Source organism: Melampsora larici-populina, assembly GCF_000204055.1.
Source record: "Melampsora larici-populina 98AG31 unplaced genomic scaffold MELLAscaffold_31, whole genome shotgun sequence".
NCBI classification, from domain to species: domain Eukaryota; kingdom Fungi; phylum Basidiomycota; class Pucciniomycetes; order Pucciniales; family Melampsoraceae; genus Melampsora; species Melampsora laricis-populina.
The window spans coordinates 133,605-199,870 of record NW_006768795.1 but is presented as its reverse complement, the minus strand read 5'-3'; the positions used below and the strand labels follow the sequence as shown (position 1 = coordinate 199,870).

Genomic DNA, 66,266 nt, shown 5'->3' with positions numbered 1-66,266 from the left:
GTATCGTAGGAGTTTGGCGTTTATGATTTTTCTTGAGCCAGTGTTCAAGGGTAATAAATCCTCTCAGGGAACCGGGGGGATTATACCACGATATTATCCTAATTTTGACTTGTTGAGTGACCGGGTCGGAAATCTCGACGGCCAGTATAAGGTCAGTCGAGCTTGGTAAAACTGTGATTTGACATGTTGGAATCAATTTAGTGATATATATACAGACTCTAGGTCTGTCTGTCCAGGAGGTGGGTTGATAATCGTAGGCTGTTAATAGGTGCCAGGCTTCGTGGTGAGGGAAAGTAATTGAATTGGAATTAAACCACGGTTCTTGAAGAGATAGAACTGAATATTGGGTGTGAGTGAGAGCCTCGTGAGTGTTTTGGATCGAGTTTTGACAATTAAAGTGTAAAATCGAAAAATAGGTGAGTGAAATTGGGATGTCGAGTACTGAGTCGTTATTTGAGGATAGGTCATCTTCGAAATTGGGAATTTGGGGCATAGGTGAGCTGTTTGGAGAAAACAGAAGGTTGTTATGACTCATTTTCGGTTAGTGATGGGGGAACAATTTTAAATTTTGTGTTTCTGAGAGGGCAGCTTAGGCTCTTAGGGGAGTGTTCATATTTAGGTGAGAAGCGGTCAATCTTATCCTTTGATTTTTGACAATCGTAGTGATAGCATCTTGCGCATACTTGACTAGACTCATTGTTTGCACAGTCCTTGGAGTTATGTGGGTCACCGCATTTGGAGCAATAAGGTATATTATTGCAGGATGAGTGAGTGTGATACAAATCAAGACAGTTAAAGCACATTGTGGGACCCTGAATGTACTGTTTACTCGTCAACCTGTTACAATCCGCAAAAAGGCCACCTTTCCCTATTTTGTGAGCGAGGTCCTTATCGAGTAGGTTAAGAATGATCGTTCCATGTTTCTTTTGAGTGTCTTTAGGGTGTTTGAGCCATTTGACTGAGTGAATCGCCTCGATAGGGATATCGTTTTCAGCACTGAGTTGTTGAGGGAAATCTGCACTGTCTACATCGAGATCGGCTGGAACATAGTTGAATAGCACAGGATATCGGGTTTGTGAGGTTTCGAAGTCTTTATGTGCGATCTTCGTCCAAATGTGTTTATTTTCAAGGAGCCAATTTTTGATGAATCGATTATCCATATTCATGATGATATCGCCGGATGTAAGGATTGAGGCTCCTCTTATCTTGATCGGTGAGCCATTTACCTTTGCGTCAACCTTAGTAAGTGCATCGTTGATGCTTTTAACAATTTCCGAATTCTTCATACCCTTGAATGGCTCTAGCCCCGGAGTCTTGTGAATAATCAAGGAGGTAGTTTTGAATTTATTGATTTCAGAGTTAGCAGGAGGTGGTCTCGGAGTCTGTGGCTGGTTACGTTTGGGATAAGGATTCGTCCAGGCTTGTGGTCTAGTTGGCGGGGTCCGTTGGGATTCAATGGGCGTACTTGAATTCGGCTGGGTCTCCTTGTTTCGTTCTGCTTCAAGTCGATCAATTTTCTCATTTAATTTCTTGATTGTGTCCATGAACATTGACATCATTTGGATGACCGTTTTAAGAAGGACATCGTTTGTGTTTGAATTGTTATTTGCTAATGAAGTTAGTACATCTTCCATAGCGTTCGGGTCCATTGGAACTTGATTCGGTTTGGGATTTTTCAACGGGGGAGATGGATTGTCTTTGTCAGTCCCCGGAGGGCGTTTCGACGGCATGATGATTAGAAGGAGGTGATTTGATTGATTATAAAACCTTGAACGTTCAAAAGCGATGTTACTAATGATCCTCCTTGATGGCTCTTGACCCTGCAGGCGGTCAGCAGGCCATTTCGAGGGACATCTCTCGGGGCCAAAAAAAACTGCCTATTCCGGGCGGACTGATCTGGACATGGCATGAGCAGGTGGCTCAATCAAATGAAGCACATAGCTGGTGAAAAGGCCTAAAGCGTAGTGCATTGCTTCACCAGACGGGTGTAAAAAGAGGCTGTAACAAATGGGCGAGTAGAACAACCAAGAAGAGAGTAAGGGTAGATGATTTGTTTACAAAGGTTTTTTTGTTTGATCGCTGATGAGAAGAGCAACATCCATTTCTTTCAGCTTGTTTGGCGGCTGCAAAGAGTCCTTCATACATTTCCAGCTCCGATTCCCTCTGCTTGAAACCTCTCCATCTCCTCTTGTATAGCCTCTTCGGAAGGCAGATCAAACGTCAACATAGGATTGATTTGGGTGATGTGGCCATTGCCATCAAGACTGGCCAAATCGTCATTGTAGACAAGCCTATAAAAGCTAGCAGCCAAAAGTGATAATTGAAGTTAGCTCGATTGCAAAAAGAGGGAATGAGAAGGGTAGCTGATGGTAAACACTTACGCCGTAGTGTACACAGGGCCCTCGACACGCAACTTGTGGAGCTGTCTGTCCACCCGAGCCCATATGTCAGGTCTCCCTTCGCCCTGGCGAACCACTTGGAAAATTCGCATGGCTTCACGACGCTGTTCAGATTGTGCCAATTAGCATTACTATTTGGTACTCAATTGAGCAATGTGGGAATGAGACTGACTAAATACGTGATCCTTAAGCGATGAGCCCATTCGGTTTGATCTCATAGTGTTTCAATGTTGCGATTATCAGTTTCCTCTCCACAATGATTGGCAATCTATAAAAGAACTGTCAGATCGTGATTGTGCAAAGTGATCAACCAAAAACTTGAAAACTTACCCGATAGATCAGCCTCTTGATACTGGGTATCGTGCCCTCAGGCGGGACATTTGGTTCGCATGGGTTTCGAACATTGTGTAACACCTTATCAAGTGATTGGTCAGAGTATTGAAGACAGAGGAGAAGATGCAAACCCAAATGAGAGTCCAAAGAATGAATGAAGAGACTCACTAAGTGGTGCATTCGTTCTCGAGCATGTTTGCCAGCAGTCTTGACTAGCTTATGGTAGTTCCTGATGGCCGCGACGTCAGTTACCCCGTTGATTTGGGGAGGCAGCTGTTGTTTGGGCAACACCGCAACCGCTACGCTCCGCTCAGGTTTTCGACCTATTTTGGGAGCGGAGCGCAGTGCTGCGCTCAATCTCACTACGCACAATATTGCTCTTTTTTATTTTTTTTCTTACTTTGGTGTGCGTAGTGCAACACCAGTGTGCGGCGCTCATCACTACAAAAGACCTGAAAAGTCTAAAAAAAGCCATAAAAAAGAGACTCGAGCCCTGGCTCTGAGCGGAGCGAGATGCTCCGCTCAGGACTTTCCTCTCCTCGGAGCGCGGTGCGCAGCCTCCGCTCTGGGTAGCGGAGGTTTGAGCGGATGCCAAAACCGCTCCGCTCACGCTCATTCGAGCGGAGCGGTTGCGGTATTGGTTTGGGCCAAGGGGCCGGGATGTTGCTTATCTCTTGCTGGAAGATTAACCACATATGAGAAATCATATAAAGGCAGAGCAAGCAGAAGAAAGTGGTGAACCGCCACAACCAGTCAATGAAACTCACTCTGATAGTGTTAAAAAGCAAACCCACTAATAAGTCACCGTTGGGTGACTCTCGTTTAGTGTACGCTTCGATCTCGGGGGTGGAAACCCTTCCGTATGCAGCAGCATACACACGGTCCTGGGTAACCAATATTTGAGCAAGAGAAACAACCATCACAAGGGATTGACAACTTACTTTGAGCTGCGTGGAATAGTTCCAAGTTTGAGCGGGTGGTGCTTGAGCTTGAGCAACTGGTGCACCCGCATGCGCTTGATTGGCTGGATTTGGTCCAGGTGTAAGCAAGAGATCCTCGATTTGATCAACTTTCTCGGTCACTTGGTCCACCTTGTTAGTTACCGCATGAAAAGGATCCACAATGGTGTTGGACAAAGCCGCAATTTCGTCAACCACCTTGGCAGACAGATTGGCGATATCAGAGTCAATCTTCTTAGACAAGTTCGCAATGCCAGCGAGAATCTTCTCAGTTGAGACACTGTCACGGGTGGCTTCCTAATCACTCAAGAAGAAGATTTAATCAGTAAAAGTGGAATAGCGCTCATCTGGATAACGAGACGTAAAAAGACTTACCCCAAAAAGACCTCCACCTGTGTTTTCAATAGCGGTACACAAATATTAAAACCCACAGGCAAACCCGCATGAAAAACCACATGAAAAACCCGCATGGTTTTTTGGTTTTTTCATGCGGGTTTTTCATGTGGATACCCATGAAATATTTGAGAGCCCCACTGTCCGCTACTGTCCTATTCCCCTCAAACATGCCTAGAATCTTGACACGTCGGAAGGTCTTGTCATCACTTGATACCTCAATTGCTCTCACATCCTCCACACCCTCATCTTCAACCTTTTTGCCTTCTTTCCTTCCCACTTTATTGGCGTGTTTCACATTAGTTTCTTTCATGGATCACAGCGATGAAGACGAAGACCAATCTAGCGACGGCGACGAATTCAGATATCAAGCACAAATCTTGCTCTTTGCTTACATTCTCATGGTGTCGTCTACCTTGGGTCAGTTTGCCCATATAAACCAACGCAAGCGGAAACGGGAAGAAGACGAAACAATCCTTGCAGCCCTATTGCTCACCCGAGATGAAGCTCAAAGACGAAGGTATATTCTACCTAGATATCGAAGGCCTCGCTGTAGCACCAAGGAGGCTACGTTTCAAGCTTGGTTTGCTGAAACTGAACACACTTGGATCAGTGTGGTAAGTTTTCCTACTTTGCTTTATTGTAATGACTCTTTACGTGTCATACTCATCATCCTTCTTTGATACTTGTCTTAGGCACGCATTCCAAAGGCCGACTTTATTAAATTACTACACAAAATAGGATCTTCGGCAGTATTTCAAAAAAATTCCTACTATAAACAGGCCCCGGTGCAGTGGCAGCTATTGGTCGCGTTGGCGAATTTTGGATGTTCGGGAAACGGTGGTTCAACACCGATAAAGGCCAAGCTGTTTTCTTTGGCTGGTAAGTCCAAAAAGAACCACTAGTATCAATCACTCTTACTGATTTTTCTGATTTGGCCAGAGGGAAGTGTAGATAATTACACTAGGCGCTGCATTCACGCCATACTTGAGCTAGAGGCGGAGTACGTACGATGGCCGGATGCGGCGGAGCAAATCCAGATCAAGAATCGAATCGGCCAAACTTCATTTTTTAAGCAGTGTATCGGTTTCATCGATGGGACCTTGGTGCCTTTGGCCACAGCTCCTTCTAAAAACAAGGAAGACTATTACACTTGAAAATTGATTTACGCTTTGAATTCAATGATCATTTGTGATGATCAGAGAAAGGTGCTCTATGCACATCATGGTTGGTGTGGTTCTGCACACGACCAACGCGTACTGAAATCTACTCGGGTGAGCCTTCCTTTCGAAGCCAATACTTTCACTTCTTGTTTTGTAAACTGATCGTACTCTTATTTCATATACTATTTGTACACAGTTCTATCAAAACATGGACTCATACTTTGCTGAGGGGGAGTATATCTTAGCCAACTCGGGATATGCCTCTACACAGCATATCGTCCCGGTTTTCAAGCGATCACGTTACCATCACCTTTCACCCGCTCAAAACCACTTCAACAACTCAATTTCCAAAATCCGCATAGCATCTGAGCACTGTAATGGAATGTTGCAATGTCGTTTTGGATCCCTACACGAGTTGCGACTAGCAATCACCAACACAAAGGATGCGCTGTATGCATGTAAGTGGATATCAGCGTGTGTGGTGGTGCACAACTTCATGCTTGTAGATGGCTCTCCCATGGAAGGTATTAATACCTTAAATACATCAGCTGATACTTCGGAAGAAGATGTTGAGGGCACTCCAAATTTCCAGATGACTGGGGTCCAGCGCCGTGACACTTTATTTCAAAGCTTTTGTACATTGAACAATTATTGAGTTGTATTATCTTGTTTATAACAATTTTTTTAACTTTAAAATAATTGTGTCAACTATTTTTGACTCTTGATTGGTCTAGAAGAATAGCAACTTTGGATTACTTAGAAACACGTACTTATCAAATAAAAGCACAACTCTGACTTTCTCACATATAATGTAATGAAGTTTTTCATATCAATTTGGTTGACTTCACAACTTAAAAAGACTTATCGAGCATTTCATTTCATAATCACAATTTAAAAAAGATCGCAAGCACATCAAACAAGAAAAAAAAACAAGAGGTGTTGTCGAAATAAAGACCATATCAAAACTTTGTTATAGGTAAGAAGGTTTGGGGGATAAATTTGTTTTTTAAACTTTCAGCGGTTATATATATAAAAAACGTCTTGTTAGTTTTTGAAAGGGAAATCTGGAGATATCAGCAAAAGTATCAATAGTCTTGCTAAAGATAACTATGCGACAGATCACACATCTTTTTTTTTGTGTTTTGTAAAACTAAATCATCATTGACGCCATCTTTAAGAATGGTATCGTTTTCGGTGGTTAATCTGAAATGAGTTCTATTCGCATATCCAAGTAATGACAAAGCTTAGTTTGAACACCATTGAATCGATTTGACACAAGTCTGATGTAAGATCTGAAAACATACATCCAGTCTTTGTAATGTACATGTTCATTTCGAGGTTGAGGCTTGATTTTGAGAGGAATCGATTTCAGGTAAAGTACAATAAGCCATTTGTTCTGCTGCTGTTGGGTCCATACCACGCCCTAGGAGATCTACAATCATTTGACTACGAGCTAAGGCCCGTTTGGTATTCATTTCCTCAATAGCTAATGATCTTTTCATTGCGAGCTCTTTGTCACGATTAGTAGTTATCATTGTTGACATTGATTCAGCAAGTTTCATCGTAAGGTTTTCTTGGGTGCGTGCTGCACGTTGTTCAGTCTCGATTCGTTCTTCTTTTGTAGTTAGACATTTGACTATTGAATTAACCCCCAACATATCTTGAGGCGAATGATTTTCCGGAGTAAGTAAAGGATCCTTAGTATCCTTACTGTTGATTCGACGACGTTTAATATTTGGTTTTGCAAGTGTAGTGTTTGGGGTAAGCTGACGGACAAGAGGCTTCTTCTTCGATTTGTTTTGTAAATCTTGATGTTCAGTAATATCCATTGACGTCTGATGTTGTAAAGAATGACCAGGGGGAGTTTCGTCCCAATCATCTTCGTAAGGGGTGGTGGCCTCGCTCAGATCTTGAGCCAGATTGATTTCAAAGTCTTTCGCCGCAGTCGAGGTATTTAGAGAGGTCAATGGGTCAAGTTGATCACCTAAAGAGTCCCTCACAGCCAAAGGATTGGCAGAGGGCCGATCACCCATGACGGGCTCGAGTTCTTCAAACCAAGGACATTTACAAAGAATTCTCTCTGTAGAAGTAAAGTCAGTAAGAATAATGAAATCAATGATAGTTGAAAGCACATACCCTGAAGACTTCCTTGATTATCATCTTTCTTAAAACCTCCAGCTCTCTTAGCCAATTTGAATTCTTCGAGTTTGTCCTTGGACAGCGTATGTTCAAACTTTTCACCGTTGTGATTACCCTCCCCAGTTCCCTTTCTCAACTCGTTAGCGTCTTTGAACCATCGTTCCAACGACTTGATCTATATAATGCAATGAAACAAAAAGAAAGTAACGAAAGAAGGATGATTAGAAAAGATAGTTTGAGCCTACATGCAAACCCCACTCACCTTTTTTAGGCATTCTCGACCTGGTCTGTTGAGATGATTCTTGCTAGCAAGAAATTCGGCCACCTTTTCGCAAATCACAATTTGCTTCTGGGTGCGCCAAGCATTGAAGTTTTCATACACACTACACCATTCCGCCACAAGATCCATGTCCGACTTGCCATCTTTGCTTTGAGGAATCAACCAGCTTCTTTGATTAGGTTCCGGATCAATTGACTCGTCATCTTGTGTTTTTAAATCATTTTGATTTTCAGAATCTGAATCAGGTTGAGATGGACGAAGCGATGTGTCAATTTTCGGATTTTTTTGTTTCAAAGGTCGTCCTCGAGGCCTCTTAGGAGGGTTAGGAGTGGCCATAGGAGGTGTCGCTTGATTGTTCGATAGTGGCATCAGAGCAGTAGAGATCGAATTGAGTTGTTGTAGGCGTAACCAGTCCGATGCGGAAAGGGTTGGGATTGTGAAAGTCGTTGAAGGTAAAGCTGCAGGAGCTCCACCGATGTTTGCTCCAATAACTGGTTGAACTAAGCTAGTTGAGTTGGTGGGAGTAAATGTGGGCGTGGATCCAGAGTTGATTGGGGTACGTGGGGATCGTGAGGAGGGGTTATTTGACTCCATACTGGTTTTTTTTCACATGTGGGTTTTCATATCACCCAGCCTATACCCACATGAAAAAACCCGCATGAAAAAACCAAAAAACCATGCGGGTTTTTCATGTGGTTTTTCATGCGGGTTTGCATGCGGGTTTTAATATTTGTGTACCGCTAATGTTCCCTGTGAGATCCATGTCAGCCGAGAAAAGCTGTTGACAGGCGATGGACACCAGAAATCACTTACCTCCAATATCACCAACACTTTGGCGACTTGCAGTTCCCCTAACAGCACGTGCCGAAACCGAAGACAAGCGGTTGGCAGAAAGCGTAGACATAGTGTCATTTTGCCCTGGAGTTGCATGGGGATCAATATGGAGTCGTGAATGGACAAAGAGGATAAGATGAGAGACAAAGAAGAAGCACTGACCTGTGGACGGAGTCGAGTATGCATAAGGCCCTGTGCTGCGCGATTGTTGTGAAGACATTGTGTGATTCGGTTAGTTTGAGAAGTGACACAAACAGTCGAAAATTTGGTGGTGATGAAGGAATTGAAAATCAAAATTTGAGAGTTCCAGAGAGTTTGATTCAAAGTGGATGAAGGAGAACAACAAAGAGGGGTTTTTATTATCTCACGACGCGAAACAAGAGAAACCGTGTACGCAGGGGTGAAGCCCATCATGCAGCCTTTGATTGGTCCTCACACGCGTCAACGTGGTCGGTTGCGCGCTGACCAATGAGAGGTGGCCAAGGGAATTTCCCCTTGAGAAAAGTCACACCAAAGAATGGGATGTGTCCACCAGCCTCATTTGACATGAGGGCAGCAACATTTGGACCACACGTGCACCAACCAATCAGAGGCTTTTGAAGGGTTTTCCTACGCTGGGTTTCTCTTCTCTTTCAAGAAGAGAAACCCAGCGTGGTATGTGTAAGTTCAAATACTCTGCGAGCAGCAGCCTTTCATTTTATTGCATGGGTGATTTGACCTTTTGCTTTGGTTGCAAAAGAATATCAACAAGAATGTATTGTGTTGCAACATTACATAAATTCCTCACACAGTTTCCTTTTATTCACCAAAAAAGTTTTTTTAATCAGGAATCCATGTTGAGATCATCTTCCTCCAACTCCAAGTCCTCTTCGGGTTCCAAATCCTCATCACCTGATGAAGAGTCTTGGTTCTTTGCTTTTTGTTTACCTTTCAATACCCTTTGTTTCCGTGGTTTCACGGGGACCGTTTGCCAAACATGCAAACCTTCTAACAAAGCATCAAGCCATTGTGCGGGAGAGAGTTGTTGAGGTTGAATATTGGCCACTACCCGATGTGCTTTGGCTGAATAGTGGCTCCCACTATTGAGAATGTATTGGTTGTTGGGGATGTGCGCTACAGTGCTCATACGGATAGATGTTTCCTGTCTTTCAAGCTTTTTTGTTGGTCCTTCGGCAACTGGACACACATCTTGGTGGCAATTGTGCTGGACATTCAAGATGCATTGTATCTTCTGAGCGGGCTTGATTAGTTTGGGCGATGACGTTGAGACTCAACATGGTGGACACTTACAGTGATCTTCACCCATCTTGGGCGATCCGTCCTGATCAGGTCGCGCATGCCGTAAAATGGATTAATACCACCATGTTCTATCTCATGAAGGAGGACCACACATTTTGTCGCTGATTGCCCGTCAGGTTTCCAGATGGCCACAACTTGCCCCACGTCATTTCCATCATGAAGCTGTGACAATAGTTGAATGAGTATCTGATTGCTACAAACGGATGAACAAATGAAAACTCACTTTGACAAAGTTCTCTCGTTCTATGATTTGTTTGTTTCCCAAGACCACTGACAGGTGCTCCTTCCACACTGCATGTGGTACTTCTGTCTCCAAAAACGCAGGAACAATGGAAGGTGGCTTTACTTGCGCTTCAATGGGAAACAACTTGAAATATCAGCACCCGTTGTCAAAACGACCATTGACTTTCCAAAAAAATACTTACGGCCCATGGAGATAACCACCAAATCATTTCCTTTTGGGTTCATGTCCAACACCTTGGATGGGTCCAGGCCCAAGGCCTTGGGGAGTTCAGGCACTGTGTTCAGTAGCGCTTTGACTCGAGGGGAAGCAGAACATCATACCCCCAGGTCTCTATCAAAGAAAGTGTTACCCGAGAGAATAGCACGCATACATTGATAATTATTGAATGTGTTTGCAATATCGCGTCCCGGGCTCATCCGGTTTGAGTGAACTGAGGCTGCGCGCAACACCCCGTTGTAACATTCAAATTTCTCAGTCATGTATAATGTTGCTGGCCCAAAACGCTTGATGGAATCCTTCAGGTGGCTGAGCATATGAAATTTGGGCTTGTTCACCCACTGAGCCGTATTCTTTACGAGTTGGTTGTAAAATATCAAGATCGCCGCCTCCATTTTGCTCAAATACTCTTCCATGTGAGTAATTTCGTGTTGAAAGATGAAAGATGAAAGATGGCACAAAGCGGTCCATAGGTGTTGTTTGTTGGTTGGTAGATATTCAAAGAAAATGAAGGGAACAGTTTGCAGGATTGTTCGGAAGTCTTTTCCCACCAGGCTTTGATAGAATTGGATCAGGTTGTTTGGCTGAATCGGGGCGATGTGGATGCCTTGGGGATCAAATGCTCGCCACCGTCCTGCCAAGTCGCGATATCGTTTGGTCCCGGGCTTGATAATGCCAAAGGATTTCATCATGTCTCTGAACATATACTTTGTAATCCCAAGCAGCACGACGTGAAGCGTTTCCACTGGTGTGTCTTGGTGGCCATCAAAACCTACAGAAACCAACAGTGGACCAGTAAGTGTGACACATTGATTTCAATCAGGGTCTTGGACTCAAGCCTTACCTTTGAGTCGCAGCATTGGGTTGAACATATGCGGCCCAAACTTATCTTTGAGGTCTGCACATAGCTGCTGAACAGTATTGGGCTTGTGTTTATCGTAGGCCAATTGAACGTTTGTAATGAAATAGTCAAGCATTTGATCCTGGATACCGCTTTTGCGCGCTTCTGCCTCCACAGCAGACTTGGTGCGTGGCAATTGGGCAAGGTCCCACAATTCGTGAGTCCTGGTGCGAGTGAGCTCCCAATTGCGTTTGGGCAAAGGTATCTGAATGAATTGTAGGAATTGAACATTTGTCAAATGGTTTGATGAACAAACACTTTCAAGACAAGCAATCATGAAAGTGCAAGTCTTTCACTGACCTCTTCACCTGTGCGATTGACACCAATGAAATCAGACACGTAATCTTCACTCTTTTTATCAACCATACGTGTGACATGTAGGTCACAAATTCTACATGGATTCAATGTATTTGCAGGGTTTGTGGTATTGCTGATCTCAGCGTGCATAGGGCCATCCCCGAGGTGGCATAATACCACCACCATAACCAGGACATCGATGCCCGTGACGTGGTCGTAGGCGACAAAACCTGTAGAACTGTGGGTACTTAAAAACAACAAATGGTAAGCAGAATCCGAGAAATTCAGTGGGGGAGCTACATTGGACTAACTTGATATCGTCCACAACTTCATCAAGCAGCTCTAGAGCAGAGGCGCAGTTGGAGGTTGCCAGGAAGTGGATGTGATATTCTTGGTTGGTCATCTGAGGAGGCAGACCTGCGAGTGTAAAAAATACACTCATGTGCTTGTTCCACTTTTTGGAAACATTGCCAGAGGTATCGTCGGAGTACAGGATTATTGGAATATGTTTGATGAGACGTCCATTTGCTCGTGTTCGCCATGGATTAACAACTGGAAAACGGTGAAAGCCATCCAGGGATTCCTCTGTATTTGATTAATGTTAATTTATCATAGTTCTCTTGAGTGCAGAGGATACGGGAACAACTCACGATATATATATATACTGTTGTCATGGACAAGGCTCTGACCATTGTCCAAATATATTTCACCTGCTGTTTTCCAAAGGTCTTTGATTTTGATCGTGTGAAATCTTTGTGAGTCAAAGGGCGGTTCTGCCGGAATGACAATGCGAAGTCCAGACGGGTGGTGCTGAAGAGTCGCGGGCAGGCATTTTGCTTTGGCGATGCCCTCTTCCTGATAAAAAAATACTGGGACCACCAGGTGCTGTGAGATTGTTTGGACGGGTTCATATATGAAGTAGTGCTTGCCACGATGGGCCACCATCGGAACACGTAGATCCTTGCTGAAATGTTCACGCCATTTTGCCGACTGCGCAAATCGGTTCACCGGCTTGTTAGTGGGTAGCTCGGGAAGGTATTCCAAGTGCGGGCTGACTAAGGGATTTGCAAGCTCCTGGGATAAGGATTTCTGAGGGGTGAGTTCAAGAATCCTCGGATATGATTTTCAAAAGGCATTAAACTGACATTACTAATGATAGTTTCTACTTTTAAGCCAAAGAGCGGGTGGCCATGTGGACTCGTGCGATCCAAGACATTGAGGCCAAAATTTTTCTTCATTTGTTTGCTTAGAGATCGTAATGCCCCCCATTCTGGCAGATCGACATCACATATACGCAAGATAGATCGGATCCTGTGGTATTGAGATTGAGATAAAATACTCCGAGTGGAACCAATGATCAACAATGCCACAAGGTGCTTCAATGGGGTATTGAGTAATGAGTCAATTCAGCCAAAACACTCGCTTTCAAACGCCTGTCCGCTTACCTCTTTCCTTTTGAATGGATACCATTCTGAAGAATCCGGCACGGCAGACACGTGAGCCTCCAGAGCAGTGTCATCCAACAGTTCGTCCTCTTCAGCATCACTATCATGCTCCATGGCTGCAATCGCTTCAGCAATCTTGTGTATGTCCATTTCTAGGTCAGAGTCTTCGGATTCACTGTGTTGATTGAGGTCCGCAATTTGAAGGGCACGGACGGAGGACAATGGTGAAGGTGGCCGGTCTGGGATGTTTGGAGAATCATCGTCAAAGAGTCTTATGTGATCATCCGTTGGAGTGGCCGGCATGGGAGGGTCTCTGGTATTGAGGCCAGGAAGAATCAAATTTTCTGCGGCAATGTGAGCATTGAAAAGGGCCACCTTGTCCAGATGCATTTGGGATTGCGAGTGCCGGACAAAACCTTTCATCACCCAGTCACAAACCAAACATTTCCAAATGGGGTTGGAGGGATCGGTGGAGAGGGATTCAAAGTCTAAAAACAACAACAGAATGAGTGAGTTTCTAGGTAAGGACAATATCACTTGGTGGAAAAAGTCTCTTAATGAAAGAACTTCTGAATTAACATGGGTTGGGTGGAATGTTTCCTTGCGTCATCTAGGAGGGTTGAGGTTGAGGTTTTGGTGCGGTGTGACTGCGAGTCAGATTTGATCAATTGAGTTGTGGAGATGATTTGAAAATGTTTTCCAAAGGAATTTAGTGATCAAAAAATTAATCTATGGTGGGTGGTGGGATTTGTGAGAGATCAACATGGTCCCGTTCTTTATATTTGGTTCATGCAGATCTTTGGTCTCTTGAGCCAATGGTTCAAGGGTTCCAATTTTCCGATCAAACTCACTCAAACTCATAGACTCAAACTGATTTCCGTCATGAACTTCTTCATCTTTCAGTCTTTGTTTGAGATCTGAGTGATAGATTCAAACATTTTTTTGGGCCTTGGTAGGTGTAACAGGGTCATACATCTTGGTTCCAAGCTATCCGCTCTGACTCATTAGGGGTTGGGCGAAAAACCGACCAACAGGTTTTGCGCCATTGAGAAATTACGCGAAAACAGTTGAAGATGGCGGAAAACCACTGGACGCAGGTTTCACAGAACCTGCATCCCCGAATTGAGCTCTCGGGTGGGTCCGATCCTTCTCGTCCAGCTCCTGACGAGCACTCATCAAACTCCCGCCTGATTTGGCTACCAGTGACTTCGTACTGGCTCACAACATGTGTGGTGACTCAGTTTTGGCTCAGGCGTCAGGAAGAAGACGAAGCATTGCGGCGTCGAATATCACATGTTGGTCATGAAAAAATCGACGTGCAGCTTTGGGCGCCGGGCGTGTGTTATTTGACGACTCGTTTCTGGCCAACCGAGATTACCCAGTTGCACCAGCTCTTTCAACTCCCAGAAACCATCACTTTGTATAACGGATGTGTTGAGTCTGGCTTGACTGCACTGGCTATGCTGTTGGCGCGCCTAGCCATGCCCTTTTGCACCTTTCACAGCTCTGTAAAAGGTGCAAAAAGGGTGTTTGCGAGGCTTGAGGCGTGGCAAATTACTTTACCTGTAAGAGCTTTTGAACGGTTAAAGCATGGGCGTGATCACGCAACCAAGCATACCGGTCAACAATTTTGCAAAGCAAAAAGTTGGATAAAAATTGTTGTTGCTTTTGTGTGGCTTTGATATCGATTTCGAGCCATCTCGCAAACGTTCCCAAAAATTTGAACGGCGATTGAACAGGGTTTGGAAACCTGTTGGTCGATTTTTCGCCCAACCCCTATTACCCTCAAACAAACGGTGGTGAAAAACTCACGTTTCATTGAGTACTAGAGTCACGTGGTAATACTAGGATTCAATCAAGCCTTTTTGAAGAAATGGATATGGCTCAAGCAAATGATCTTTGTTTCGGATCTGGCTGTTCCAGTTTGCTTCGGGGCGCTCACCATAACCTTGTCACACGTCTGGGGTTCATGCTGCCTGAACGGCTCATTAACCTCACATAAGTTACCGGTAAGGACTACTTTTAAACATGACAACAAGTCTTGGATTCAATCGATCTGAAAATGTAACTCAGAAAAGTCCAACAGATGCAGGCTCTTTCGCTCTTGCACGCTTCATCAAGGAGAACATCCGAACTCTACCGCTCTTCAGCCTTCCTGAGTGTACTTAAAAACTGAGGAGAGGTCAGAAGTCGCTCCACCAGCCGGTACGTTTCACAAACGTACCAAAGGACTAAAGAAAAAGATCCACCCCACCCGAGAGCTTTCCTAAGCGCACTCAAGTGCTAAAGGAAAGATCACGAGATGTTCCACCAATCAAAAGGTTTCCTTTAGTACTTCAGTACTAAAGGAAAGATTTTGAGATTATCCACCCACTCAAGATATTTCCTAAGCGTACTGAAGTACTAAAGGAAAAATCACAAGAGTTTGATGACCAAAAGGTTTCCTAAGCGTACTGAAGTACTAAAGGAAAGATTTTGAGATTATCCACCCACTCAAGATATTTCCTAAGCGTACTGAAGTACTAAAGGAAAAATCACAAGAGTTTGATAACCAAAAGGATTCCTATGCGTACTGAAGTACTAAAGGAAAGATTTTGAAGTCAAAGGATTCACAGGTGGCGAGGAAATGGCTGATTGGACATGAGCTGCTCTGGTAGTGATTGAGTGGAGTGAGGTAAGAGATTGACAGTGGAGGGGAGTTGGGCTGCAAACGTTTGGTGGGACCAATCCATTATAACCACTCACATTCAGAAAAAGCAGGGAAACAAGGGTCCAAAAGCAGCTGAGCCATTCCGGCGGCTGAATGACCTGATTCGATCCTGGTTTCAGCAGCCAAGACATTCAGTCAGACTTTCAGAGCGGTTTACATAGTCCATCATTCTGCCTGGATTGGTCATATTATTCTTAATGGATATCTTACTCAACACTATTTTAGAAATTGAATTGCCTCCAAACCCTGCTTTTCCTTCAAAACCTGCTTTCTGAAACGCTTTTCAAAACCCTGCTTTCTAAAAGCAGGGTTTGAATTGAATACCCTGGAAACGATTGCTTGACAACAGATGAAGAACAAAGTCGTTCGCTTCAAATCAAATACAAAAATAAATTCAAGTTCAATTTCAACCTCGCGTTCCATGGGCCGGTTTAAAGCAGTCGCTTAACTTGATGGCGATCAACCGGCTTGGGTTCATTAATTGGTAGCACATGAACCGGCTTTGAGGATCGCGGTCTCGAGCTGCCTGCGAGCTTTTGGACCACATTTGTATGTGGCCTGCCAAGACCATCGTCAAAGCCCTTCAGGCGTCCTTTGTTTGTTCGCAAAGGAAGCGTTGAGAGGAGGGGGATTGTATTGATCTAGCGCCACAAAGACCTGCCAGACAAAAGCAAAAAAAACAAAGAAACATGCGATACACTCTACGAGTCGTCATAAACAAGAAGGGATGAGGAGTCTGGGTGAGGATGAATCGAACGTGGTCCTCGCGCCGGCTGACTCCGGTCGGAAGGAGGCTTGAAGCCTGCAGGCGGCCAGCAGCCAGCTCCAGGCCGAATTTCAGACGGCCCATTGGCTGAATGATGCGCCCCGCAAGGACCCTGTCATGTCGGGCACGAGGCCACCGGGGGGTCACCCGATGGCTGTCTTCAGGCGTAGTTTTGACCCGACCACTAAGAGACCAATCCGGATCATTGCGCGACCCAGGATCCCCCCGTGGTGTAAGAATGGCAGTACTTTGAAATTTTCTATTGACTCGATTGAGAAAGTTCATGCTCATACTTTGTTAAAAGATGTACATATATAAACAGAAGGCTTACAGGAGCAGAAGAGAGTGTGTAATTTGAATGATGGACAATGCAGTCTTGGACAAAAATGGTCACTCAATAGGAAAGATTCAACTTGCAACCATGGTATGATGATGTGTTGATTGTTCTTAGATAATTAAAGTTAATTCGGTTTGGATCAGGACTTCACCCTTCTATGAGCTTTAAACAAAGATATCCACTGACTGGACCCAGAGCCAACCTGAAAGAGCAACCTGCACAGTTGCGACCAAAATTAAGTCGGAGGACTGAATCTCCGATGTGAATGTGGTTTTTTCTTTTTTTTCTTTCTCCTCCTCCTATTTGGGCCCGGGAAACCATTAGGGTCGGTTGGTCCGGGTGGGCCGCCTGGTCTGAGGTTTTGAAAGAGGCTGTTACCACCGTGCATGAACCCAATGTCGTTGTCTTCTGAGCTGGGTGATGAAGCAAGATCAATTTGGATAACATATGAGCTGACTTGATCCCATGAGTCTGACCACTTTTGATACAATCATGACGATACATACAGGCGCCTGGATAGTTTACTATGCTGATCCGGAATTCTAATTGTAGGAGAAGTATGAGTGATTGCACCCCGTAGATCTCGACTGAGAGAAGAAAGAGGACTCACTCGAGGTGTGGGGTAGAACTTCGCCGGTTTAATTCATAGGCCGCGGAATCCTTACTACCAAATTGTTTCAAAAAAAGTTTGAACATTTCTCAATTGAAACGAAAAATTGCACGTTATATGACCTACATAGAGGTTGGCACCGCGACGGTGAAAGCTAGGAAAGAACGAAGATTGGGATCAAAAAGTTTGAGTTGAGAATCGAGATTATAAAAGATGAGCTTGCGATCAGTGTAAAAAAGTGATCTACACACCTGCCATAAGAGCGAACACGAAAGTGAGGGAAAGATGAACCATTATTTGAGCCAGAGGCTGATTCTCGATGTGATCACACTTGGGTTTACAAGCAACACCCAAATCGAAACGAAACGCACCGAAATATCGGGTTATTTTATTTCGTTGCGAAGGTACCGAAACGCAATCAAGCGAAATCGCAGTTTGAACCGAAACGCTTGAAGTCCCCAAAGGGTTTCGGTGCGTTAGATAAACCGCAATTCGAAACGAAATCGAACCGAAACCGCAATTTATTTCGGTTTTTGCAGGTACAAATAGGATACAAAGATTGGAGAGGAGGAGACACATATATTAGGAGTTGAAGTTTTAGCTTTGAGATAATCAAAGAAGTATACTATATTCAATAGATCAGGTGATTCAAGTTTTTTGAGCTGAACGAAGAAAGAAAATGAAGAAATCACATTTGTTGAAAGAACTACAACTAGAAAACATGTGAGAGTCAAGTCTTCTTGAGCCACTTTGACTGTAATCTTCTGGTAATGATGGACAATGTAAGGGAAGAGACGTGACAATAACTATCAGCAGCGAACAATAGCTTTTCTGATCATGCACGATAGCTTGTCTGATCGTTCTTCCCTTTACAGGGTATGATGACGCTATAAAAATGATGCTGTCACCCAAAAATGTTGATTACACACCTCATCAGCGAAATGTGAAACTTTATAGACGCTCAAAGTTGGAGCAAGCTCAAGAAAAGTTGTGAGAGTGGGTTTAAGAGAACACTTGAACCTGTTCAAGACGGACAAAAGGAACTGGACGTGAGGAAACAACTTTTGGACGATGTCAATAAAAAGTTCAGATGAGGAAAAGAATGCACAACAGTTCGAAAAGGAAGAGAACTACTGATAGGTGAAAACCTCCTCTCACTTCTCTTTTCACATGTAGTGGACTGGGAAACACCTTGCCTTCACCTTTAACAAACTCGCAACCAACCGCAGCATATTTCGGTTCGTTGCGAGTTGCGGTTCATCAAATCTGGTTTCGGTTCGGTTGAACCGAAATCACGATTTTGCTCATCTTATTTCGGTGCGGGAGGACCGCAATCACATTTCGTTTCGTTTAAACATCTAAATCGCACCGAAATCGCACCGAAACTGAAATATGTTGCGGTGCGATTTGGGTGTTGTTACAAGGAGGGGGAAACTGGAGAGCTGAAGATCAAATATTTGAGAGCGTTCGAAGGGTTGCGGAAGTTGCGAGCGCCGCTCTCATGTAAACTCATCAAAGACGGGGCGTGGGACTTTGATGAGTTTAGCTCTCATGACTCATGAGAGTGGAGTACCTTCCCACCCTGCGACGCATCAACTGGAGTAAAAATTCGTCATTTAAGTATCCGTCTATCCCACAGCACTAAGCTTAACAATGTCGCACGCTCGCCCCTTGCGAGCTGTCCCGAGTGCTTGGCCGCGAGGGAAAATAGGGGACAATTGTGGCGAATAAGATATCAGAGAAAACGCAGGATGAGTATGAAAGATAAGCTTTGGATTCCACAATAATGTTGTACAGTAGACTTCGATATATCCGATATGTTCAAACCCGATATGTACTAGGGTCATCCCTCAGTTTTCAGGGCCATCCCTAAGTTTTCATAACACTCAATTTGTTGTGAATGGTCAAAATTACTGTGCTAGCATTACCACATTGACCTAAAGGAGGGAGATAATATTGATGTTTTGTAAGCATCTTTGTTCCTCCTATATAATCAAAACACAAAACAGTCGAATGACCTCAATGTGAGATGAGACAGAAATTCAATGATGAAAAGATAATCAGGCTCACAAACATGATCTCCAAAACAATTCTTCAACCATTGTGTTTTATAACTGGTGAGATGACCTTTTGAACTGTGATAATTTATAAACCAAAGGACCAAGAGGTACAATCTATAAAAAACAAACCAAATCAAAAACTCAGGCACGATCCAAACAATCTTGAATCAGTATTTTCACTTGTATCCTATCAACTGAGAAATCATCACGGGCTACTACTAGATCATCATATCTGATGATAGCAACCATATTGAAGGTCCTAGGCATACCAGAATGATGAGAGTGATGTCTAAATATGAAAGTCAAACAAAAAAATGTTTTGATCAGATCAGTATGTTATTCTAATTGATATGTTGAACATTTATTCTGATCAAGCTCTTACACAAGGTTACAAGCTCCCAAATCAATACCAGCAAGTGCAACAATTTCCATGGATCCCTTCCAAATGAATGATGAACACAAAAAATTAACCAAGATGGGATGATTCACAAACTACCATCACCAGCCTGTGGGGCTCACACTTATTTTTTGTTTAAAAGAATTTCCCTGTGCTACTTATTTGTGCTTGTACCAATGGCTCCAGGCGGATAGCTGAACTATCAGACTAGCATTTCAAGTTTGGGATGATGATACATGGATATGTTGAAGTGGATGGTTAGAAAGATTAAAAATTGAGGCAGAAGGGCAAATGATGGGGGGATGTGTTGCAGCTTGCTTGTATATGTGCAGACACATTGTGATTGGAGTGACGTATGTGGACAAGGGCAAGATTGTTTAAAAAACAATATGTCATCCCCAAATGTAAGGCTGTACATGCTTTCACTCTCACAATGAGAGTGCCTCTCTGCTACCACAGCCCTTCAAGACTTCTGAAAGGTTTCTTCACACTGGGGAAAAATATCTGTTACATTTCAAGATGTGAGTCATCATCTCATTACTCTTGGTCTACTTTTTTACAGCCACATTGGTGGGTTTTGCCTGAAGTGTTCTATATTGCCTACAGATTAGGGGTTGGTGAGAACTTTCACAGTGCACATACAGCCACACTCAGTGTGGAATCTGGATGAATGTGCAATCTGTGACTCTGATCAACAGTCTCACATAATGATGTGTCAAGATTGGCTCCACAGTGTAACTTCTAAGGGCATAAAAACATACTGTACTAGAAAAGTTTTAAGCTGATAAACTGTTGCAAGGCACAAAATTGGGCTAGCTTCAGACACATATGAGCTAGTCCCAGCTCTGAGGAATGTAATTGTAAGAAGTAGAAACCAAGCACAAGAAAAATAAAATACATAGCACAAAAGGAAAATTTATACAGTATGTGCAAGGTGTTGGGAGGTAGCTATGCAGTAGTGAATCAAAGGTTAAGCATTGTCAAAGATGCAGCAGAATCTGTCTATACCAGATGGCCATTGCTTGGGACTACACTCTTAGGCACCAAGATGATGTCCCTGCTGCTCATTAAATACATCTCTTGAGAAGGAGGAGTGTTTATAGAGAATGCTATGCTCCATCTAGGTGGTTGCTTTCCCCTACCCCACCACAAGATGTTGGAAGGTCTTCAGCTGACTTTAGGTAACATCAATTATACATACCAGAGCTAGATGAATTTACAACAACAGTTTCATTTCCTAAATCACAAATTCAAGTTGAAATTTTCAGACGCTTGTTGAGAGATGAACCACCCTCGATCATTAGACATAAATCAAAGTTTTGAATCTGTTGGAATTAAAACTACATTCAAAGGTGTGAAAGCTCTTATTACCAACTAACCAGGTGTTCCTCTGGTCCCGGTATTCATTGGTCAAGAAGGATATCCATAGAGTAGTACTAGACTCTGTCTCATTTACAAATCATGCAAGACAGAAATTGACATGTCTTTGAGTCTTGTAGTGTCCCAAGGGCTTGCAATAACCCATGACAATGATTGGGGATGCTTGAATCCTCTGGATATTTTCAAGGAATGTCAAGAATTTTGCAATCTTGCACATAAAAATTCTGTCAGTCTCAGTCTTGCAGAGCCATTGGGACCAGTCAAAGATGATCCCAAGAGAGGAATTCTTTAGGTTCATGTGGTAGTTTGCCTATAATTGCCAAAAACTCTCAAAGATTGAGCAGAATTACTCTTGCATTTGGGATTTGTAAAACTTCTGCCCCAAGATACATTTAGTCATTCACCAATCAGGCCCTCAAGAATGCCACTGAACATGTTTCCTTATACATATCCCACCTGCCACCTTTCCACAGTACCTTTACAGAAAACACAACCTAAACTTCAAAGAATCAAACATACCACTACAAGAAGCAATCCTTCTTTATCAGTATACACTCATAAACAGGGTCGAATAAGATACCAGCAAAGTTCACTAGAAGAGAACTTCAGCAGAAGACATGACACAGAAAAACAAATGTCTATGGAGAGCTTAAACATTAAGAAAAACAAAAACAAAAATGCAGACCAATCTTTTCAAAATCACAGATCCATTTGAACAAAAAATAATCTATATCTATATGTCTCTATCAACAAAGATCAAAACATGAAGCAAAAGAACATCCAACGAGAGAAACGAAATTGCGCTATACATACCTACCATGCAGGTTAAACAAAATCAACAGTCCAAACAAAATGAAAAAAGTCGAAGAGAAGCAAGAGAATAGATAACCAAACAGACAAAGAATAAGGGAAGAGAAAATCAGTGCGGTGTTCAAAAAACAGAAATAACCAAAAAAAAATCTATCATTCAAAGAGAAAAATCAATATATGTGAGAGTAGAAAAAGAAGAGTATGGTTAGTTAGAAGAAGAAGGAGAAGAAGTTTGAAGCAAAGTCATATATTCTTGACAATCTGGCCATTCTGTTTGATGATTATCACCTAGAACGATTCTTCTAAGTTGGTGAAGTAAAAGTTCAGCAAAAACTGATGATCATACGCCCCAATCAAAATTCAAAATCAATTTCAACAAACAGAAAAATTCAAAAGAAAGAGAACTTACACCATTGAGCTTTACCCGGATTAAAATGAACCAAATCTTTCAATTCGAATAGAAGTTCATGAGTTACCGAGCTCCAATCCAGAACCCCGATTTGTTTAGAACCAGAGACAGAATTAAGTTTATGAATAAGTTTTAAATGAAATGTATCAAATTGAATGATTCGTTTTGTACTCATCGCATTGGAATTCGCATTTTTGGATGAATATGGCATCGTTCTATAAACCAATTTCGTTTTTTTATTCGGAAAGATCGATTGTAAAACTCTAATAAATTTCATAAACCTTTCTTCATGTTCTAATAACTCTTGGTTTGTTAATCTTTCTCCTATTCTAGGTTTAGATAAAGTTGAATTATGTTTTGAATTATATACTGATGCTTCTGATCTATAAACTAAATCCCATAATCCAGAATTAAATAAAACTAAATCAGGTGTTTTGGTTAATTCGGTTCCTAATAAAGGTAAGTAAAATTTTCGAATTCTAGATTCGAATTCTTGTGGTTCATCTTCATCTGGATGAAAAAATTCTTGTGGACTTTCTATATCGATTCCCATTAAAAACCAATTAGATATAACAAAGTTTAAATTCAAATGTTTTCCAATCCCAATTCTATGAGAAGCAGTTTGAGGTTCTATAAATTTAGGATCAGTTTGGTTGGTTAAAAATCGATGATTAGAAACTTTTGAATTCATTAAAACATCATTGAAAATAAAATGAACTACATTTCTATCTAATGAGTCTCCAATTAAGATTATAGTTTTATCTTTTAACCATTTATGTTCAATTCCATTTAACAAATCTGATAATAACGATTTGATTTTAAAGTTTTGTCCTACTTGTTTTCCTTCATTTCTTCCTCTTCTTCTAGGTTGTGGATTCTTGACTATCCATTGTGCTTCATATTTCGATTTCGTTTGGGGTGGTTGTGGGGTTTCTACTTGTCCAGGTAGTTGATATGGATTATAACAATACTCTGGTAGATTTCTGGATCGAATGATTGACCATCTGTGAAATCAAGGAAGTCAGTTAGTTATCTCTGAAAGGAAATGGTTTGAATAGAAATAGAATGAATTGACCTTTGTGGTAATGATAGATCAGAATGATGAGAATCAATGAAAACGTAAATAAATAAAGATAAACTAATAATTGAAATAAGCAATCTAGTTGGGCGGAGTAGAAGTAATCTGATTTTATTGGTAAGAGTATTAGAAATTGATTTGAATGAGAGGTCTGATTGGTGATTTGATTTTGAAGGTGAGGTAGGTAATTGAATAGGTTGGTTTTGGTTCGATGTTGTTGTTGTCCAGTTTCTAATCGTTGTCATTCTCGTTCTATTTTCTTGATAGCTTCTTATCGTTTTCCTTTTATGGAAATTGGTTCATCGAGCAAAACTAGACCTTGTCTGTGAATTGTGATCAACGCCCGAACCAATCCGAGACGGATGTTGGTATCGTGTTGGTATCGCGTCGCCAACCCGACACCAAATGTCGGATTTTGCCCGTATGGGTTGAGCCAACCCGATATGGAGCCTGGGTTTTTTCCATATCGGGTATCGCCAACACGATACAGGGGTTGGACCGACATTATGTAGGTGATGTCGCCTCCTGGACCCCATCCTTGGCCAGCCCATACCCAAGTCTACAAATCTCCCTGCGTTATCTCAGATCACCCCATCCAACACCAACCATCGGTCGACAGCGCCAGTATCGTGACTTAAGTCGACTCACGATGCTTCCGAATCCCAGGTGGTGGCTCAATCACCCGATGAAACTGTCATATCATCACATTCGACATCACTCAGAATTAGATCCAGCATCGGCTTGTCAGATTTATCTGATTTCAGTTAACCACAGCCAAATTCACAGCTATTCGTTTATCATCTCTAATTTCACTATTAATGCACCATTCATGTGGAAAAATGCAGCATCAATGCAGTAAAATGCAGTGTTAATGCACACACAAAATGAATTCAGAATTCTACCTTTTTCAATTTTGTTTGTCCTTCAGGTCAATCATTTTTCACTTGGGAAAGATCATCACAGTCGACATCACTCAGAATTAGATCCAGCATCGGCTTGTCAGATTTATCTGATTTCAGTTAACCACAGCCAAATTCACAGCTATTCGTTTATCATCTCTAATTTCCAGCGTTCCTTCGTTTCCCTCCTAATCCTACTTTGGCTAAACAATCTCAAAGTTATTGACCCGGTCCCCATCTTCGCTTCAACCATCGATTCCTCCAATCAAAATAATCCAATGGCATCCACAAATTCAGCCTCCACCCAATCACAACCTTCTCCATCTGAGCCTGTTGTCGTCGATGAATCTGGATTGGGATCGACTCTTCCCAATCCCAGTACGCAGAAGCGTAAACGAGGACCTTCCAAGCAGTCTAGCACGCAGACGAAACGCAGAGCAGTTCAAAGTGTATGTTTGAAATCATTTGTTATCGTTATCGTAAATCTCATGCTTTTACTTAAATTTTTCTTTTTATGTACAATACCAGAAATCGAAAAACGAGGTTGTTCCTGAAGGCCTAGACATAGACCGGGACTCTGATATCGAGATCACGGGAGAGACTTGGTCTGTACACAAACCTGAGCCGCGTACCAACCGTGTACGTGAGCTCCTCAAGTATTACGCCGAACCAACTGAATGCCCAGACGAAGTAAGTCCGGCAATTTGTCATCATTCTTCTTTCTGAACCAAATTAACATTCATAAATGGTACATCAGATAGGCAGCGGGGTATTACAATATTATAAGTGTCGCTTTTGTGCCAAATCTTTTGCCAAACCCCCGAATACGTATCAAACTTTGTATGATCATCGCGATGGAGCCGAAACCCGACCAGTTTGTTCAAAACGACATGTTGCCATCAAGAAAGGATTCAAGCTCGATCCATCTTGGTCTGAGCAACAGAAGGCTCAACAGGACTCCAGCAACACCTTAGATTGCTTTGTGGTCAAGCAGCCTTTTGGAGTCAAAAACCTGAACCTCATGCTTGTCATTTGGGTTCTCCGTCATGCGCTTCCCTGGGCAAGATTCGAGGACACTATTCTTCGTGCTGCCATCTGGTTTTCAAACCCACTCGCGACAATCTACTCTGCAACCTGGGCAGCCCAAGCTGCTCAGCGCTTATACATGGGACTACAAAAAAACCTGTTGAGCTGTATCATCGTACGTTGGTTCTTTTCATTTAACTGTTTCTTCTCTTTCTGTTCCATCGTTCCTGGTTTCGGAATCTATATACTACAGGACAATGGCAGTGCGTTTTGTCTCATGCACGATGGGTGGACAACCAAGGGACGGCGTCATGCATTCATCGGAGCCAGTGTATCATACGTTGATAACAATTGGAAATACCAGGTCCGACACCTCACCCTCAAACTAGTGACATGGAACCACTATGGAGTTCTGCTTGCTCGTCCACTGGCTCGGTTCCTTGTTCGACACGGCCTACACAAAAAAATAAGTGGCTTTCCCTCTTTTCATTTATTTCTTTCTGGTGATTATGTCTTAATACTTATTTTTTTAACTTTATCCACATGCTTGCGCAGACAACGGATTCTGGAGCTAATAACAATACCATGGCGACCGAAATGTCGCGTATTTTTAAAGACAGTGATGATCCTGTGGACTGGAATGCGAAGGCCAACCATGTGCGGTGCTACGCACACAAGCTTGCGCTTGTAGTCAAAGCCGGTCTGAGGAGTATCGACATAGATCCAGGACATACAAAGCCCACTACCACTCCTGGACGCGAAATTCCAGTCCCGTCGTTGGCACTTGATGACTCGGCCAACTTTCCTGACGGCCCTACCAATACCGAAGTGGCCGATCACCTAGAAGACGGTGAAGACATCGGCGGGGATTGTGATGGCGACACCGATTCTGAGCCCGAATTCGAAGCCAACTCTGGCATTCAGACCAGTCGATGGAAACCTGATTTAGTTGTACAAGGAATCAACAAAGTACGTATCTTGTGATATATATATCTTTGCAATTATACACAAAAAGCTCATTTACTATTTTATCCATTTATAGGTTGATCTTTTCGCACGTCGGGTATGTTCAAGTGCTGCGCTGCGAGCTCTTTTCAAAGCCCGAAGGGAAGGTCAAGGTTCAATCACCGCAGGGTACGGGATCCGTTGGAACGCTGCTGTCCAGTCTCGCCAAAAGGTTTGTGACGCACAGGAGGTATGTGAATTACTGAATTCAATCATAAACTAAATCTTTTAGTTCTTCTGACCAATATTTATATCTTTATTTTTTGCAGACCGTGACTCAGATGCTCGGAAGTGCAGATAGTCATCTGTTTGATGAGATGACTATCACCCAGAGCGAATGGGCTGCTGTAAGGGCTGCCAATGGTGTTCTCGAAGTAAGTAGTCACGACCTCAATTACCTTACAATTTGTTCTCTCTCTTAATGATATCTTTCATGTTTGCAGATCTTTCTCTCATCTACTCTCATGATGGAGGGAGACAGTCCGACTGGAGCTCGTGTCCTTTCTGAGTATCGTCGAATGGAGCGAGTGTTACAGAAGATGGAAGAAGAAACCCAATATCGAAGCTTACACAAGATGATTGGCGTGATGCTCAAGAAGCTTGCAGTGTATCATAAGGAGGCTCTTGGCTGTGACACTCTTGTCATGGCTACAGTTCTGAATCCAAGCAAGCGTTTGAAGTTTTTCGAGCAATATTACCCTTTTGAGGTCCCTCGAATTCGAGCGATGTTGGACAAAGCCTTTCAAGAACGAATTGTATCATCCAATACTGAAATTGAAATCACTCAGTCTTCAGTGACAGCAACGTCACAGAATGCAGATCAAACTATCAACGATGCAGATGACGACAATCTATTTGGACCTTCGGACGCAACTGAATCAATCAATCTCTCGGATGAACTAGAGCTGTATCTCGGCGCAAAATATCCCTATAAGGACGGGTGTATCCTAAAGTGGTGGCAGGTGAGTGTTTCATTTTATTCTAGTTGGCTCTCTTCTAGTCACTTAAGCATGGGTGATTGGTCGTGATAGGAGAACGAGAAGTGGTTCCCGTTAGTTGCAGCACTTGCAAAAGATTATCTTGCTTGCTCCGGTACGACATGTCCCGTTGAAAGGACGTTTTCATCGGCAGCCGATGTCTGCCAGCCGGATCGTGGTGGCCTTAACTCAAGTACGATGGAAAGGGCTGTAGGCTGTCGGGAGTGGATCAAAGCGGGGGTGCCTCCACCAGAAGAGTTTGGTGAAGCAGCCGAATTAATTGAAAAATACTTGACGAGACAAGGCAGTAACAAGAAGAATTAAGATCACAAGTTGTAAATACTAATCATATTTAAGTGATTGTATTACAATACAAAAAAAAATCTATTATCAATTAAAAATTTTTGTTAACCTATTTTTTGCCGCCATATTGTATCGGCTCGTATCGCTTTAGCGATGCGAGCCGAGTTACCTGAGAAAAAAAAATTGCATGTCGTATCGGGAGTGGGTTCACATATATTGGTGTCCCAATACGACATGAAAAGGCTCTGATATGTCGTATCGGGTCAGATTGGTTCGGGCGTTGTTGTGATGCTTTCAAGAATTTACCGGATATCCAAGAGGGCACCTTACTGACCCGGTCATCGGAGCTCTCTGCAATCGGGTTTTGCACCCAAGTTAACCCAATGAGAGATTGTCACTGATCAATACTAGTGTTCAAGTTTGTAGTCAACAGCTTTTGAAAGGTGAAAGCCAAAGAGTGGGTATTTCAAAATGTTCAGTAACAAAATGATACAAGTTTACAAAAAAAAGTCAAAGAAACACAAAATATGAGATACATATACAATTCTGATGAATGACTTTTTGGTGAGTACAAAGTTCAGAAAAAAAGAGTGACAAAGTAGAAAATCATGAAATGAAGAAGCAGAAAAGAAAGGTTTTATTGTAAAACTTGAGCCGAAGGTTTACCTTTAGTACTATCACCCATGATATTTTCAATATAATATTGAATTCCTTCTTTTCTAAAGTTATCTGCTACAATCTTTCCATTCTCAGTATCCGAGAATTCCATCAATTGAGCATTAGTTCCATATTTTGGCCATTGAACTTTGGTTCCTTTTGGATTAGGATCATTGGTGTAAAGAAAATTCAAGTAACGAGTTTGGATATCTGTACTTCTTCCTGCACTTGGGGCTCGTAAGGCGCTTACTGTGTTGACACCTGAGTATGAACCTACAGAGAGAGTTATAAACACCATCTTCAATACATCTTTCAGAGTTGATGATTTGTGAAACCTACCAAGGTATTGGGTGTCTTTTAATCCACGGTCAATGAACCCATACACCGGAACAGAAGCCTGCACAGATTGTGAGAAGAATCTTCGAAGACCCTAATTGATGAACCATAATTCAGGTGTCAGGATTGAAATCGAGTTATACTAGGTAAGATTGAACTTGTTCTTACTTGGAAAGTGATATCACCAAACAGAGCTGCCATTTGCTTTGAGACAGGGTTCAATTGGTTTTTTAAACCGGTATTGAAAGGAGAACCTTGAGCTGGATCAGAAGGATAAAGTTTCAAAAGGTCCATGATCTCATGTGGTGAGGCACCAGGTAGAAGTTGTTTCAACCCTGAAAAATCATCGCAAAAGGACCAAAACGTTCAACTTTTTCATGTTAAAGTTTCAAAAGGTAATTCAATCAAAGACTTACAAGGTGTAACACCAGTGTCATTAAAGATATGAGCATCTTCAACTAACGTGTCTACAGTTCCAGAATCATCAGAAGATCCTAAGATTATGGGAACCTTGGCCACTGAACACAAAAACGAAAAGATCAGAAACGAGTAACAGAAATGGAAAAAATCAGGTTGAATTAGTTTACCTTTTCCTGCTTTTGCTAAATCTTGAATAGATCCAGTAAGGAACTTTCCATCTACGTAAGTGTGGAATGGTAAAGGATATCGAAGTCTAGAATAGATTCCAGGGAAAGTATTGGCTGCAGCACTGGTTATGAAAAGAAATTCATTGTGTTGGAATATCAGTAAGCTGTGTTGGTACAAGTGATTTGATTAAACTTACACCAATTTTTCAGCCTTGGCTTCACGTAAACAAGCGAGTGATCCTGCTCCAACTGGGCACCCAGCTGCTTTGACAAATTTGTCATAGATCGCCTGACCTGCTACCATTTCTAATAAATGGTTAATTGAAAATGATGTGTTTGGTTAATTCCAAGCACATTTCAGGATTGACATGATCATGGATGACTTACTAGGACTGGGCAGAGCAACAGCTCCTCCAAGGATGGCACTTTGGAATAATCCTTTGCTGTCACCGTCGTAAGCCACCAATTGGTGAGAGACAGCCATGGCTCCCACTAAGATGCGATTTTCAAGAGAGTGAAAAGAATGTTTTCAATGTGAGTGAATTCGAGTGATGCTGATCAACGAAGGAGATATTGACGCACAGTTGGATCCATATAGAGTGACCCGTTTAGGATCGCCTCCAAAGTTGGCGATATGTTTCTGTTAAATAGGAAAAGTTGAGTTTATTCTTGTATGAACTGAGGTTTATTACAGATTCTTGATGTTTTAATGAGAGTCTGTACCTGAACCCATTCCATGGCCAATCTTTGATCTTTCAAACCAAGATTACCGGCGTCAGCGGCAGCCATTTCTTTGCCGCCCAAAAACCCGAAAGCCTTGATATTTGAAAACCAATTAGGATGTTTCTCATCGGACTCGAGAAAAGTTTTCTTACACTTGATCTCCAGTTGGCTGATACCCAGATGAATGGTTTTCCAGTCATTTTTCCGCGTGCCATCAAACCTGCTGGGTTTACACTTCCAGAAGCGGTTTGAGCTGAGGGATCGAGGGCACGATCAGCCCACTTGTCAAGTGATAAAACAGCTTGAAGTAACTCACAGATCCAAAATATAACGGGCAACTTCTGGTCCTTAGGTATCCCAGAAGGCCTAGTCACCTGTTAAGATCCAACCGGATTAGTGAACAGGTCTACAGATGTTCAAAAAGGTTGATGCTTACGTCTAATGTCAAACAGTCTTCTTGACCCACTCTGGTTTGGGTGGCGGTTTGTGCGCCTGATGGAAGAGTCTTTAAGACGGCTAAGATGGTTGCGTTGAAGGAAGATGGATCCGATCCAGCCAGGGGATCAGTGGCAAGACATCCGGGTGATATTTTCTGACATTGAGAGTAATGCGTAGAAGTTAGATATTGGATCTTTTTGAAAAGAAAGTGAAGGATCTCTGGACTAACAGTGGCATCAAAGTTTGGATATTTCTTGGTAGGAGCAACAGGAGACGCGAAACGTCTGGCACCGAGAGGTGGTTCCGCCTGAATGAAACGAAATTAGCATTGTCATCAGGAAGCCTTTGGTGAGTTTCGTTACTTTGCTTACATAGGGAATCGAAGTCCAACTGTCGATTCCACCTTGTGTTTTTCCATTGAAGTCACCATAATCTAAGATGACGTGTGTTGCTCCTTTGTCGCCGGCCGCAGTGCCTGCAGCTGCTGGTAATGGTGCCGCTACTGCAGCTTCCGCGCCTGAAGTTCGCAACAACAACTGACATACAGCAATGATGACAGGTGAGATAAACATAGCTATGAAAACAAGGATAAGAAGTAAGAGGTTAACAGAAGTATGAACAAGTGATTGAGGAGGAAACGACTTTGTATGAGAGACTGATGGGATTTCTCACCGGTTTTGCTTTGGGGTATTTAAGCATTTTTCAATATCGCTCTTTGAGCTGCGTTGTAGGAGAAGATTGCTTCGATCCGAATATTCTTGTTGACCGTGGCGTTGCAGAGCTTTGTAAACAGGGTACTGTGGCTGTTTGGTTGGAGACATCGGGACTTTGTCAAGTTTTGAAGTATCGTCATTTTTTCTCGGGTCCACTGATTTGCACACAGTCTATCGCTGGTAAGGGTTCTACAGGGTTCTACTTCCTTTCAGTGGGAAACATCATCCCAATCTAGCATACTTTATGGTTTGCCTGTGTCCATCAATAACTCCGAAGACTGGCTGTTGCATTTTTTTATCTTGTTGCTTAAAGTCCCTTATGGAACTGCACAGCTATCAGGAACTGGTGTTATTAGTATGTACAATACGCTCCCAGACCCGCTCCCTTGGTGTAATTGGCGAAAATGACGTACTTGACTTTTCCAATCTACAGACCAATCATGGGGCACATATCTGTGATTGTTGGTTTACGGCTCGGTGTGAGGGGGTGGGTGATGTCATCAGGTTAGGCGTGCAAGGGAAGTATGTATCAGTCTTGCCCCTCACAGGATCGCCTGATTGGAACTTGTTGTTCACACCGAGTGGCTTTTGAACCTTCAAGTCTTATTGCTGTAGAATGATTGGATTGTAGCTTTCCCTGAACACCTCAGAGTCGTTGACGGTGTTAAATTCTTCGTATTGGAATGGGGCGGAGTGAATTGATTTGGAAATTGAAATGTAGACCCCGAAGATGGGACTTGAATCCTTGATATTAGTATTTAGTGTGACAAATGATTAGCAAAAGGGATTGGCGTTCAATATTACCGATCCAAGAAGGTCAAGGCCGACATGTCTCTTCATTTAAAAGATTTTGAAGTCTTCTAAACCATATCACCTCTGAAAATATCCTAGACTCCAATCATGGTAGAGTTGGATGGATTCCTCGTCTTTTGAGTTGGGCTCATCACCATCTTTTGGTAGAGTGTTCCCTCCGATCTGTGGTAGGGTTATCCCCACAAGAAGAAATCCATTACCCAAATCTGAGACACATCACTTTTAGCTCTTTTAGCGCCAAATCAAAGAGCCGTACACCCCCAGATCTTGAATTATGGGAGATTTCAGGAGAGTTCAAAACAAGATCACCGATTGGAAATAATCATGTACTGTCTCCTCAATATCAAGATAGGGATAGGTGTCTCACTTCACAATCTTAGCATGAAGTTAGACCTAGTTAGACCTTACATTATGCCTAGCAGCTTGTAGAATAGAATTCCCCCATGAGAATTCGAGGTCTCAGTATGACAAGGGTAGAGTGGTGTCTAGCAATACAACTTGACATGAAAGCTATCACCAAAATATTTTTGGTGTAAAACCTTCCGCGACTTTATCTTTTCATCAAAGCATCTTCTAATGTTTTCATCTTTGCTGCAGAAGTCAATCATTTTCATTCTCTTTTATCGCTCTTTTACAAACTGTAGGAGTATCTCAAAACGAGAATTAAAAGGTTTGTGTTCATTTCTTTTTTCCTTTTCAAATCCCAAATGATCACTATGATATCAATACTAAACCAAATCTGAATCAATTTTAATGTCGAATTTTCTTAATTCAAGGTCCTAAATCTTTCTTGGGATACGTTTGGACTTTTCAAGGAAATAAAAAAAATAATGCCTATGACGTCGATTTCACTATGCTAGAAACAGTTCCTCTTCAAGATCTTCGTACTATGAATGAAATCCCAGATTTAAAAACTGATGGATTCACTTGGGTTTCAAAAAGACACGTTGAAGGAATTGAAAATCTAAAAGAATTCTCTAATGAACATAACACTGCTTTGACAGATGATTCGGTTAAACTTGTGAAAGATTTGTAAGGGATTTTTGAAATTATTCATCAAAAAAAGGAAACTATATAAAAAAGGATCTGACTGAATTTAAATTTTATCATTTTCTTAGAACAGGAGCAAAATCAGTACTTGCCTATTCATCTACTTTTAGACATTACGAATCAGAAAAAGCTAAAAAGCCAATTTCAGTCATTCATTCAGATATGTCAGCCAAAGGAGCAAAATATACTAAAAAAGAAATCAAAAAAAGATTTTTAACTTCAGAGAATCCAATGGAAGTTGAACTTGGAAATTTATTGAAGAAAGGTCAAAATAATGTGATGTTACTAAATGTTTGGAGGCCTCTTCGAGTTGTTCAAGATAATCATCTTGGATTTTGTAAATGGTCATCTCTTTCAAGACGTGATAGATTAGACTGGGGTATCAAACCCACCAATCCACATAATTCACTTCAAGCATGGAAGTATAGTAAATCTCAACAATGGTTTTACCTCAGCAAACAAAAGCAAGATGAAGTGTTTGTTTTCCTTCAACACGATAGTAAAGCAAAAGATCATCACGGTATCAATGTTCCACATGCTTCATTCAATTCTAAATCAGATCTTGGTCAATCACGTACAAGAATGAGTTTTGAGTCTAAGATCGTGGTAGTTTTTGAATCACCAACAAATGAAGGAAGATTTTCAAAACTTCATAAACAGATTGATTCATTTTTCAGCCAATTCAATTGAAACACATGAATTAGATCTCAAGAAGAAATCCTCAATATAATCTGAAGTTGTTGGATTTTGTGTTATGAAAACATCAATCATTTGAAAACCTATACGTCTTCACTCACTACCTGTCAAACTTGTGGTCTTCTCCCATTTGTCACATATATCATCTGCTACAATGTCAAATACAATTTATGTTTTCAGGATTGTAGCATGCAAAAGAACATAAGTCTTTCATTTAGATATGATTACAACCTCCTGATGTGAAACATAAATTGCAAAGTTCAAGAACAAAACAGGAGATCTCCACATCTATAAATACCCATAGCAAATATTAAGTACAATGAGTTATAGACATATGTGAATGGAGAAGCTCTTTAAGTATGTTCAGAACTGTTCAAAAGTAATAACCTTCAAAGGAATAAATGTCTTGATACTTCCAAAGATCTCAAGCTCTAGACTGTAATCAAATCAAGTGATAAGCTGTCTTTTCAAAGTCTTATCCTTCCAATTCAAAACTTCAATCAGTTATTGAAATCAGTAATAATCTAGATTCTACAAACTATGCCCAGGCATTGAATTTTAAGTACAGACTATGAGGTTGGTATTTAAGATACTGAAAAGATCCCTTGGTATGAAAGGAAAATGCAATCAAGTCAAGTTTTGTTCATCAGGCGTAAACTTCCCTAACTCTGACTCCTGAGAGAGCACCACAAGATCAATGGAATCTGCTAGCCTAACACAATAGTTGCTACATAGTTTGCTAGTCATTAGTGTTCCCGCATTTGTACATACAGGCACATACTACACACTTAAATTTGGATATGCCCGATTGGCATATCCAAATTCAGGAAATATCCCACTTGTCCAAGGTCCTCTGGGAGACAGTCCAAATCAACATCAACCACCATCTACACTTTGCCAAACACAAAGATGAACATGTTCAACATCTTCCGCCCCAAGCCCTTAACGGACCTACCGGGACAGATATCTCCAGAGCACTCTGACCATGCCCAACAGATGAGCACGCTTGAGCATTGGAATTGCAGTGATGAGGAAAACCATTCAACATTGACTCATCACACTATAACATCTTGGTTTTCCCCAGTGACTTCACCAGTGACTTGGCTCAGCAAATTGTTTTACCCAAATCACCCCAATACATTGACATTCCCAATGCCTACACATATACCCCATTATCCTGGTTTGACACCTATCAACCCGTATCAGCTGATACCCACACCACCACCCATCTTGTTGGAAGCAACCAACATCCAAACAGGCCTCATCTGTCCCTCTGATAATTGCATACACCAACCAACTCACTCAACCTTTTATTGCAGGCCTAAAAACTGAGATAGCCACCTTATTGGTGTCAGCCTGAGACCTAAAACAGGTGGCTTTATGAGAATCATAGCTGAATAGATGTGTGCTTGCAATTGGTATTGAGGCTTTGTTACAGTATCTTACTGAAGTAAATTCGAGCCTAGAAGGTGAAGGTTGGTATTATTCGCACAAGGAGTGCGAATAGATTAAGAACCTAGTACTCACAATTATATTTGGTGATATAATTTGTGGTCTTCTTCAGATGGGTACGTTAGTACACCTGTCTCAGGGTAGATCTACTTCTACTTGAATTGATAAGCGTAACTTTATCAAAATAAGATCTGTGAAGATGTTCGATGGAAGATTATAGATTCAAATGTGATCATTAGAACATTGAGACTTTATAGAATCAGAGCGATAAAACAATAACGGATTTTAAAAGAAACCACGGTATACATGAAAAGAAGAAAGGTATCAAAGATGCATTTCTAATTTAAAAGTGTTCGGCTGGGGTTGGTTGTAACAGGTTATAGAGTTTTACGGTCTAATGTTTTAAAGTGCGGTTTGGTGATAAGATGATTCTCTTTCTTGAAATGTGTAAAACTACTACTTATATATCATGGTGCATATCTCTTTGTGATATAACACGCAAGGGATTGATGCATGCTTTCATAAGGGTCCTTTTGTAACCAGTGCGATGTTACTTGTTCCTGATCCCTTAGTCACATTCTTGGAATGTAACTAGGCTCAAGGAAACCTTCTTTGAGATCAGGGTCTCCTGAACTTCGAGTATGTCATCATGAATTCTTTCAAGATGATGTACGTATGTATTGATATCATAACTATCAATGTTTACATAGGCTATGTTGTTGATGATACTTATGACTGCCAATGGGAGTATTACCAAGATACTCCTCATGGCTGACAATTGGCATCAAGGTGAGCATCAGGCTACTCAACATGATATCACAAAGCTTACTTACCCATACCATTCCATCCAGTGCAAGCGCTGCAGTGGTTATATACAATCTAATTTACATGCGAAATTTGAGGACAACATCAATTACATCAACAGCCAGATCAACTTACCAAATGGAGTCTCAGCATCACAAAACAACAGCGCCATGGATTTAAGCAAGATGCTAAACCAACCAAATGCCCCACTGTAAGGCTACACCTCACAATCACAGGTGTGACAGGTGTTCTCAGACTATATAGTAGATTCAATGTACAGAGTTGTTTGATCTTCTTTCTATCTTTCTCATCCTCTCTTCTGGGTTTCTTTTGAGATAGTCTTTTGTAGCATCTGGAGTTTCTTTGATCTGATGTTTAGTTGAGCTAGGCCTAGCTTTTGCAATACTATTTTGGGTTCTAGATACTCTTGGCTCCTCCACTTGTGCCTCTTGGTGTAGCTCTCTTTATAGGAGCTTCCACCCGCTTAATCCTCCTGCCAGCCAGGAGCAAGGTAGCTCTGAATCCACAGGGCTGGTTTGTCACGGCTTGAATGGAACTACTGCACCCGGTCACTCACAGCAAATCAACAAAGGATGCAGTGTCCTTTTATGCGTGAGTCACATAAGTTCTTTTTCTCAAATATGCGCTCTCTGATGAAATCAAATCATATGTATTCCATTTTCCTCAAGTGTTGTTTGAACCTTAACAACAACACAATCCCATGCTCAAAGCACAAGCACGACAACAAAGTTAAACATTCAAACAACAATAACAACCCAAAAGAACAACCTAACTATAAGGTTACACCTGTGGGCAACAGCCACAGCATGGGGAACTACAGCACAAGCACGCAACCCTCTCTTCCGCAAACTTCTAAGAAGTTTGCTCAAGGTATATATTTGGAAGATTTTTTGAGATTCTGCAGTCTTGCAATCAATTGAAAAGCTGAAGATTGCAAGCGATCTGAACATGACCAGAAATCTAACCACATGGTGACTTTGATTGTTTGGCCATGATCCACAGTGAGATCCTATGTTTGACTTCATTATTTCCCAATTATTTATGGTCTCTTTAACTGATACAACCAGGACAACCCATTTGGCTATTGGGCTGGCCGTTTCCATGCCCCACACTGGCCAACCTTTGCACTATCATATTTGGACGATGTGAAGCGCCTAGTTGGGCAACACCTTGGCGAGGATTGGCAAGGTGACTTGCAGGTTTGGAATGCAGATGAACAGCTCTGGGTAAGTCTCAGTATCTCCTTGGCCATATTTAGTTTGCTTCTTCACTTGATATGTAACTTTCAAATGGTATGTAGCTTCATCTAAGCATGCAAGCACCAGACCAATACCCTGGAAAGAGCTGGAAAGTACTTTTTGTATTCCCAAATGTCACTTCAAGAATTGTGGCTTGGTGTCAACATGCCGGGATTGGAAGGGGTTTGTCGCAAACGTTGAGGTGGACCAACTGAATATGTCTGGTTGGAAGGTGAGGCAGTGGATTTCCGAGATTGTGATGGCATCTTGACAACAGATAGAGGTACTTTGATCTTTAAAAAAAGAAAGGCTACACATTGGATAGAGATTGAATGTGTAGAAGCGTGTTGAATTGAGATTGAGATTGGGTGATTAAAAGAGATAATGGTCAAATGAAACTTATTATTATTAGTCAATGGAGGATAAAGAATTATGATTTGAGAATGATGTATAGAATTGAGGTTGAGAAAAAAAGAAATAAAGTTGAACACATGAAGTAGTGTGAGGATTGAGGTAATGGATAGAAGAGCTGGATCAGAATAACCTTCAATGTGAAGGCCTGAAACCCCTTTCAAGAGGGAAAGGGGGTCCTTTCAATTCATTTCAAAGCTGATTAAGGTGCTTGAGACGGAATGAGTGGCCAATTTGGGTGTCAGAGTCGTCATTATGGGAGGAATATTGATATTGGGGCGAGGCCAGGGGGAGAGGGGTTGGATTGTGTTGGGCTTGATTCTCAAAGGTCCATATCCTTTGGGTGTGGACCTGCATGTTACCTGTTGACACGCTTTGGAACGGGTAAGCAGGTCGGAGCGCAACTTGTGCAGCTGGTGGGGCCAGCTGCACAGCTGGAGTGCAGCAGGTAATAAAATGGTATTTTGGCTGCCTTTTCAGTGCAGCTCATATAAGCTGCAATTTGGGGCGGCCTGACGCTGTGTAGCAGCTGAAAGCGGCGGGCCTCAGCGCAACTGGTCCACCGTTGCTCAAACACGTGATCTACTTTACTTGATCTGCAGCTGGGTGGTGTACCGACTAAGTCTACTTCCAATTGTCAGACACTCTTTTTCACACTCATTGAGGTGCACTACCAACTGAACAGCTTTAATCAGGTCAGTGATTGCTTTGAGAAGCCTTCCTTTTATACCAGCCCTCATGCAGCTTTTATACAAAGCATAACGTGCTTCTACTCTATGGAATTTTCAATCCTCGGATACTATCTTTTAACACATTCAAGTAGTTCTGCTTGTTGTGATCTAGGACAATTCTGCTGATAAAACGCTCTTTCATCATCAGAGGGATGACTGAAGTGAATATCCCAACATCATAGAGCCACACAAAGAAGAAAGGGAATATAATTCAAACATAAGTATGATGTTGGTAGCCACGTAAACAATCATATAGGGAGAAGATGGATCCTACCTATACACTCAACACCTGCGTAAGGATGAATCATGGTCATATAAATACAATAAGCACTTTACTCAGGGTAATGCAGGCACTTGGCCCGGAGTTAGCCCGCAGGAAGCTCAAGCAGGCCTTGGGCAGCCCAGTCATTTTGAGCCTATTTTTTAAAAAAAAACCACACCGGTGCCGCAATTTGTACCACAATGCTCAAAGTTCTTCTCCGTACATAGATCAACATATATTTTGATATTCAAGCTACATACACCCCTTCCTTTTCAATAATCAAGTTTATTCCAATGGGCTCCAAAAAGCGGCATGCCAACACCAGCCCTAATTCCGAAAGCCACTCCCAAACTCAACAACCATGTCTCTTGTATTCAAAAGAAAGCACTCGAACATTAACTATTTCATCTGAAGAAGATTCTGATGACTCTAATCGTATAAAAGTTACTACAACATCAACTAGCTCCAACCAATCAAAGCTTACTAGTCAAATCAACTCCAACCCAGGTAACAAAACCTTGTGGGTGTGGAAATGTTTCAAGATCAAAACCGTTGTTGATCCAATCACCAACAAGGAAGAGAAGAGGACAGTTTGCACCTTCAAAGTTCAGCCTGAAAAGCCCTGCGGAAGCCATTATAAATTAGATTTAACTCAGAGCACCAAATCAATGAGTCGACATCTTGCAAAGCACGGTCTCAATGAAAAGTCACATATTGAAGAGGGAACAGTGGACATGAAGAAGTACCTCAAGGCAGGCAAAATAACTAAAGTAAGTACCACAAAGCTTACTACCTAGTTCTATTTTACCTCTGACACACTTTCCTGTGCTTCATGATAGAGTGAAAAGCTTTTGACTTCAACTTTCCGACCTGCAATCTTACGGCTGATTTTCAATCAAGAAATTCCATTATCTCTTGTCAAATCCGAGGAATTACAGGCTGCTTTTGAACTAGCAAATCCAACCATTCAGACCTTATTCTTTGGCCGTACTATCTTAAATGTCACTCTCAAGTCTCAATTTATCAAAGCCCAATGTTTACTTACTCATATTCTGACGGAAGTTCCTCACATCAGCTTTACCTGCAATAGCTGGAGTCAGCACAATAAATCAATTCTCAGAGTCACAGCTCACTGGGTTTCAAAAGATTACAAGCTATGTGAAGCAATTATTAAGATAATCGTGGGGTCACATACAGGAGAGAATCTATCTGAACATCTCATTGAAACTCTGAAAGAATACAAATTAGTTGATAAAATGTTCCGCCTCACTGCTGACAATGCCTCTAGATGTCAATGCTGTCATGGGACAAAAACTAGAATCTGTAGTCCCTCAATTTCACGCCAATAAACATCTCCTTGGCTGTATATGTAGCACATGTTCTCAATTTGGTTGCTAAAGCTGGCCTTCACATGTTCTCATAGAAGGTAGGTGACAAGACACCCTCTATCCCTCTCGCACTTGCTGCTTGGCTTCATCAAGATACGGCTTGAATTACCAGCACTCTCACTTGCCTCATTGGTTTCACCAATCACGTTGAAGCTTCTCCACAACGTGTGGAGTTGTTTGCACTCCTTGTTAAGGCTATGCTCCCACCAAAAGACCATGTCCAACTGATTTGTTGGGTTGATACTCGGTGGAACTCTGACTTTGAAGCCCATCAGAGATCTTTACAACTCAGAGTTGTGATTGCCTATTGCACAAAGAACAATATGGAATATGTGAAGTTTTCTCTTGCTGAGAGTGAATGGGACTTAGTTTCCCATCTTGTTGAATTTCTTTCACCTCTTGATGTTGGAACTAAGACACTATCAGGTTCCAAATACCCAACATTCTCTGAAGCTGCACCTGTTTATCAATGGATTTTGGAGAAGTTTGACAAGGTTTGTTTCCAGCCACTTTCACACAGTTTAGATCATATTTATAACATCTTGATGATCTGGTTTGCAGGCCTGGCAAGGAAATGCAAATGAATTGCTTTGAGCAGCTATTGGTCCTATGAAGATCGAGCTCGAGGAGTACCATCTTGCTGCGCTCCAGAAGCCCGTCTATCTATTTTCTAACATCCTTGACCCTCGAAGCAAGCTCCTTGAGCTATCAACATCAATGGTTCAAAAGGCTGGCCTGTACGACCGAGAGAGTTGCAATTCAAGTTTATCAGGGAGGCAGAAAAATATCAGCTACAACAGCCCGATCTAGTAACTGATGACCCTGAGCCTGAGGAAGAACCGGAAGAAGATGGCCCACGCCAATTCATCTCACACAAAAAGGATCTTGCAGTTGCCGAAGAGGTCAAGATGTATCTTTCCAGTGGATGTGAAGACAAAGACAGTAAACCTTTGGAATTTTGGGCAATCAATGCTGATAAATACCCTGTTCTTGCGCGCATGGCTGCAGCATACTTAGCTATTCCTGCTACGAGTGTACCCTCTGAACGATTGTTTTCTGCTGGTGGAAGAGTTTGGACAGATGAACGGGCCACTATGAATCCAATTAACTTTGAGGCATCAATCTGCCTCAAAAGCTGGGGTGTTCTCATGAATGTTTGGTATACTCGTTTGCTGTTCTTTCCAAAAAACTTTGTTATTCTCATTTTTTTCCAAAGTATTTCTAATTTATGTGCTCCTTCCACATGTCCCACTTCTTTGGTCCTCAAAAACTGCTTGTGTTGCTTTTTAGCTTGAGTTTTTTTTATGAAATTTCCATCCCTTCTTCATCCTTGGGCTACCGGGCCGGCCCGGCCCGATAGGGACACGCGATGCGCTCTCGGGCTACACTTGTTTTCGAGAGTTTTCGGGCTCGCCCCGGCCCGCCCGAAAAAAAACGGGCCGGGCGCCAGCCTTAACTCAGGATCCTTGGAGGATTGAGACCGCGCAAGTGGATGAACAGGTGGTCTTCAAAAGATTTGAAGAAATCCAAAAGTTCCCCAATGAGATTTTTCAACACCCAACATCCTCTTCCTCGTTTTCCCCATCTGCTGAGATTTGGCCTGAGGGGGATTTAAAGGGCGCACTTTCTTCAAATTGAAACGTGGATGCTCTTCACTCCCATCTTGTTGTATTGTACATCCTGATATCCACTCTTTTCGTCCAAAGCTAAGCTCAAGTGTGTAGTGACAACGCGCGTGGACAGCCGGTGATCCCACTGCAAGACCGACGGGTTATGTAAATGGTAGACTCAAAGGATCCCAAGCAAAGATCGGAACATATGATCGGTCCCCTGTTCCAAGTTATCAAGATTATGAAGCACACAATTGCGTAGAATTGAATCTGTGGCACTGAACAAAGGCATGGTGGGTCAAGACTCGGGGAGTTTGAGCTTTTGCATACACAGTTCAAGACGGACAAGAGCATGGGGTTAGAGCACGCGCGTGGGGACATGCCAAACCGAGAAAATCTTTGTACTTTTCGAGCTCATCGGCGATCATAGAGTGGTTTGTGAGGTGAGCTCCTGTAATGTTGGAAAGAACCGAGACTGCATATTTGCGATACCGGAAGAGCACCGCCGGCCTGTGGGCATTTACAGTCAATTCCACAACGTTGGGAAAGGCTTTGGCGGCAATTTGCTTGAGTTTTGCGGGTAAATTTCGTCAGGCTTTTGGACGTTCAAATTCCAGCAGGCGGCTTGGTAACTTGTGCTGATACTTGTGAGTCACTTCCTCTCACTTCAGTTCGCTGTACCGTACTATAGGCGTCTTGATGTCTAGCATTCCCACTAGAAAAAGTCAGACAATGATTGAGAATTTCCATGAAATTCATCATCCACCGACGGCATTTACGTTAGCAGACACACGCGTCAATATCAACACTAAATGAAACATGCTTTGAAAAGCTTGTATGCACTCTATATGGCAATGATAAGACCTCATGAGACCCGCTCACCCGAGCCAATTGGGGGTTTTGAATTTTGTTGATTCATGAACTCAGAAGCCGCTCGAATGTCCACCCCGGCAAGCAACTGAGAAAAGCAGCTTCATCATAAACACTCGTTGCAATTACAAAGATATAGCATTGGCCCTACGTATGTAGCAAGATGAATGGGCACAAATCTGACAAGATGTTGAGCGAGATGAAAGATCGGATCACTATATGTAATAGCAGACTCAGACTTTAAATTACCTGTCATTTAGACCCTTCTATTTTAACGTCCTCATCCGCTTTGTGACCTACACCTAGGCAACCGAAACAAGATAGTTAGATACCGATCACAAATGGATTAGGTTCCTCTTGTCATACAAAATCGAGGCTTGATATCAAGGGCCACCAGTGACGGTCTCCTGGGCAATTTCGCTTAAGCGAAACTTGAGAACATTTCGGAGCTAAACGAAAGTTAATCTCACATATGCAACTGCTTAAGGAATGACTGCCAGGGGTAAATGAACGGCAATTATCTAAAGACGATCCATGAACCGAGCAAGTCATTTAGACTCTCGCTTCGGTGTTGGAAAAATTACCTGGATGTACAAATAACCTCACTGCTCACTGCGCCACGACGTTGGAACGTGATGGTGGATGTATCTCAGAGTCTGCCAATGGTATATCGAGATTGCCATGATATCTTGATGTGTATTTGTTGACTTTAAGCACTGTTCTTGTCAAGTCATATGATCCTTTATGGTACTCTGCGTTTCTATCACCAAGCCTCGATCATTCATTGCGTGTAGCCGTGTTTCTGAACAGGAGCTGAGCTGAACTGAGACTTATCGCAGTCGAAACCCACCACTTCCTATGTGTATCAATCCTCAGCAGCGGCTTGGAATTGCGTCTGAAGATACTCTGACCCTAAGCTTAACTAAGCCCCGCCTCCGAAGCGGCCACGTCCGCTCTCGAATGTGGCAATTGGATGATGGATCACATTCACACCAAAAACTCTCGCAATTTTTCCAAGACTACGTACCGAAACTTTGAATTCTAGATCTCAAGTCTTTATTTGGCTATCGGCGAACACCGCCGGAGTTCGGACATAACTGGATATCTCATCTTGGGAATTGTGCCTTGCATGCGCGTCCCGAACACCCAATAGTGAGCCCATTTACAGGAACCGTACGAGATCTTCTCAAGGTCTTTTCTGCGAAGTGATGTCTCTGCAAGCAGTCTCAGCATGAAGCAGATATAGCACTATGAGACCCTTTAATTCTGTCTTCCATACACCCCGGTTGTCTTTCATCTGATGTTCTCCCCTACAGATCTCCAGGATATTAATTGACTTGGCGCATGCAAAGCCATGTCTGTCTGGATCAAACTATTTCTGCGATCAGCCTACATTCCTCCGATAATTGAAGTCGAGGCAATGAGACGATTTGCTAACGTATGAAGTAGATCCTCACCTGAGGCTGATGTGATTCATCATTGGCTCAAATTCAATGCATTAGGCTATTTCCAAAAAGCAGGACTAGACAAGTATGTAAGTACAACAACTCAGAAACCATAAGCTTTGACCACCGGAGATTTTCTCTCGGTGGTACCAAGGGTTTGACGCAATTGTTTTGATGATTCATAGAACTCTTTGCGCTTCAACTCCACCGTAAGTTGACCTCATATGTTACATAGTACGATTATTACCTTTTTATTAAACAGTAAAAGGACGATGATCGAATTTCGGGAGTTAGATATCGCAGTATGAGGGTATCGTTTTGTTTGTTTGTCGATCTATATTACGCGCCTACCGCTTCCCTGTCCCTGCGTTGCCCCACCCTGTTCCCCCTTGGACACTCACTATGTCTACAATATTAGACACACCCCAACACTACTGAGTGGTTCCGGGTTCTCTGCGGGGACTTGATAGTCATCACCATTACCAACTCGAAGATTCCGTAGAGGCCAATATTCATACATTAATCCGTTGTGTGGGCTTGTTGATTGATGATGCAATAAGGGATCTGCCGATTATGATACTGTACGTAGTCTGTCATGATGATGGAGAATCTCGAAAGGGCGGGGCGAGTCTTTGATTTGGGGTTGACCTCCCGTCCCGGAGAACTCACTTAAAGTATAAATTGAAAGGGGGTGTTCTGAGTCTGACAACCACACTTACTTGGACTCCTACCTCCATATAAGTTCCTGGTTGGCCACCGCTCTGCTTCTATTCTTGTGTTTCTTCATCTCTTCCTTCAGAAGAAAAGACATCGACGGGAAGCGTTCTCCTCCTTTCTATCATCCCCATATCTCCTGGATTTGTCTTTTTGCAAGAGCTCCTGTGGCTTCGCTCATCATTATTTCAAGATAAGAACTGTTATAAACCACTTTAGCGTTTCTCCATTTCCGTACCTTTTTGAATAGCTTTAGTTCCTTATCAATCCCCAAGACTCGTATAGCAATGGCTTCTCACCAAGATTCAAGCGTTCAACACCGAAGATCCTCCGCAGACAAAGTGCGCGACCTAGAAGGTAACCGCGGGACCGATCAATATGATTATCAATCGAACACGCCTGGCATGTCTGTTATGCCTGCGCTAGACTCTCGTTTCCCAGACGTCCAAGCCCGCCGAAAGGAAACTGGGATATCGAGGTTCCGTAGCCAAACACGTGAATTCTGGGCGTAAGTTCTGTAGTTCTTGATTGATTCCCATAATCGGTTGTGCTGATCCCTTGGGTTTAGGGAGTTCTTTGGGACTGCCGTGTTGGTTCTTTTCGGTTAGTGACTCCATTGTATTCTCCTTCCTTCGGAAATTTTTGAGCTCACCAACGTCACTCATGATGAATAATCTAGGTACGGCCGTCAATCATCAAGTCACTCTTGGTGGATCTACCAGTGTTGCCCCAGGTGAGAGAGGTAGTTGGACTACCGTATCGGTGAGTTCATCCTTGAAAAAATATGCTCAGTCTCCATATGTCTAACAGATCCTTCGTCTTTCCTCAGTTCGGATGGGGAGTAGCTGTGTAGGTGAAATAGAACTCGTTTGAGTTACGGCGGAAGAGCGTTGACGTTTTATGGTGCTCGTTGTTAGTATGCTCGGTGTGGTTGTATCTGGAGGTATCAGTGGAGGACACGTAAGTACTCGTTTTTTTAGTTGATTGAAGATGCGCTACGTGCCATCTCTTCCATTTCCTGCATGGAATCACTCATTTGATTACTTCTATAGATCAACCCGGCTGTCACTCTGACTTTAGCATTATTGCGGGGATTCTCTTGGAAAAAAGTGTAAGATGTCTTCCAATGATCTCATCCAGAAGAACGCTTGTTCACCGACCAATATCGTGTGTAGACCTCTTTACTGGTTGGCCCAATTCACTGGCGCATTCTTTGGAGCAGGGTACGCAATTTATCTCTAGATTTCAACAGAGCTTCAGCATCATGTTCTAACGTGTACATCACCAATCTAGACTCACGTGTGAGCAGTATACAATATGCTATCTGCAAATAGCACTCGTATACTGATTTTGGAATGACCTGGTTCAAGACTTGAATTATTCCCGCGCCATCTCTTTGTTCGAGGGAGGAGCCCACATACGGACGATTAATAAAACCGGAGGCCTGTACTTCACGAGTAAGTCTCAATCATGCGTCATAAGTCTATCTACCGCAAAGCTTACCAAAACGCTTCCTAATTTTCAGACCCGTGAGCTCTCACAATTGATGTCTGATTTTGAGATTATATAGTTTATCTAATTTGATACAACCGCTATAGTCTTCCATATATGTCTAACCTCGGATGTTTTTTCAACGAATTCTTGATGACTGCGATATTGATGATGTTTATGTGAGTACATAGATGGTCAGCGTCGATTGAGAAAAAATGCTGACATGAACAACGATTGCCAGTGTTGCTACCGGAGATGCTGGTAACATGGCGCCACCAAAAGGAATCAGTCCCTTTATCATACTTTGGGTGGTCTTCGCTCTGGCGTCTACTCTGTGAGTTCAAAAATTGGAACAATGTTGCTCATTACATTAACTAACCACCATATTTCCAAACAGGGGAATGCAGGTGAGTATTGAGTTGAAGCTTACTCGGAGTTCGGTACCAACCCCAAGCTTACGAGTTCGATTATGATTAGACCTCCTTCGCTTTGAACCCCGCTAGGTGAGTTCTCCCTCTCTTTCTATCTAGTGACCCACTCCTTCTATTCAGAATGTTGAACTAAATGTTTTTACATCTAGGGATATCGGACCCAGACTAGTTACTTGGGCCGCCGGGTATGGGAGTGAGGTTTGGCGAATCAGATCAGGGTACGTGTGGGATGTTTTGCAAGTGTGGTGGATATGCTAACTGCGATAATCGCCTTCCGCTTTATTTAGATACTGGTTCTGGTGTGCAACTTTGGCGCCCGTGTGGTAAGTCTTTTCTAGCATATCGGGCTTGGTCACAGTCGGATGAAAGTTGATATTTGTTTCTTCCGACAGCGGAACTTTCGTTGGTTGCTTCATCTACGATTGCTGCATTGGAACCGATGGTGTCGAGAGCCCTTTGCATAACCCTAACGCTTCCGGATTCATTCGACGTCTCCGAGGACTCCCCCCCGCTCATGAGACTCATCTAGGTACCAGTAGTTCTGGTAACATCAAGCATGCTGACGAAAGTGATTGAGAAGACTCCCTAACCCCCATATGTGTTTTTTTTTGGTTTTTGTTGACCTCGCTTTACCCTGTATTTGTGATATCACTTCAGAAGAATCTTGATTGGTATTAAAAAAATAATATCAAGGCCATAGTCTCGGATTTCTACAAATCGTTTAAATTTCTTTTCTTTTTAGTTTCCACCTGAAATCTGTAATCGCTTCGTTATACTCGTTTAGTCGAGACGGGACTCATCGACAACCAAAAATTTAGTAGGCTAGATGAAAACCGATATCGACCGTCTCCAGCGAGACCTTAATAGTCAAGATTTTGTGATCTTTTGAAATGAATTTTGTGCAGACATGAAAATGAGCGAAGAAGCCGCTCGAAGCAGAGTGAAGGATGAGTGCTCGTGTCCAAATCTTCAAGCATGCGCAAGCGGGTCTCCCGAAACCCACCAAAGTGCACACGCATGCACTCGTGATGATTCGAGTATGACATCACCGTGAAAGCCAAATGCGCAGTACCTTGTTTTTGCTTGCCTTGCCTGTCCTCGAAAAGACTTGATGAGACACCACTTGATCGACACAAGTGCTGTTGATTGAGCAAAATCATCTCAACGCACTTTGAACATTGTACATACATTTCCCAGGTTAGCGTTCGCGCTTTTGCTGGATGGCTGTTGTGAAGACTGTCATTCTCTTCAACTTGAGCCTGGATCTTGTTGAGTGCCTTCCGCAATCCTGCAACCTCTCGGGCCCAAGTGGAATGGGTATCTTGGCGTTTGGATACTCTGTTGTATCTGGTTCACGCTAAACAGCCGCAGAGGGCAGGCTTGATTAATCATGTGGAACAAGCCTGAACTGAAATAGACACACAAATGAAGCGAGAGACTATGTAAAGTGAAATGAGAGCGAGTTCTGTGGGTGGCTTGTGTGTCTGATGCTCCTACCTCTGTTTGATAACTACATTGTAATAAAATAGAAATTAGGGGGTCTCAAGTTAGATTTTTTTGCGAAATGTTTTAAACCAGAACACTCACAAACATAAGAAACATAACGTATTAGTTAGGTGTGGCTGAAAGCCCCTTGGTACACAAACCAAGAGACGATAAATTTCATCATTCCTAACCTAACACCCCACGGGGTGGCTAGCGGACACATAAGTTAAAACAATCACACTAAGATGATAACCTTTTAACAAAATGTGAAATGAGTTTTGAACCTAATATGGAATAACTGTAGCGAACTCTTTAAAGTAGTAACCACAAATTATCCTGGATAAATATCTTGAATAAAAGAATACTTGAACAATACACAATTTTAATAATAAACGCCTAAAGAAATAAACTCCTGAACCAATAAACTCCTGAACCAAATAAAAAATAAGGGAGGAGAGGGTGGGTAGAAAAATTTATCTTTGAATGATAAGAAAGATGTTTGCGAGTGAGATGTTAAAGAAAAGATGTTATCAAAAGGAACGGTAAAGAAGAAGTGGTAAACGGGAAATGACGTCAATCAAAAACCAACTTCAATATGATAAAATCCAACCCGTCAGATAACATGTAATGTAAATAGCCCTGTTGTTTTAACATTCCTATCTGTTAATAACAAGTGACCAACTTCAAGAAATGTTTTAAACCAGAACACTCACAAACATAAGAAACATAACGTATTAGTTAGGTGTGGCTAAAAGCCCCTTGGTACACAAACCAAGAGACGATAAATTTCATCATTCCTAACCTAACACCCCCTCCGACCCGCCTATAGAAAAGCGTAAAGTCAAGAGTGGTGAAGTAGGGAGGAGAATAGAAAGATACCGCAATGAAATTTAAAACAATACGTCAGGTTCCGAAAGAAACATCTTGCAAAATTTTTATAATATACGTGGTCAAAATCATGAAAGCCAACCAACAAAATACTAAAAACTTACTATACAAAAACGACATTTGCACCCACGTGAGAATCATGACCAACAATATGATTTTGTGCTTCCGGTAAACGGAGAGCTGCATGACCATGTATGTAAATTAAAAACGCTTCTGAAGACCAGCGCCCAGCGCTTTTGATGTAGTCTAGAGAAAAACCGGACTGAGCCAAGGTAGTAGCGCCTCCAGATTGTAATGAATGTCCTGAAAAAGTTTTATCGAAAAACTTGTGAAATCTCTTGAGGAACCAAGATCGTGATGGAGATATACCTTCAGACGTTAAAAATAAAGCTGGTAATGAAACAAACAGTTCATCTCGAGATCTCAAATAAGATTTTAATAAAGTTACTGGACAGGCGATTGAATTATCAAAATGTTGAATAATAACCGGAGCTCCTAAAAATGTCTTGTTGCCTTTTGAATAAGGTAATGAATATTGAAAATAACAAAAACATGTTGAGAATTTCAAAGACGCTCAAGTAACTATTTTCCTAACATCATAAAGCTTGGAAGAATCAGGAATTGTAAGCTCTCCTAAACGGTGCAATCCTCCAAATCCTACCCCTAAAATTGCTAAGAAAAGACGATTGTCATGAGATGAAGAAGATTGTGAAACCACTGATTCAATTTGAGATACTGTTAATGGTTTCTTCCTGTTGACCGGTTTTGAAAACCCATTAATACAACCCTTCATAACTTCCTTCACTAAAACCGAATCCGTTTCACAAATCAAGGATGGGAACTTAATCTTGAAATTATACTTGATGCCCGTTAGATAAATCATGACTGAACGTGGAAATATTAAACGACTGAGATAAGAAATGTACCAAGTCAAAGTCTTCTCATCTGTGTAAAACGGAGTACTGAATAATTCACAAAACTTAAAGAAACTTCTAAAGCCTGACTTGTACTTAGCCTTTGTTGAAAGAGACATTGATGATAAACGGTCCTTAATAGATAGCGATTTTAAATCATTTAAACTAATAACTTTAATATGTTTCTTCTTCTTCATTTTAATTTCCTTTTTCTTAATCGGAACTAACATGATCTAAGAGAATTCTTTGCTGCTGTGATATTAGAATCTTTCCCACCGTTCGATAAAGATAAAGGAATGTTCAGAGGAGTGATACTAGCTGCCTGATAGTCCTTAAAAACTGTCAAAAATTGTGATTTAGACAAAGCGTCAGCACACTGGTTTAGTTCTCTAGGAATAAATCCCACTTTGATCTCAGCCTTAGCTTCGATCAGTCGAGAAATACAATGGCGAAATAGAGGACGGCAGATAATATTTGGGTTGTGACAGTTGAATAGGTGGAATGAAATATTAGAATTGGTGTGAATGAAAATCTTTTTCCGACCTTTATCAATTGCCAAGTCGATCGCGCAGACGATTCCTAGTAATTCAGCCCAGAAAATATTTCTGGAAGGGAGGGGAAGTTTGAAATAGAAACCTGATTTTGGAATCGGCTCCCATATACCAATCCCTGTAGGACATGCATCGCTAAAGAAAATCGCATCTGCCTCCGCGATTGACCATTTGATAGCTTCCAACATCCTAACACCGTCACAACCGTTGAAGTAGTTGATGAGCCATCTGAGATCGGCCTGATTTTCCTTGTTGAGATAGATCGGTAGAAAAAGGTTCCGATTTTCCACCCGTTTTCTCGTAAAGACTCTGTAATGCAAATCACCCAAATGGCATTGAGTTACAACCCCAATTTACCCAACCCTCCAATGATTGCCAAGCCCTTAACGGTTGCTTAGGTCTAGAAACAAAATCTTTAATAGCTTCGATCATTAACTGTTTTTTATCAGGAGCCAGGTAAATCAACATTTTTTCGGTGTCTACGACATAACCAATTACCTCTAAAACAGGACCATGCAACTGTTTTTTCCATACCCATGGAAATCCTAATATGTCGAATATCATCAATAATTTGGCCTGCATAGAAGGAATCCGATGTTCTTTAAAGGTCACAAAATCGTTTGCTGGTGCGACTGACCACACGTCGTCCATCATGTTGTTCAACATTTTGATGTTAAAGACTTCCTCCGCTATCCAAAGGACTAATGAAAATACACCACACCAAATGTGTGGACTTGCTGATGATCCAAAAGTTAAATTATGATCAGCTCTGAACTTTTTCTTGATCTTCAAAATTTGACGAATCTGGTACTGAAGATGGAGTGGAATGATTCGAAAAGCTCCCTCTATATCTGATTTAAAGATGACTACGTCCTTGTGCTTCTTCTTCATTTCGATTAAATAAGGCGCAAATAATCTTAAAGAATCGTATGAAACAGCAATGTCGTTTCTATCAATCAAATCATTAGGTGAAGGTCTGCCAAAGCTCATCTTTGAGCAGACTCTCATCTATATACTTAAAGAAATGTTCTTCCCGACCATCCCCATGCCTCAGCCTTCATTACACTCTCCATGGCCCTTTCCCTATACAAATCCCTCTACGGCCTATACCAGACCCTTTGCCAATCCCTTTGCCTCAGCTTTCATTACGCTCTCCTTGGCTTTTTTCCTATACAAGCCTCTCCCCAACCTATACTAGACCCTTTACCAGGCCACAAGGACCTATTCCCCAGCTACACATGACAACACGGTCTCAAGTCTCTTTGTTTCTTTCCAATCACTTGAGCACTTCAATACCGCTCTCAAAGCATATCACACCAAGCTCGGCTTCAATAATTTCATTGCAAAAAACGGCTTTACCGGAAAGCTTTTTACTACTCTTTTTTAGATCATCACCGTTGCCCATCTTCAACGGGCTTCTGCTCTCTCTTTTTCTCTTTTTCTCTTTCTATCTGTCTATCTCTCCATCCCCCTGTTATTGTATCCTTTTCTCAGAAAGTTCAAGGAAGACTCTCTTTCTCTGATTCTTATTTCCGTTTGTCATTTTGTCGGTGCTTTCCATATCAAATTTTTCCTGGTGCCTTGGGATTCTATTTTTCATTGTCTTTTGGACCGGTCATATAGCCCAAAGCTTCTTCTTTGTTATGAAGAAACACATCCCGACATTCCCTCTCTTTCATCATCCCCCCGACCGGACTTATACTCACCCAAATCATTTACTTATTTCTTGTTTACGGTTGAATTTGCTTTCATCGTGTCGCCTCACCCTTGAGGACAATATCCGTGTCTTAGTCTTAGTCTTTCAAAAACAATGTCATGTCAAACGCTGAAACGCTTAAATGCCCTTTTTATACTTTTGATTATCACAACACATCTCATCAGAATTTATTCATCATGGAATTTAATGACCAACAAAACAAAAATACTATCTCTTTGGACAACTTTCTTGTCTCTATTAACCTGGACGACTCGCACGATGATTTTGATTATGCTGGACACTGGGCTTCCGAATCAAATCCATTTGGATCAAGAGTTGTGGATCATCCGATCCAACGTACGCCAGACTCGGCCGATAGCTTCTTCTCTGCAAATTGACATGTTGATGTTAGTAATTACAAGGCTATGGTTATGATTGACCTACCATTATACCAACCGGGTAATTCGTGATGATCTACCAATTTCTTTGGGTCTTTGGTCAAAATGATGAGTGAACCTCTCGCATCGAATCCGTTTGAATCAGAAGCATACCTTGATCTCTTAAGATCAACCCCACCACAAGAATGGACATTTCCAGAACAAGCTCAATTAGCTGCAATCCGATTCCGATTCAAATCACAATCTGCACCTGTTCAATATGCCACCTCATTAGCCACTTCATTAAGAAAACCATGTCCACGTGAATCAATTCTATCAAGTTCATATCTAACCAACAAATTCGATCCAAAATTGATTCAAGATACCATGAATTTATTAAAACCTGAACATTGTAGAATTGTGATTGGATCACAATCAGGTGAATTTGAAAATCGAATCAAATTAAGTTCAATCGAACCGTGGTATTCTACACCTTATTGTATACAAGACTTTCCTAAAATCGAACGTACGTCAGACTTGCCCAATAGCGTTTTCTCTGCAAATTCACATCTTGACTTTAGTAACTAAAAGGCTAGGGTTATGATTAACCAACCATTATAAATACCAACCGGGCATTGGGTGATGATCTACCTAATTTGTTTAGTGAAATGATGAGTGAACCTGCTCTAGCTTTGGAGCCATCAATGGTTGGTAATGAGGGAAATAATACTGATTACCAATGATTCACCGACTGGATTTAGTATTCAGGCATTTATTGAGAATTCGACTGTTCAACTTTTGAAATCAAGGTCTTAGTCAAGTGGAAGTGGTAAGATCTTATATCTTTTCACTCTTGGTATTAATGATTACAGGAAAGACTACTAGCAAGCCTATGCTATTGTTTCTCCCAGGCTAAAGACATCTCATTATTGAGAAGATCATTGAAACCACTTAACTTTGCCCAATTGAAACTGTCTAACCTTGCCTTGGCTTTATAGGTTGACAAAATGTAGAGACAGACATAGTGCTGATTCTTGCAAATATCATGAGTGTGGTTTCAGTAAGGTGTTGGGTTTCATTTTTGAACCCTATATTCTTGGTAAAATCCGCCATTGCTTTGTACTTACCAATGAGTGTCTTTCAATTCCACAAACTTCCTGATACCATGGTCCAGAACAAGTCCCTTTCCGGGACTTCAACACAATCAAGTGGTCAAAAAGATTAGCTTTGTTTGTTACAGTCAATGGACTCTGAGAATTCGGATTTGGATCACTTACGTACAGAAGCAATAAAAAGATCATGGGGTTGAAACTTCAATTAAGGCAATACCGCAATCGCTCCGCGCTTTTTTTCAATTGCAGAGCAATTGCGGAGCGGTTTCAGGCTGCGCGATGGCCCCGCCATATGTAGCGGGGCCTGCGCTCCGCACCTTGACGTTGGGAAAAACCCATAGCGGAGTGAGCGCTCCGCACTGGGCCGGGGCCAGGGCTTCTCTGCTATATTGCGGAGAAATACCCTGTACCCAGAGCTACCAGATTGGTGTACGATGTACACCAGTACCCCACCGACTTATCCCTTTGGCGTCTCAACTTCAGTACCATCCCATGAACCATTCAATTGAATCCCACCATTCGACATTCAGTTCCAACCAGAATCAATTACAATCGCTAGCCCCAGCAACTCGATGTTTTTTGCAAGGCTCACCTGTGGTTCAGGTAACCAAGCTACATTTATAAGGTGAGTCAAGTGAACCCCGTTTGTCAATTTCCTTCCGAGATAAATCTAACAATCTCCTCTTTTGATATTTTTTGAATAACTTTTTTAAAGTTATATTACTAGCTCCATGGTATCCTCCAAAAGCTCATCGCAGTCGTCACTTCAGGTTCCGGGTAAAGATTCCACTGTACCTTCATCCAGTCGAACCCTGCGTCCACCAAGCCCTATTCGCCCGCAACCAGGTTTTGTGATTACCCCAAAAGACTCGCGTTCCGCCGTTGTTTCATCACTGACACCTCGAGTCAAATCGACCAATACCGAGGTTCAAGTTGTTGGAAGTGCATCACCTCGACCTGCAGATACTGTGAACAAGAAGTCGAAGGATCATGGACCAGCAACAGCGAAACCGAAGGCACTAGCAAAGCCTAAAGCAAAGCCAAGTGTGAAAGGCAAAGTAAGTTTGTGAAATGATCAGTATGTTTAAGAACTAAACATACCAATCAAGTGTATCTAACTCTTTTCTGCTTATTTTCCTAGTCTCGTTCTTCAACTAGTAAGCGCGCCAGGTCGCCGTCTGGAAGTTCGACAGGATCCTCGCCCCGAAAAGGCAAGAAAGCCAATTATAATGTAAGCTAATCATTTCTTTCCATCATTCGTTTATTTGTATGACTAAAGTCTTTTTGTTTGTCAAACTTAGGCGTTTGAGATTCCTGATGGTGCCGACCTAGATCAAGATTCCGACATCGAGTTTGTTGGTTCCAATGAGCCTGGTTACAACATGACTCGATCAAGCAATGTTGCACAGCTTCTTGAGTACTACGGCCCAGCTGATGTAAGTTTTTCGTCTTCATCATCTCAGCTATTCCTCTTTTTACATGATTATCACTAACTTGAAGGTTGACTTCACTACTTACCACTGTAGGGCCTCAAACACCAGTGTCTATGGTGTAAAGGTTACTATCTACGCGGAGATTGATCTTATTGGGGCTTGTGGGGACACCGCGACGGCAAGTTGGGACGACCATCTTGCAAGCAACGACACAAAGCCATCGCGGCCGGGGTGATTCTTCCACCTAGCTACAAAGATTTACAAAAACAAAATAAATCAAACCCCAAAGGAACGTTGACTGGCTATCTCAGTGGACCCACTTTCACACCCGATCTCTTGAATATGATATTGGTCATATGGATAGTTCGGCACGTGCTTCCCTGGGCTCGTTTTGAAGACTTACCGCTTCGTGGAGCTTTTTATGTTGTCAATCGAGGTGCTGTGATTAGATCAAGAACCTGGGCAGCCCAGCAGTCGGTCAAGCTATTTGCAGCTTTGCATGACAAAGCCATTAACATGGTCAAAGTGAGTTCCACTTTCTTTACTCGCATTTCAACTACTCCCCTTTCTATCTTCTTTTCTATCATACCTTATTCTGATTACGTACTAACCACATCTAACTTCAAATACACTTAGAACAATACAGGTAAATTCTGTTTAATCCATGATGTCTGGACAACTAAAGGAAATCGGTATGCTTTTGTTGGAGCAACTGCCAATTATATTGATGACAATTGGGAATACCGCTCTACACATCTCACCCTCAAGATGGTCGCGTGGCGTCACTTTGGAGCCCTCTTAGCCCGACCAATAGGGCAGTTCTTGATTCGCCATGGATTACATAAAAAGATATGTACCTTTCACGTTCTTATATTTTCTAGTTGACCTGTTTACCTTTATTCATGTTTACTTATTATACATGGTTTCCTTATTACATGCTTGCTCAGTCAACAGACAGTGGCGGTAACAATGTGCCGATGGCTGCTGAACTTTCGTCAATCACTGCAGACATTATTCGGGTTCCCCAAGTGGGCAGGGAAAAATGATTGGGAGTATGATTTTTCATAAAATGGTCTATCACTCCACACCTGAGCCATAACACCCACACTACATATGTGTAGCAGGCTCAGTGAATATGTGGTTATCATGTACATACAGTTCTGCTCAGTTATCTGCTCATCAGGACAAGTTATTCATATGTAATACATGCTGTAACTTCTTTCAGATTGAAAAAAGCTTCCAAAAGATTGACTACATACACTGACTCAATGTTTTGGTGTGATCTCATCAACTCAACTGCATGTAACACACTTTCTGTTACTAAGACATAGCTTCAACAATATTGCCTGAGCAGCTACAGAATTATATGTAGTGAATTTTTGGGAAAAAAAATTCAAAGTCAAAAAAGTTACATGTGGTATAACATGTGATTTATTTATTCTGATGGGCAAAAAACTGAGCAGACCTGTATGTACATAATAGACAACTATTGACTTAGCTTGCTGCACATATGTAGTGTGGGTGAAATGGCCCAGGTGTGCAGTATTAGATTCTTTTATGAAAAACTGTACTATTAATCATTTTCCTCTGCCAAATTGGGGAAGTTGAATGATGTTTACAGTGAATGTTTTCAAGCGCAGAAGATCCAGTTTTTTGGGATGGGTCATCACATCATATTCGATGTCATGCCCATAAGCTTAACCTGACTGTTGGACATGGCCTTAAAGTCCTTGGTCAGAAGGTATGTTATTCCAAACCGACCAAACCAGACAAGATTCCCCTCCCGATTCCAGCTCTAGAGGTCAACGACGGGGAGGATGATATTCAAATTGATGATCCCGAATCTGAAGAAGAGAATGATGACGACTTACCTGCTACACCCAATGGTGTCGATGACGATGACGGTGAGGACGGAATCGATGTTGCTTCTGGCAAGGACGATCCTGTGGCTGTTGCTCTTGAGAAGGTATGTACTGGAATTCATGGTATACAATGTCTTATCTCTCATGTGTATATACTGATGATGATGTCTTGCTTTAGGTTGACAAGGTAATTGGGCAAATTGCTAGTAGTGCAGCCCGGCGTTGTGATTTCAAGCATCGATCTACTCGTATGGGTTACACGGGACGTATGCTCAAACGCCCGTGCAAAACCCGGTGGAATAGTCATTATGAGAGCCGGAAAGTTGCTTGTGAAGCACAAGAGGCAAGTTATCTATCACTTTTGATACTATCGTTTTTCTCATAATTTCTTAATTAATCTCTTTTCATTTCTTCACAGGTAATAAACTCCATGCTTGCCGCAGACCGAAAGGCATGTTTTTTCAAGGGAGTCACTATTTCCCCCGATGAATGGCACTCAATCGAGCTGGTTAACAAGGTACTGAAAGTGAGTTTATTTCCTCTTCTTTCAGCTTCGTATATTGAATGAGATACAATTAACATTTCATTCTTTTTGGTAGACCTTTGTGGATGCTACCGCACGTGTTGAAGGCAATGGTCCTACTGGGGCCATTGTTCTAGCCGAATATAAGCAAGTTATCACTGAGCTTAAAGCTCATCAAGCGGAATCAACAGAGTTTCAAAGCATCGACAACGCCATCGATGAGATGATCAAATGGCTTACAAAGTATCAGGAAGAAGCACTTGGATGCGAAGCTATCACTCTGGCTACTGTTCTTAATCCCCGTTTTCGAGGCAAGTTTTTTACAGTGCACTATCCCAAATACGAAGTATCAGCCCTTTCAGCAATTGAGCGAGCCTTCAGTAACCTTGTGGACCAATCTGAAATACGTCAAGCAACCCCACCACATGACCAAGACAATATCACTGCCCACACCAATGAATTTGATGTCTTTGGCCCATCTGATGGAGATCCAAAAAAGATTGCTACCTCGGAGCTAGAGGAATATCTTCAAGGTTGTTTCCCACAACTTGCGAAAGATCAGAACCCGCTTGGCTGGTGGAAGGCATGTTTTTTTCTTTTTGCTATGTTCATTCTAGATGACTGACGTGTCTGATAATTCACAGGAACACGAACATCACTTTCCAATCTTGGCAAAACTTGCTCGAGATTACCTTGCCATATCTGCCACCTCTTGTGCTTGCGAACGCACCTTTTCGGCGGCTGCCGACATCTGTACGCCTGCACGAGGTGCGATGGCTCCTAAGACCATGGAACGTTTGGTGGGATCTCAAGCCTGGCTCAAGGAAGACCTTGTACCGGATGGACCTTTCCAAGCAGCCGTCAAGGCGATTGAAGCCTACATGGCATCAATGGTAAAGAAGAACGGATAGTCACTTCTTTTTTCTCTTTTACTGTTTTACACCCGGGAAATGATTCAATTTATCTTCTCTCGATCCTTCTTATTATAAATGGTCACTTTTTTTTCTTTTCTCTTTTCAACGGTCAAGGAGGAATACTTGCGGTCTCTATTCTGCTACTATACATGGTCACTTGTATTTATTCTGCTCACTATACATGATGACTTGGTTTTGTTTTCTTTTCTCTTTTAAATCAATCAAACACATGTTCTTAAAGCTTGTGGATAAGCCCTTGCGCCGCTATATGTCGCAATATTGCGCACCATTTCGCTATATAGCGGCGCAATCAAAAGGTTTGCTATATAGCGCACAATATAGTGGAGCGTTGCGCTGTGAGCGCTCCACAACGGGGTGAGAATTTTTTTTTCTGGTTATAGCGGAGCTTTGCGTTGCAAGTTATAGCGCACCCTGTGCTGCGCAATGCCAAGGGGGGCAAATTTCATTGCGTTGCGTAGTGATTGCGGTATTGATTAAGGATCATCTGAATATCTCAAGTTTCAAGTTGTACTGGATTATAATTTATCATCACCAGATTGAGGAATAAAAATCCCTCAAACCCCTTCTTACTCATCATCATCATCACAATCACAAAATTCAATTGTATTCTTTATGTAAATGAAAAGAAACCCAAAGTTAACCCAATCAAAGGTATTGTAGGTCAAAATACCTTCAATTCCAAAGATGATCTTTAGTTACTAATTAAACCGAACTTTCTTTGACAATTTAGAAAGTTAAGAAAACAAAATTTCTGTCCATTTCTTTTTGATGTACATACCCTGAAATCCATTTGTGATGCAGTGAAAAAAATTGAAACATTTCATATCTCTTTTGGAGTTTTTGATCATTATGACTTCCAAAGAGTTTCAAATCTTATTATACTTTGCTCTCTTTTGATGTAAAACTCCTGATCTAAAGAATTTGACCACTTCTATGTAGATGGCTTTGTTTCAATTATTGTATAAATGGGTAGTAAATTCCTTTGATATTCATGCACCATCAAGAATTTCACAAAAGGAATGGGTAATTTGCATCTCTTTGACACCTAATATGACGGTCACCCCGTCACCAGAATGACTGTGGAAGTGATTCCCCAGCCTTCATAGATACAAAATTGAATCAAGACAATTTGAGATCAGGCACTCATAACCTGTTGGACTGATTCCAAACACAAAAAACAAAACTTAGTAAAAGGTAAGCAGAGACAACACTGACAAAGTTCTAATAAAATTTGTTTCATAAAACAGTCGGATGAGGAAAAACATTAGACTGTGGTTTAAGAAAAAGCCATATTGAACAACAAAGCATAATTAACAAAAAATGAAATCACACAATCAATGATGTCACAAACCACATTGAAGCAAATGACGTAATGTCAATGAAGATAAAAACACAAAAAGAGAAAAGATCAAATCAAAATCAATACACATTAGCCGCGTTCAAACCTGACCCGGTTTCAAAAAACCCAGTTGACCCGGTGGACTTTTTGGCTGGAAGCTGTCAAGAACTGTCAATGGATACACAAAGTTACCACCAGAAAAGCAACTGGGTAACCGGGTTTTTGTGTCAACCGGGTCAGGTTTGAACGCGGCTATTGATGATTAATCCTATCACACTAAAACCAAACAGAATTGGGAATCACAAGCGTAATTCCAGCAGTTGGGTTTTGAAATGTGATATTGTGTCACAGCTCTGTGGGAACAAAGCATCACTGATTGGGTTTCAGTTGGTATAAATGCTCCTGTTTCCATCCTGGCAGAGACTTTGAAGAAGGAAATATATGAAATGATCTCAAGTGCATACGGCTTCCCAAGCAGATTTCAATAAACATATCAATAGAAGCTTCAGAAGTGGAAGCTTCATCTGGTGCACCCAAGCACCATTCACCAGAACAACATACAAATGTAATATATCTGAGTGATAAAGATATTGATAGAACTGGAAGTTCTCCTTCATCTTCAGATGGTCAAACTGGAAGAAAAAGAAAGATATCACTAAATGTAAGACACTTTCATTGACTCCCTGGTTGTGGGCCCAGGTTGTGGATATCACCAGCCCGTGACCAAGCTGTTGCATTGGTGCATACTTTGAATTGCGGTAGTGAAGACCTACAACGGAGTACAATAGGGCTTTTCAAGTCAGAATATTTTTGTGAACATCTTTACAAGACGGACAAGTCTTTGAAATTTTACAATGTCTTTTTTTTTTGAAAATACACGTTTAACAGCATCTGTGACACCTAAAAAGGTGTTCTGGTTTTTTTAATCTTACAGTAAATTACAAGGTCTTGAAAAACTTTCTGTACTGATGAATACTGTAATTTTTGTGACTCAAAACCCCCTAATGCAATCCCAAGCAGGTGCAGGGTCCCAAGAGTGATGGCAAACTGCCAACCAAGTACCGTCTCAGTCCAGTGCTAGAGGGTGGCGGGCCACCCAATTCCAAAGGGTGGCTGGCCACCCAGTACCTTGTCTTTTTTGAATCTTTTTTAGAGGTCATTAGCAATGGTATAACCTTCATACCCGGCAGCAAAATCAAGAATTCTTCAGAATAACAACCCTTTTCGATTTCTTCTTGACACTGTTCCTCTAACAACTTCTGATTTTCAAAACAGGTGACATGATTTTCTACGTTAATAATCTCAGAAGATGGAAGTGACGACGATGGCCAAAAACCCTCCCTCAAACCTTTCATAGCTGATTTTACAAACGGCTGATTCGGATGGTGGCGAAGCAATGATTCCATCTTGTCTACATTGATTGGCGTATTGATTTTGCATAAAAATGGGTATTGCTTAAGAATAAATCGAGCATCGACATCTTCATCCAATGACGGAGCGTCCGGAAATGGGCGTGCAAACCGGCTTGACTCAATGGCTGATGATAAACCGGATACTGAACTGCCGTCCCACTGATATCCTCGAAGAAATCGTGCAGATGCATACTCCTCAGGCAATACTGGAATCGCTCCGCACCACTCGGGTTTTTGACCCATTTTGAGTGCGGAGCGAAGGGACCGCTCTGAACCGCTCAAGGTAGCGATCACTAATTTCAGTTTATTTTGGCTCAAGGGATAGCGGAGTGCGAATGGCGCTCCGCGCCACTATATAGCGCGCTATGAGCGCTATATAGCACCAAAGTGAAAGAGAGGTGATTGAGGCAATTCATTTCATGTTTAAATCAAAAATTCACGCAGACTATAGTAGAGAATACTATGAGAAAGTATCCTAATCAAATGAGCCTAGACATTCTTCTTCTTTTTCTGTGCCCCTAAATAGCAAGCATAGCCCTTGGCAGCTTGTTCAAAAATTCCATCGGGTACAATACCTTCTTTCATCCATGCCTGACACCCAACCAGCCGCTCCATCGTCTTTGGGATCATGCTACCTCTAGAAGGTGTACACACATCAGCGGCCGCCGAGAACGTTCGCTCACATGCGCAAGAAGTGGCCGAGACGGCTAAGTAATCGCGGGCCAGTTTTGACAGGGTTGGAAACCGATGTGAGTGTTCCTGTGAATGAACAAGGAATTGAAAACATAGTAAGATTAAAGGTAACATAACAAAGATGAGTTGAAGATTGGACATACCTTCCACCAACAAAGTGGAGTTTGTTCCTTTCGGATCGGGAAGCGTCCTTGGAGATATTCCTCGAGCTCTGACCTAGCCGAGGTATCGGTTCCCCCGTTTTCGACTCCAAAGATGTCATATTCATCTGGCTCAGCAGTCACATTGTTGTTGTCAGGCGGAACCCTTTCGCCAAGCAGCTCCGTCTCAGATTCCTCCAGTTGATCAGTGAAGGCGTTTTCCATCGCTAAAAGAGCCGCAGCCTCCTGTTCGGGGTAGTGAATCAAGAAAAACTTGCCTCGAAAGCAGGGGTTGAGAATAGTTGCTAATACCACCGCTTCACAATCCGCCGCCTCGTGCTGATACTTGATGAGCCACTCTATCATAATGTTGATTGCTGAGTTGAGGGTTGGAAAGGAGGAAGCTTCCGATTTATGAGTCTTGAGCTCAGCAATCACTCGCTTGTACTCGGCTAGTAAGATACAGCCAGTAGGGCCGTTACCCTCGACACGCGCGGTGGCATTGACAAAGGTCTACATTGACTGTCAGTATAAATCTACAAAGGTGAATAACAGGTAACTGACCTTTAAAACTTTATTAACCATTTCGACAGCATGCCACTCTTCAGGGGAGATCGTGACACCCTTGAAGAAACACGCCTTCCGATTGGCAGCAATCATTGAATTGATGACCTGTATAAAAAAGAAAGACGATGTCAATATTCAAATTGAAAATAAAGAAATGATTTAACCAGAATAAAAGTAACCCATACCTCTTGTGCATCAAAAGCAATTTGTTGGCTTTTGTAATGACTGTTCCACCGCGTCTTACAAGGTCGTTTGAGCATGCGACCCTGGTATCCCATGCGAGTGGAACGCGTCTTGAAATCACTCCGACGAGCTGCACTACTAGCTATTTGACCTGCAATTGTATCCACCTGTGTGTCAAAACCGATATTGATCAGCTTCTGGAAATAAAGGAAAGTGAGAAAGAGAAAGACAAAAAGATAGACAAAGAAAACACAAACCTTGGTAAGGGCCGACACAACAATATCTTCTTCTACTTCCTTATCGTCTGTTTCGTCTGTTTCATCGTTGTCAATATCATCATCCACTCCATCAGGCTGGTCAGGAAGACCAGCCTCATCTTCTTCGGACTCCGGATCATCGATTTGAATCTCGCCATCACCACTGTTGACCTCAAGGGCTGGAATCGGGAGTGGTACTCCGTGTGGAATAGTTGGCTTCGATATACAAACCTTTTGGCCAAGGGCTTTTAACCCATGACCGACCACCAAGTTCAGTTTATGGGCATAACATCGGACATGGTGTCCTGATGCATCCCAGTAAACCGAGTCATCAGCCTGCTTAAACATCGACTGGAGCTCCGTGGCCATCGGGCCGTTGTTGCCACCGCTGTCGGTGGTCTGAGCCAGCATGTAATTAGTTTCCAAACGATAAATTAGCCAAAAAGTCAATGAAATTAGATGAAATACAAAGGAGATGACTTATCTTCTTGTGAAGTCCGTGGCGGATCAAGAACCTCCCGATGGGTCTTGCAAGAAGGGCACCAAAGTGTCTCCATCCCACCATCTTAAGCGTAAGATGGGTGGTTTGAAACTCCCAATTCTTGTCGATGTAAGTGGCTGAGGCTCCTACAAACGCGTAACGGTTTCCTTTGGTCGTCCAGACATCATGGACCAATGAAAACTTTCCTTCGTTTCCCTTTACGCACGCCAGTCAAAGATGATCACATTATTAATTTTAAACATTAGAAAAGTAGGAATACATCTTAAGAAAACTACATACCTTATGATTCTCGATGACCTGATTGTGCAATCCCGCAAAAAGGTGAACTGATTGCTGAGCGGCCCAAGTTTTGGACCACACCACAGCAGCTCGATTGACACAGTGAAAGGAGGCACGGAGTAGCGGGTCTTCAAAACGAGACCAAGGCAATGCGTGCCGCACAACCCACATGACGAGAATCATGTTCACCAGGTCAGCAGAAAAAGTCGGTCCTGAAAGATAATTGTCCAATTTTGATGACTTTCCTGTCTTCTTGGTCGCTTGGATTTGATCGTTGTATGAAGGTGGAAGTTTGACACCCGCCGCTATTGCTTTGTGGCGGTTGACACACTGTGGTCGACCTTCTCCACCATCACGATGGGTCCATAAGCCCCAGTAGGACCGATCACCACCGGTATAAGACTTAGGACACCACCGACACTTGTAGAGTCGATTCTAGATAGATAGCAGGCGAGTCAGCTGCGCTGTGATTGAGAAAGAAAAGAAAGTAAACAAATTACCAACCTTAGGCTCATGAAAGTATTTAAGCAAATCCTGAACCCGGCTCAATCGGACTTTATTATATCCAGGGTCACCATTGTCCCCAAGAAATTCGATCTCGGAATCTTGATACAGGTCCAATTCCTCGGGAACTTCAAAGGGCTATGACATCTGTTTAAACATGGAAATCAATTCCAAGTGACAGCCATCTCACCAAACAGATAAGGCTTACGTTTGATTTGTCCGATTTGGTTTTCTTGGAAGAACGGGGTGTGCCATTCGCAGATGCTGAAGCGATGCTGTCAGACGGTGATCTGGCGCGTTTGCTGATAGATGATCGAGCCTGGGAAAGAAAAGAAAAAAAAGAATGGTGAGTTTGTGTTCATTATTTCTTCATTTTGTTTGAAAAGAATACACACCTTTCCTCGTGTGTTGGGCTTCACCTTTGGTTGCACTGGTGCCTTCGTCTTCTTGGATTTGTTTGTTGTAGGTTGGATCATGGGTCAAGGTGATGCTAATCGACTCGCAAGAGGCCCAGGCAATTCTTCCTCATCTTCATTAGCCGAAAGAGCCGTACGAGAATCTTTTGGAGGCACGACAAAGCCTGGTTGAATTCGAGAAGGGCTGGGGGGACGCAATTGTCTGATCGAAGTGTTACCAGGAACCTGGAGTGTGCTCTGACTCGAACCTTGGGTGGATCTTTGTGAGGGTGCCATGTGTATGTTGTAGATAAGGATAAGATGAAAGAAAAGGGAACAAAAGAAAGGAAAGGATGATTAGGAAACGAAAGGTAGGAAAGAATTTGTCAGTTCTATATCGCCTTGTTGGGACTTCTCCCAGATACAGGCTAACTGTAATCGATTGACGAAGGAAAGGAGTGAAAAAACTGTGGAACCACAGGCGAGCCGGAATCGAAGTGGTTGCCAGTTCCAGGGATGGTCCATTGCGTCGACAGTTCTAGAGTAGCGCCACTTTGATCGCTTGGATCAAGTGTTGGTGTTCGAAGGGATGTGGCGAGATGGGAATGTGGCGATTATAGTGGGGTGACCTGACCTGTATCAGCCTGTACCCTTGCACCTGGGTACAGGGGTTTTTGGTGCGCTATGTAGCGATGAGTGCAGGGCCGGGCCGGATCGCGGAGCGATTGCTCCGCTCTGAGATATCCCGGGGCTGGCGAGTGGGGCGGAGACTGCGCTACAAGTTACGGTGCGCATAGCGGCAAAAATACCACTATAAAATCGCTCCGCAACCGCTTTTTTTTGCGGAGTGATTCCGGTATTGCCTCAGGGGTGATTGCATCCTCGGTGCGCCGCACAACATTCAAGAACATTGCATTTATGGATCCGTTTACAAGTAGGTCCTGCTTTACATTCCCCTCCCAAGTTCCACACATAGCAGAACTGTTCCTCAATCCGGCAACCTTTTGCATCCTCAATAGGATACAAACCTTTGTGTTTGTAATCTGAATGATATAGCATAGCCGGATCCCTGTCAGGGTCTCTAATTCTTGACGGACCTGCGATAGGAGTTTGTTGAAAATTTGATCGTTGGCGAGTAGGCATTTGACTGATTTTCCTAACTGAAGCTGATTGAATAGGAACAAAAGGCTGAAGAAATGCAGTTGAGATGAATCGGCTGTTGAGAGATTGCGAATCAGGATGATTCCAATCAGCAAAACTAATGTCTTTCCTATCTGCAACTTGTTCTCGAAACGCCGCATCGTATGCTGCAATCTTCTCCCAACTTGCTTCAATACCATGAGACCAGAGCTGTGACTTGATGTACTTTGAATACGATTTGATGAATTCGTCACAATCTGGAAAGGCAACCTTAATAGCATTCTTGAAGATTTTGAAATAATAAATCCACTCTGCATGACTCGTGATTTTTTCAGAATATGACTTTGTTGATACCTCAAGTTTTTTCTCTTTACCTTCAACTGTAAAAGCTGCAGCATCGTCTCTTCTAATATTAAGAAGTTCTCCTTTGATTCGGCGTAGGTCGATGAAATGGCCTGATAGAAGATCTTTAGATAACACACTAGGACAAATCTGCTGGCTTGTAAGTCGCGTTAAACAATTTGACCGA

At 42.2% G+C, this 66,266-nt stretch overlaps 6 protein-coding genes across 6 annotated transcripts; 4 read left to right on the top strand and 2 right to left on the bottom strand.

Moving 5' to 3' along the window:
• Window positions 1-22,177: 22,177 nt before the first annotated feature.
• MELLADRAFT_117134 (uncharacterized protein) lies at window positions 22,178-23,704 on the bottom strand (the record flags this gene model as incomplete). Its single annotated transcript, XM_007412457.1, has 3 exons — window positions 22,178-22,305; window positions 22,382-23,385; window positions 23,457-23,704. 3 exons carry the CDS (start codon window positions 23,702-23,704, stop codon window positions 22,178-22,180), a joined length of 1,380 nt encoding a protein of 459 aa, XP_007412519.1.
• Window positions 23,705-28,306: 4,602 nt separating this feature from the next.
• MELLADRAFT_89562 (uncharacterized protein) lies at window positions 28,307-31,109 on the bottom strand (the record flags this gene model as incomplete). Its single annotated transcript, XM_007412456.1, has 14 exons — window positions 28,307-28,756; window positions 28,831-28,997; window positions 29,079-29,180; window positions 29,250-29,371; window positions 29,447-29,555; window positions 29,637-29,741; window positions 29,832-29,889; window positions 29,973-30,065; window positions 30,125-30,225; window positions 30,289-30,346; window positions 30,409-30,564; window positions 30,640-30,717; window positions 30,782-30,946; window positions 31,083-31,109. The coding sequence occupies 14 exons, from the start codon at window positions 31,107-31,109 to the stop codon at window positions 28,307-28,309; spliced, it is 1,791 nt and encodes a 596-aa protein (XP_007412518.1).
• A 1,680-nt stretch (window positions 31,110-32,789) lies between these two features.
• On the top strand, window positions 32,790-33,676 carry MELLADRAFT_65053 (uncharacterized protein; the record flags this gene model as incomplete). Its single annotated transcript, XM_007412601.1, has 2 exons — window positions 32,790-32,968; window positions 33,055-33,676. 2 exons carry the CDS (start codon window positions 32,790-32,792, stop codon window positions 33,674-33,676), a joined length of 801 nt encoding a protein of 266 aa, XP_007412663.1.
• Window positions 33,677-35,783: 2,107 nt separating this feature from the next.
• Window positions 35,784-37,633, top strand: MELLADRAFT_65052 (uncharacterized protein; the record flags this gene model as incomplete). Its single annotated transcript, XM_007412602.1, has 7 exons — window positions 35,784-35,807; window positions 35,986-36,149; window positions 36,397-36,550; window positions 36,628-36,829; window positions 36,884-36,930; window positions 37,027-37,185; window positions 37,610-37,633. 7 exons carry the CDS (start codon window positions 35,784-35,786, stop codon window positions 37,631-37,633), a joined length of 774 nt encoding a protein of 257 aa, XP_007412664.1.
• Window positions 37,634-44,915: 7,282 nt separating this feature from the next.
• Window positions 44,916-47,126, top strand: MELLADRAFT_89561 (uncharacterized protein; the record flags this gene model as incomplete). The annotated part of the gene is made up of 15 exons (XM_007412603.1): window positions 44,916-45,136; window positions 45,197-45,231; window positions 45,308-45,390; window positions 45,546-45,588; window positions 45,681-45,739; window positions 45,848-45,851; window positions 45,999-46,085; window positions 46,154-46,157; window positions 46,227-46,298; window positions 46,361-46,453; window positions 46,517-46,526; window positions 46,597-46,622; window positions 46,700-46,768; window positions 46,838-46,873; window positions 46,943-47,126. The coding sequence occupies 15 exons, from the start codon at window positions 44,916-44,918 to the stop codon at window positions 47,124-47,126; spliced, it is 1,026 nt and encodes a 341-aa protein (XP_007412665.1).
• Window positions 47,127-52,587: 5,461 nt separating this feature from the next.
• On the top strand, window positions 52,588-53,065 carry MELLADRAFT_108649 (uncharacterized protein; the record flags this gene model as incomplete). The annotated part of the gene is made up of 2 exons (XM_007412604.1): window positions 52,588-52,987; window positions 53,043-53,065. 2 exons carry the CDS (start codon window positions 52,588-52,590, stop codon window positions 53,063-53,065), a joined length of 423 nt encoding a protein of 140 aa, XP_007412666.1.
• Between the last annotated feature and the right edge of the window lie 13,201 nt (window positions 53,066-66,266).